Below are 72,089 nucleotides of genomic sequence, written 5' to 3'. Positions count from 1 at the left end.
GCAGGCATGTTCTTCAAAGTTCTGGAGCCAATAACGTATGAGGAATATCCTCTTTGCTATCTTCTCTTGTGCTTTCCTTCTCCACATTTTTCTTGGAAATTTTACCTCCGCTCCTCTCTTCTTGGTTCCAGATACCCTCAGTTTCCATCTTCCCTGAGCTGCCAGAGAAGTCCCAAAATCATTTTTTGGGTTTGTTTTCATTTTGCAGATACTTTTGCTTTCTCACTGTGCGCCTTCACCTAAATTTACCCTATAATTTCTAAAATAAAATACCTTTTTACCAGTATGAATTGCCACCAGCACCGCTTCTTTCAATTAAATTAAAATGCGAAAATGGTTATTTTTTTCTCTCCTCTAAAAATGGAATGGGCACAAAAACAACATCACCAGCTGATGGGAGAGAACATTGGCTTGCTTTACTGTTTATAATTTGTTCCACAGATATTGCAGTGGTCTGATAGTCTTGTTAAGTAGGCGGAAATGGAGGTTCAGGGACTTTAAGCGACATAATAAATTTGTATAAGTAATAAGTGTCACAAACAGAACCTGAGTTATAGGAATTAAAGTATAGAAATTAAGCATAGAATTTAGAAGTTGAAGTACAGAAATTATACTTAAATACTTAAATAAACACTTAAAATAAATATATATTAAATAAATTATAGATGTATAGTGAAATATTACTGAGCCACAAAAAAGAATAAAGTCTTGCCATTTGCAACAACCCAGACCTAGAAGGTATTATGCTGAGTAAAGAAGTCAGGCAGAGAAAGACAGATATCATATGATTTCACTCACGTGGAATCTAAACACCAAACCAAACCAAACAAATGAATAAATAAACAGAAATAGACTCAGAGATACAGACAACAAACTGGCGGTTGCCGGAGGGGAGGCGAGTGGGAAGGTGGATGAAATAGTTAAAGGGGATTAACAGGTACAAACTTCCAGTTATAAGGTAAGAGCACAGCCAAGGGAATATAGTCGATAATATTGTAATAGTGGTATCTGGGGCCAGGTGGTAACTACATTTATTGTGGTGAGAATTGTCCCACCCCTACCTTGTACACCTGAAGCTAACGTGACATTGTATGTCAACTGTACGTCACTAAAAAAAATAATAATAATAAACAAAGTAAAAGAAAATTTGTTCGAAAAAATTAAAGTCAGCAATTGTCAGCTGTAGTAGCCTTAAAAACTGAATGAAATTATGCCTCGGGAAACGGAAGGGTCTGTCATTGTCATCTTAAAACACTTACCTGGCAGACAAACTTGTACGTGGCTCTCAGGGTTAAGTGTAGGTGACATTACCATGATCTTTGTGACAGATCAGTATGTGCACAGGCTTGGTGTCGCTACTATTCTCCACACCTTGGCTAGCATCTGGCCTACTGGAAAAAAATGCATGTGTCTTGTGAGCCCTCGCCAGACTATGGGATGTTGGTGGAGCCACAGCGAATGAAATGTTTTGCTACCACCAAACCAAATGACTTCCTACGAATGAGAAACGTTGGTAATCTTGCGGGTGAGGATGATTACAGCAATTTCGCCATCCTGGTATATTTTCTATCAGTTCTTCAGGGGCTTACAAAGTTACCCCGCAAAGGTCCTATTTTGCTGAGTCCTGGGCACTCCGGCTATCTCTTTTGATGCTGTAAAAATATTAAAAATACATAATAAATAAAACTGTTACCTTTCCCATTGTACATGAGAGAAAACTGGGACACAGAGCGTTTAAGTGGCTGGCTTAGTATCACACGGCAATTGAGGCTCAGAGATGGGATTCAAGCGTGCCGTGGGCTTAGGCTGTACTTAGGCTGAGCCTGGGTGTCTCTGAGCTCTGCCACCAGTTTGCCACGTTGCTCCGACGTGTTAAGCAAAGGGCATGTTACGCATTTGAGACCCTGACAACTTAAACGATGCGCTCACTGCCTCAAATGAGGGTGATGTCTGTGCCTTTGTCCATACCAGATGCACCTTTTTTCTTTTCTTTTCTTTTTAAGTTTTAGTTAACATACAGTGCAATATTGGTCTCAGAAGTAGAATTCAGTGCCTCATCGCTTACTTACGACACCCGCTGCTCATCACAGGTGCCCCCCTTAATACATCACCCATCTAGCCCATCTCCCACCCACCTCCCTCCATCAACTCTCAATTTGTTCTCTATCATTAAGAGTCTCCTGCGGTTTGTTTCCTTCTCTTCTCTCCACCCGACTTCCCATATGCGCATCTGTTTTGTTTCTCAAATTCTACATATGAGTGAAATGAGATGCAGTTTTATTTTCCTTCCTCAAGCGAAGATAAATGTCACAATCTTTCATCTATTGTACATTCATTTATTCATCCACGCATTGATAAACATTCAAAGAACACGTATTTGGCTCCATCTGTGTGCCAAGCACACTTGTGTGTGATAAAGACCCAGACTTCCTGAGCAAAGTATTTTTGTTGCTGTTTTAAGACACTGATAACATTTTCATTAGATACATGATATTCATCTTCCTCATAAAAACCTGATTTTATAAATATAATAACTCAGTCTCAGGAAGGTCAAAAGACTTGCTTCAGCCTGCTGGTTAGGAAATAGCAGGGATTCGAGTTCAGAGCTTCTGATTGGCTTTCGTGGCTTTTGTCGCCACAGCGCTGAAAAGGAAAGCAGTTGCTGTCAAGCAAGTTCTGCCTAAAACAGTTATCTGGGAAGAGCCAATAATGGGTACATTACTTGTATTTCATGCTTTTATTTCCAGTTCTCACAGGTGAATTGAAAATTTTTATTTTATTACAGACTCTTAATGTCCACAAGTAAATGCAGGTATGTTTTGAATTTTGCAGATCTTGGGGCGCCTGGGTGGCTCAGTCAGTTAAGCGTCCAACTCCAGCTCAGGTCATGATCTTGCGATTCGTGAGTTCAAGCCCGTGTGGGGCTCTGTGCTGACAGCTTGGAGCCTGGAGCCTGCTTTGGACTCTGTGTCTCCCTCTCTCTGCCCTTCCCCCACTCGTACTCTGTCTTTCTCTCTCTCTCAAAAATAAATAAACCTTAAAAAAACTGAATTTTGCAGCTCCTACTCCTCCAGCTTGGAAAGGAGCTTAAGTCAATAGCTCTGAAACATACATGTGTTTCAGTGAAACACTTGGTGGTGGGGGCAGGGTGGGGGGGGGGAAGGATGGAAGGATTCATTCACTTTTAAAAAGCAGTTCATTTTCTCTTTTGCTCTATTTTATCGTTAGCCCAAGTATTTATAGATACATTAGTCTTTCTTGCTGGTAAGGAGGTTTCAGAATATTTTAGATGTATGAAAAGTTAATTGGCCTCATTGAAAATCGAGCACTGTAGGAGTGCTGGGCACATCACAGAGACCTGACCAAAACGGGCAGCAGAAACATGACTTTGGCCTCGTTGTTTCCATTCTGTAAACGAGTCAGTAAACCCAGGACAGAACTACTCAGATGTGGTTTCATAGGGGCAGAGAATTCCTTTGACAAGAATGTGGACTGATTCAATGGACTTTTTATGTCCAAAATATATATATATATATTTTTTCACACGGTTCTTAGAATCATGCAGTCATTTACTTAATTTTGTGTTGTCTTAAAAGATAATAGCTTTAATAAAGTAAAATAAATTACCAAGTCAAACAAGATGAGTTTTTTCCTAAAAAAATATATCCACTCAGACATTTACTCAGACTATGAATGTATATATACTGTTGCTTGCAGATTCTATCTAATTAATAATTGATAAGATTTTTCTGGATAGAAAATCTTTTTACTGGCCAATTTCTGAAAAATTGTACCACTTTAAAGCTGCCATAAGGTGATTTCCATAGATGGGGTACCTGGGTGGCTCAGTTGGTTGACTGTCTGACTCTTGATTTTGGCTCAGGTCATGATCCCAGGAGGTGAGATCAAGCTCCATGCTGGGCCCTGAGCTAAGCATGAAGCCTGCTTGGGATTCTCTCTCTCTCTCTCTCTCTCTCTCTCTCTCTCTCTCTTTCCCTCCCTCTGCCCTTATCCCCCACTTGTGCTCTCTCCCTCCCTCTCTCTCTCTTTCAAAAAAAAAAGGGTGATTTCCATAGGTAACTGTGGGTTTATCATTAAAATTTTAAAGGGAAAATGAACTTTATTATTTATTTGTTTTCCTTGACCTCCAGGAATATATTAAAAGGAAACTCAGTTATTCTCTGGTTACTGTGGAGATTCTTAGAAATTATAAATGACGAGAGCTTTGAAATCGAGTGTTGACTTTTAGTTATCTCGTCAAAAATAGTGTAGCTAAGACATGTGGAGTGCTATGGAGTGCTAGGGAACATCCCATTTTACAAGATCTTTAATATACGAACTAGATTCTCACAAAAAGCCAAGTCATCAACTTCAGACTAGTTCAACCACAAACTATTCAACCATGCCAATAGTGTGTTCTCTGGAAATTGGAGGGAATTTAATCTTTAAATAACTGAATTCTCAGATCCCTGATGAAGATAGCCGGGAGTGCTGTAGCATGGCTCTTTTCCAGGTTCAGTCAGTGCTGAGGTGACTTTTTGTTTCTTCTTCATAGCCAATTATACAACTTCTATGATTGATGTTAAAAGAAGATTCCTTTGATTCATCAGAAATTTATGAGTAACTACTCTTCCCTGTACTTACCTAGTCAGTGGAGATAGTACAATGAATGACTTAGTCTTTGAACTTGAGAATCCCTCTTTGTTAAAAAACCAATTAAAAAAAATAAACCAAACTTTAAAAATACCATTACGCCACTCTTGTGTCTTGGTAAATAAGTATGTTAAAAAAATACTTTCTCGTTTTAATGATGAGCTTTGAGGATTGGGGCTGTTATGTGGAATGATGGCCCTTTATCTAGAGTAGATGACTATATATATGGAGATAACACACAACTTGTTTGAACTCTAGAATTTACATTGAAAATCACCTTTTTCTAACATCTAGAAGATAAATATTTAGCCTGATATTTCCCTCTTTTTTTAAATAAAAGATGTTGGGCGCCTGGGTGGCTCAGCCAGTTAAGCATCAGACTTCAGTTCAGGTCATGACCTCATGGTTTGTGAGTTTGAGACCTGTGTCGGGCTCTGTGCTGACAACTCAGAGCCTGGAGACTGCTTCAGATTCTGTGTCTCCCTCTCTCTCTTTCTGCCATCCCTGGCTCTCACTCTGTCTCTCTCTGTCTGTCACTCTCTCAAAAATAAATAAACATTAAAAAAATAAAAAATAAAAAATAAAAGAAGGCAACTCAGACTTTCCATGTGTTTGCATCATTGCTGAGAACTGTGCTTTTATTAATTGTTTTCTTTTTAGTATAATTGGCATGATATCCTTGGCATTGGACATTCAAAGCCATTTGTTTTTTCTTTTTTTTTTTTAATGTTTATTTATTTTTGAGACAGAGAGAGACAGGGCATGAATGGGGGGAGGGTCAGAGAGAGAGGGAGACACAGAATCGGAAGCAGGCTCCAGGCTCCGAGCTGTCAGCACAGAGCCCGATGCGGGGCTCGAGCTCGTGAACCACGAGATCATGACCTGAGCCCAAGTTGGACACTTAACTGACTGAGCCACCCAGGCACCCCCATTTGTTTTTTCTTACATGTTTTTTAGATTTTCTTTATATTAGGCAATCATATTCCTACAGAAAAATGTAGCAAATTGGAGAGCTTTAGTTCAGATATTAACAAAAACCATAAGCTAGTGGGATTTATGCTTAATAGAGTAAATATATGCTTTTTGTGCACATTTTTCAGAGAGGAAACTCTTCACCATTCCAACTGATGGGGAAGGTTTTGGAAAACCTGCCTCTGCCTAGTCTATACAGGTTAGCTCTATAAGAAGACAAATATGGATAGACTTTTGTCTTTTTATAGAAAGTAAAAGTTCACATTGCATTTTGGTCATTAGTTTTGCCACCTTTCTCCATCCTGATCCTTATAATTCAACTGAAGCTTCCTTGCTGGTGTACCAAATGCAAGAAAGACTCTCCCAACTTGATCTGCAAGGCTAATGGCTGGATTTGACACAGCATATGCTGTAACATACTATTGGTTACTGAGTACACACAGAGGCTAGAGATGGCTGGCCATGGCCACGCTTTTGGCTTGGAGTTGCGCCCTGAACTTCCACATTTGAAACGAGTCCATGATTTTCTGGCAGCCTTATCCATTACCCATGTGACAAGAGAGCCAAAGTGGTAAACCAGTTTCCCCAAGGCTCAGATGTACCCAAAATGTTTACCTTGTACACTGATCTATATATGCTTTTATTGGAAGGTGGTTGCTACTTTGTGAAAGTGCTGTACTATCTCTTTTGAGATGGTACCCATTAACATCTGTTCTTTTTTGGAATACCATATATTTAAAAAAATACATTTTTGAATAAAGTCCAAGGTAGGAGTGCTTGATGACTTAGGAGAGCTAAATCATCATTTAGGGGTTTCCCAAAGGAATGTTGTTGTCAACATCTTGTCACATTCTTAGCTGAGTTCTTGACATGCAAGTTCATGCTGGTTACTTCATACCAAAAGCTAAAGGTGAAGTAGACAATTCTATGATTCCATGTGTTTTAGGGACCATGGACTACACATGAGGCCATAGGAAGATAGTGTATGGCTCAGGATCAGGATTAAATGAAGAGAAACTTGATTCCTAAATAAGCAGCAACATGCCAGAATCCATTTTTTATTTGTGTGTTTGGAAGCAGGTAGACAGAGAAGACATCTCATAAAAGTCATGAAGACCGAGATAAAAATTACAACTGTTTGAAAATCAAGTCTTTTTTTTTTTTTCATATTTGGAAGGAGTCTGACATCTCTAGCTTCGATTTAGAGATGGGATGTGTAGGGTGAAGCGTTTGAACTTTCTATTGTTTAAGAAGTGCCACTAAAGGGATGGGTTGGCCATTATAAAATATGAGCAAAGCAACCGCTAAAATAAGATGCAGCCAATATTTATCTAGATGATAAATTCATGTCAGGAATTCCAATTTACTGTACATCTATGGACTTATGATACCCACCATTAATCATACTTTTACCGAGAGAGCCCATTATCATCAGTACAGAGCCACCAATGAAGCAGAAGCAAGGATAAAATAAAAAGAGGTTGCTAGGATGAAGGTTGCAGATTCTAAACAAAGATGAGTGACACACGTTGGGTAGGATAAATCTACAAATAGCCTGGGGCCAGACATCAGACATTATTTGAAATGACAAACTTCACATTAACTAAAAGGGAGAGAAAAAGTTTATAGATGGAGACAGACGGTGGTGCTAAAAGTTATACAACTGCATGATTCATTTCCAGAAGAAATCAATGTTGAGGTGACTTTTTTCCTCCTTCAGAACCAATAATGAGCCTCCTATAATTAGGTAAACTTTCTCTGTCCTATCAAAACAAACTGTTAAGCCACAGCGAGGCCACTGACACATCTACCCCTCAACCAAAGCTATAGTATTTTAATCTAAGTACAATGCAAAGATGTATGAGTCAATCTACCGTAAATTTTCAGCAAGTAGTATGTGTCATTGGAAATAACTTCTGCTTTTCCGAAGACCGTAGATTTATTCTGTAGGAGTTTTAGAAACAAGCAACAATAATTTTAGCTAAAGCAATTCCCTGCGTTCACTAAACCATAACTGTCTGAAACTAGTTATTTCTAGAATTACACAGAACCAAAATAGCAAACATGTAAACAGAGAGCTATGGGTTAGATTCATCAAATGGGGGAAGAAAAAGTTTTGAATTTTAAGGTATAAAATATCACATCTGTGAACTATTTATAGGTGCCCAATTTTAATGCACAATTCAAGCACTAATTAAAAACATTCTCCATAAATAGAAAACCAATTTGCCCGTGTGTGCGCAGAGCGAGTAATACAATCAACTTTCTCCAGCTATCAGTTTTCTCTTCATACAGTCAGTCAAAAAGTAATTGACCTTTGGACTTCTCATTAAAACTCAGCAAGTGAGGCTGGAAAAATGAAGCTGGGTCTATTCATGCCATCAAATAGGGTTATAGCATATCTAATCCTGTCGTTTTCAGCTTTCTCTATTGTCAACACAAGTTGCTGGGCCGTGGTCTGAACCAACTAGGGGAAAGAGCAGAATTGAACCGATTGGCCATGCCACATTTTGCATCCACACCGACAGAGTCTTGGTTTGCCATAAAGCTAATAGACTAAAAATATAAGACAAGTGACATCTGAGCCAGCCTGGACACTGGGATGGAGAGACGGAGTCTCACTGTATCAACCCTATGTCTTTAGCTTGTGTGGATGCTTAAGGTAAATTCCAGGAGGAGAAATCCTCTTACCTTCTGAAAGTTCTGGGAAATACTTGTATTATAGACAACTTGGGGCAAATTGGTGGTGGGGGGAGAGATGGGTAATACGTTTTCCTGGGAAAGGATAAAATTATGGAAATTAATAAACAAGTCTATGGGAGTCTAAAATTGGAGCTGGGAATAACCAGAGATAGTGTCATTAATTCCCTTTATTTCACAGATCATGGAAAAATGATAAGACCCAGAGATATAGAGCAACTAGCCCCAAGGCACACTTTGCTAAAATGTGTATTTGGGTCTCAACTCCAAGCTGTATTTTTTTTCTCAGTCACAGCATGGTTTTACTACTCTTTCATGTACTTTCATTTTGTTTGTTAAAAATAAAGAAAAATTTAAAAAGAGAACCAAAATTCTCATTGAGGACATCTTGCAAAGCCACACATATGTGCTTCCTGGTGAGGGTTCCCTCTGCTATGGCCTTCTCATGTGATCTTGGTCATTTTCAAGTACATAGTATCCCCTGCCCCCCTTTTTTAGTCCCAAGCTCTTATGATGGTTTTTGTGCACTTCTTCATGGAAAGTCAAGATTTAGAATGTATCTTCAGATTTTTCGCAAATAAAGTGTGAATCTTTACATTCGACATGAAACTTGTGTTTAAATTAAGGTGATCATATGCATTATCTTTCAAAGCACACATTTGTGAGGGTGGATGAAGCACTTTTCATTATCACAAAAGGGCAAAGGTGCAAACTTGAACTGTTCTTTGCAAACTAGCATATGTGATATCCCTAACTTTAGTGTTTCCAACATCCATAATAGTGAAAAGCTCCCTGTACATTCAGGTATCCGTTTCATTTGTGGGTATTTGATGATTTTGCTTTGTTTTTTTTTTTTTTTTTATTTTGAAAGGCAGCATTATGTAGTGGAAAGATAAAAAGAAATAGAAAAAGATCTGGTGGCCCAAGACCTACTTCCAACTGTAAGACCTTATGCAAATGTTCTCTCTTGGATTCAGTATTTACCCAATTAAAACACAGGGATGGACTAAATCATCATTAAATTTTCTTCTAGCCCTTAATAGCCGAGAGTTTATATGCCCTCCAAATTTCCATTTAACATGTATGTATTTTTATGTGTGTACATATACATATGTGCATATATACATATATATATATATATATACACACACACATATGCCTGTATAAAAAATAGAGGTCAATTATGAAAAAATACATAAAGTTTCAAAAATATTAAATAAGAAAATAACCAGTCTTGTGTCTGGAATATGCTGTTGGTAATGTTATCTTTGAAAAGAAAGCGAAATAGTTTATCTATATTGCAAGTCACACCTAGAGACATGATGTTAGAGCAACTTGGTAGTTCAGTGACAGACAGGAAATGTTTTTTCATGTGTGTTTTTGGCAAAACCCTACAGTTTGGGATACTGGTGGTTTTTTTGTTATACAAAGTCTTTCATGTGGCAAAGTCACATTAGACGCTGTCTGGTTGCTCTTGGTTACCAAGGCTTTTCCTATTTGACTCACCTTCAATTTTTAGGCAAATTCTCCAGCTTCCTGCCATTGTTTCTGGATGTCTGCAAGTTCTGGCAATCTTTTATGTGTCTACTGAAAGGAAAGACTAGGTGGGTGATAAAAGACTGTTACATGGCCCATGTAACTTTAGAGGTGCGAATTATTAAAAACATAAAGGTAGTTGGATAAGAAATAGAATTTATCATAAAGTTTAGATCCTTATCTAGTTTAATAAATCCCCCCTTTTAAATTATAAGCGGTAAGCCTTATCTGCCTTCTGCATATGTCGCAGGCACAATCTACGGCAGTGTTTTGTCTTTCCCTATTGCTTGCCTGAACTCATTTTGCAACTTCTTTAAGTAATCTTGCTCAGCCAGGGAGACAAGCACAAGCATGGGTGATTTCTCCCTTCTGCTATGACTTTTTTTAAAGGTTTTATTTTATTTTAATTTTAATAGTCTCCACCCCCGACGTGAGGCTTGAACTCACAATGCCGAGAACAGAGATCGCGTGCTCTACCGACTGAGCCAGCCAGGTGTCCCTGCTATCACTCTTCGTTGTGAATTTTAGGCACAAGATTGTTTCTTCATACAATTACTATAATATATTTCTACTCAAGCTGCAGCAAAAGAATAGTTTTTTACAAAAGAACTTCTCAAGCTATGAGCTTGACAATGTGTTAAGCATTTTATACAAATAATCTCGGCCAATCCTCAATATGATCCATTACACAGATGAAACAAGGCTCAGAAGTGTCAATTACTCAACCAAGTCTGTACAGCTAGTTAGTGGCAAAACCAGACGCATATGAAATCCAAAACCTGTGTCCTGAACAACTGTAGTATGTTATCTCAGGGTATACTATGCGGTAACAACTCTGTTGGTTACTTTTTGAACAAAATCTTATACTTTAAAAACTCTTACTGGCACATCCATTTAGTATATTTGGTCCTCAAGATGCTCTATGAGGGCAGCATAAAGGGCGTGTGCTAAGGTTCGTTTCATAGATGAAGAATCAGTACTTGGAGAGGATGATCCAGTGTCCCCAAAATAGCAAGCCATAGTGCCATCAGCCATCCCTCTGTTTTTGGGCAGCTGCTCTAGTGCAGAAATCCCTAAAACCAGAGTTATTTTCCCAATAAACTAAAAAAAAAAAAAAAAAAAAAAAAAAAAGAGGTAAGTAATTAAAACCTTAAAGAGGCCAAAATCTGAAAGCTTAATTAATCAATCTTAAATAAGGAACAATTGCTATATTAATCACATGCTGGAGGAACCACTTAACACATCCTTCTCCCTCTCTCTTACCCATTTCACATCCCACACAATGACTGGCCAGTCTGAATTTGTGACAACCCCAGGAATGGTGGTTAATATAACCCAAATCTCTACAATTCCCTGTTTTATCATGCACCAGCTTATATGGAGTAGTCTGGTTTTCCTACTAAATGCTAGTGTTACATACAGAAACCATTCTTTATAGGTCTTTCCATCGAGTGGGTACTCACTAAAAGTGTGTTGACTAAAAGCAGAAGGTAGTTTTACTAAGACATGTAATAACAACATTTATTAATCCTTAATCTTTAATATATGCCGGGAGCTTTGTAAGTACTTTAAGTGTATTAAAATATTTCATCCTGACAGCTACCTTATTTTACCCCAGTCTCCCAGGTATGAAAAATGAAGCATAAAGAATTCAAGCAGTTTGCCAGAGTCATAACATACTAAGGGGCAAGGTGAGACTTTGAACACAGTTAGTGCAGTTTAGAAAAATTAAGATTTCTAACTCATTGGCACTTAGGGATTCTGTTAGGGAGTATTCTTTTTAGTCTCTGATTCATTTCATAAAAATAGAGAAAATGCATTCCAATAGTGTTTTGCTACTGAATTGATGTACTGGATGTAAAATCATTTTTAAAAAGAACTTCAAGTTTTTCTACCAGAATTAAATGGTACTCGATCGTTTGGGGATCAGACCAGGGGAAAAAAAAAATGCTGCTTGAACAGATTCTCAGCTGAGTATCTGACAAGAGCTGGCATCAGGCAGTAGACAACAACAGGGGCCTTAGAGCAGGCGAAGCGAGGACAGGGACGCAGCTCCATTCCTGTTTCTGGCCAAGTTTGCCAGAAGCAGAACCCTTCGGCAAGGATGTGTGCACCTCTTTGGCCTCGTGCCAAACTAAATGTGAAATTTTACTCCAGTTATGTCCGGGCACACAAACTATAATTTCCTGTTTGGGACTCATTCTATGTTACTGATTCTTGATTTGCCCCTGTTCTTTTATCCTGTCCTTTTTAGATGGTAGCACAGGCTCATTTGCCTTGTGGCTTCCAGGTTTGAATTTTCCCAGGAGGGAAGCAGCACTGGTTGGAGATCAGAAGGTGGGAAGAGAGAGAAGTGAGGTATTCCCTCCACACTCGCCCTGTGGGCCAGAAGGACATGTTCCTGCGAAGGACCTGACTAATATATCCCATATCTGAAAGGGTATCCTCATTGTGGATTTCAGCAGAGAGGAGAGCCACCACATGTCTATTTTTTTATATGCGTCTCTTACACCCCGCCCCCTCCCCCTGTGCCACTGGACCAGAAGGAATGGACTTTCCCCCTTTCTTTTGTGATAAATACATCTTTTACATCATATCCTTAATTTCACTTCCCATGGTTTGGAATAAAGCACAATTTGCAACCTCCCACTTGAATCTTCTGTAGAAACAGCTGTTTCAACTGCTGCAGGGTGAGCAGGAGTGAACTGACCTTGGGACCGTCAGTGAGATTGGGATTTGGGGTGAGAGAGATCCAAGCAGAAGGAAGAGCTTATTCCAGAATAGAAAAAGGGTCTTAGTGCATTCAAAAGGAGATTTTACATGGTTGGAGCAAAGGCTTAAGGGGGAGTGTGGTGAGAGATGTGGCTGTCAGGGTGAGTAGGGGCAAAGGGACCATGCTTTACATGCTGAGACTGTGACCTCTGAGCCTTTGGGAACAGAATTTTGGTGATACAATTTGACACTATTAGCATGATGGTTACTATTACATATATGTAATCATTTATATTGTAATTTTGTGTATAATACTAATTAGATGGTCATGCAACATTGCAAAGAACTTAAAGAAAACTAATGTGGCTGGAGTTGGCTGGTGTGGGGAGGCCTTGGAAGGGCTGGTGAGACAGCAGAGCCAAAGAAGGCAGTGTCTGATAAGGTTGGGAATCTGGTTCTGCAATCTGGTGATACCACCTCATACCTGTCAGAATGGCTAAAATTCACATCTCAGGAAACAACAGGTGCTGGCAATGATACAGAGAAAGGGGAACTTTTTTGCATTGTTGGTGGGAAGGCAAACTGGTGCAGCCACTCTGGAAAACAGTATGGAGGTTCCTCAGAATATTAAAAACAGAACTACCCTACGACCCAGCAATTGCACTATTGGGTATTTATCTAAAGCATACAAAAATGCTGACTCAAGGGGCACATGCACCCCAATGTTTATGGCAGTGCCATCAACAACAGCCAAACTATGGAATGAGCCCGAATGTCCATCGACTGATGAATGGATAAAGAAGATGTGGCATATTTATACAATGGGATATTACTCAGTGATCAAAAAGAATGAAATCTTTCCATTTGCAATAACGTGGGTAGAACTAGAGTGGAGTATGATACGTGAAATAAGTCAGTCAGAGAAAGACAAATATCATATAATTTCACTCATGTGGAATTTAAGAGACAAAATATATGAACATAGGAGAAGGGAAGGAAAAATAAGATAAAAACAGAGGGAGGCAAACCATAAGAGCCGCTTAAATACAAAGAGCAAACTGAGGGCTGCTGGCGGGGGGGTTGGATGGGGGCTGGGTTAAATGGGTAATGGGTATTAAGGAGGACACTTGTTGGCAAGAACACTGGGTGTTATATGTAAGTGATGAATCACTAAATTCTACTCCTGAAACCGTTATTACACTATATGTTAACTAACTTGGATTTAAATAATATTTTTTAAAAAGAAGAAAATACTGATCTAAAGCTTCACAAGGACTGGTCATAAGATTCACATATGGATGAGAGCAAGGGTGTTTCCTCCCCACTTAGGCTCCAACATCCATTGATCCAAATACAGTCCTAAAACAGTCTTAAGTAACAGCTTGTACAGAGAAAGGGGGAGTGAATGTACATTAAACTCCTATGGTAGTTTCCTTAGTTGTTTATTTAGTTAAAATATTACTAACGTGAAATTTCCACAGCCTTAACTGAAGGGCAAACTTAAAGGAAAAATGCTGATTCCCATTATGTCATGCCCTTTTTCTAAAATTACAAAGTTCTTAAATCCCCTATTCAAATCCACCGCCCCAGCCCTTGACTTTAACCAGAGCAGGTTTTGATATCCTTTAGGGAAAGGTGATAGAGGAAGGGAAGCTAATATTTCATCATGTCAGTGAATTTACTATTTGTGTAATCCTATTACATTCTCCTCGCAACCTCAGAGAAGTTGAATAATGCTCAAGGTTATCAAGCAAGGAATGGCAAAATTGTGTTGTGAGCTCAGGTATGCTTCCTATTAAAGCCCAAGTTTATTCTATCCTACCATGTTGATTTTCATGCTTTCTCTTCAGCAGCAGAAAAGAGGAGAATTAATTTTCTTGCTGCACATCTGAAGTCTAGGGATATATCAGGAAAAGGGAAGGAGAATGTTGGACTCTTGAATAAATTCTGTTCTATTTGATGAGCCTCTATTACGTGTTGAGTTCCATGAAAAAGATGGAGTCCAATCCCTCAGGTAGCTAGACAACAAAGTTCTGTATTTAATACAGTCGTTCAAGGAAAAAATGCAATTCAACATGATCAATGCTTTTATGGAATGAGCATTAACCAAGTCCAGAGAAAATTTCCAAGAATAATAATCTACATTTACATGGGCAAAAGAAGAAAAGTCTTCACCATGAAAATTGAAACTATGGGGGCGCCTGGGCGGCTCAGTCCGTTGAGTGTCTGACTTCGGCTCAGGTCATGGTCTTGCAGTTCGAGCCTCGCATCAGGCTCTTGCTGACGGCTCAGAGCCTGGAGCCTGCTTCGGATTTTGTGTCTCTCTCTCTCTCTCTGACCCTCCCCCGCTCATGCTCTGTCTCTCTCTCTCTCTCTCTCTCTCTCTCAAAAATACACATTAAAAAAAGGAAAAAAAATGATACTATGTATAGATGCTTGCGATGATCAATTCAGGGTTCAGAAAACTTTGGAGACCAAAGATCTAATGTACAGCATAGTGGCTCTAGTAACTATGGGAGGTGATGGATGTGTTAATTAACTTGATTGTAGTAATCATATAACATCATCACACTACACTTTAAATATATACAACCTTGTCAACTCTCAGGAAAGCTGGAGGAAAATAAAGCACTTTGGAGAGAGAAGGAATCCCTGCCATTACCTAGAATGCCATTTATACATCTGTAATTATTCCCATCAATTACACTCACTGTGTGGCTAAAATCCCATACACGCGGGCTGCACCACATAGGTGAACACATTGGAGGAACAGACTTAAGTATGATTTCAGGTTCTAGAAGTCCAGCCATTCTCTAGAAGGAGATTGTTCATCACCAACACTGAAAAGTTCATTAATAAGGAAGAGATTGGCTTACTTAACAATATAAATTGTCAAGTTCCAAAATAAGAAATACTTTTTTCTGGCATTTATTTATTCACCCATTTATTCAACAACTAGTTATTAAGTGCTTCATCTGTGTCAGGCACTGTTCTAGGTTCTCCCAAAAGTGTAATGAATAAGTCCCTCCCTTCATACAATTAGTAAAGTGAGATAAGTAGATAACAGACAGGATAATATTGTACCAAAAAAATTTTACAAACTTTGCTTCTCGATGTAGTCTTTATCTGGTTTGAGATGGTTCATTCTTTTTTATTATTATTATTTAAATCCAAATTAGTTAACATATAGTGTAATAATGATTTCAGGAATAGAATTTAGTGATTCATCACTTACGTATAATACCCAGTGCTCATGCCAACAAGTGCCCTCCTTAATGCCCATCACCCATTTAGCCCATTTCCCCCCAAAACCTGCCAGCAACCTTCAGTCTGTTCTCTGTATTCAAGAGTCTCTTATGGTTTGTCTCCCTTTATGTTTTTATTTTATTTTTCCTTCCCTTTCCCTATGTTCATCTGTTTGGTTTCTCAAAATCCACATGAGTGAAATTATATATTTGCCTTTCTCTGACTGACTTAATTCACATATCATAGTACACTTTATCCACGTTGTTGCAAATGGCAAGATGTAATTCTTTTTGATCACTGAGTAATTTTCCCTTGTATATATATATACCACGTCTTCTTTATGCATTCTTCAGTCGATGGACATTTGGGCTCCTTCCATATGTTGGCTATTGTCAATAGTGCTGCCATAAACGTTGGGGTGCACGTGCCCTCCCGAATCAGCATTTTTTATCCTTTAGATAAATACCTAGTAGTGCAATTGCTGGGTTGTAGGGTAGTTCTATTTTTAATTTTCTGAGGAAACTCCATACTGTTCTGGAGAGTGGCTGCACCATTTTGCACTCCCACCGGCAGTGCAAAAATATTTCTCTTTCCCCGCATCCTTGCCGACATCTGTTGTTTCTTGAGTTGTTAATTTTAGCCATTCTGACAGGTGTGATGTGATATCTCATTGTGGTTTTGATTTGTATTTCTTCAATGATGATTGATGTTGAGCATCTTTTCATGTGTCTGTTAACCATTTGGACATTTTCTTTGGAAAAGTGTCTATTTATATCATTGCCCATTTCTTCACTGGATTATTTGTCTTTTGGGTGTTGAGTTTGATACGTTCTTTATAGATTTTGGATACTAACCCTTTATCTGATATGTCATTTACAAATATCTTCTCCAATTCTGTTGATCACCTTTTAGTATTGCTGGTTGTTTTCTTCTTTGTGCAGATTTTATCTTGATGAGGTCCTAATAGTTTATTTTTGCTTTTGTTTTTCCTTGCCTCCAGAAACATGTCAAGTAAGAAGTTGCTGTGGCCAAGGTCAAAGAGTTGTTGCCTGTTTTCTCCTCTAGGATTTTGATGGTTTCCTGTCTTATGCTTAGATCTTTCATCCATTTTGAGGTTATTTTTGTGTATGGTGTAAGAAAATGGTCCAGGTTCATTCTTCTGCATGTTGCTGTCCAGTTTTCCCAACACCATTTGCTGAAAAGACTCTTGTTTCCATTGGATATTCTTTCTTGCTTTGTCAAAGATTAAACAAAACAAAACAGATGAACATATGGGGATGGGGAAGGAAAGAGGGAAACAACCATGAGAGTCTCTTAAAGATAGAGAACAAACTGCGGGTTGATGGAGGGAGGTGGGTGGTGGATGGGCTAGATGGGCGATGAGTATTAAAGAAGGCAGTTGTTCTGATGAGCACTGGGTGTTGAATGCAACTGATGAATCACTGAATTCTACTCCTGAAACCAATATTGCACCGTATGTTAACTACCTAGAATTTAAATGAAAATTTAGAGAAAAAAAATACCACCTTTGTTGTCTCTGAAGTTTCTATCCTTCTGTTTACTTATCTGCTAACATTGACTGATACCACACCCTCAACCAGGTGTAGAGGAGGACACATGGATAAAGACAAATAATGCCTGCCTAAAATAAGCACTCTCATATACTCTTAGTGGGAACTCAATTAATATATGTCAAAATTTAAAAATGCTTTACCCTTTGTCCCAGAAATACCATGCAAGAAAACTTACCCTTTTCATACAGCATTATTTGTAATAACAAAATACAGAAATCACTGGTTAGATACATTATGGTACATCCAAACAACAAATGATATGCATATGTTAAAAAGAATGTAATAAATCTGTATGTCTTAATATTGAAAACTGCCCAAGATACAATAAGTGAGAAATCAAAGTATTCGACAGTATGTTTATATACTGTTTGTGTAAAACAAACAAAATATATATGAGTAGGTTTACACATAAAATTTGCTTTGGTTTTGTTTTGAAGTTGGGTATTGGGATGGGTTTGTTTTCTTTTCTTATCTATTTATTTATTTATTTGACATATAGAGAGAGAATTTTTGAAAGGGATACTTTTGGGAAGCAAAGCTAGGGAAGGGAAATCACTACCTCATATTCTTTCCGCTTTCAGTATCTGTTTTATCTTTTAAAAACCATGAGCTTAAATTAATTTCATTAAACAACATAAAAATGGGACTAGAAATGAAATCTCAATCCTCTATTTTGTTTAGCTTAATAAAGTAGTTCTGCCTTCCAAAATAGTTGTAATTCAGAGGAAATAAAGAAAGTCCCTAAAACAAACTTACAAGAAACAACATCAGGATGTTAAACAATATCACTTGTAAAACCTAAAACAGGAGCATATTACTAAACTTACTTCTCATGAAAATCTATTGAAATTGACTTCAAAGGCTGAACCACATGTCCTTGACAGCCACCAGGGGCCTGTTAACATAACCTCTGCTTGTTTTCTCTCATATTATTCTTGCAGTACAATTATAACTGGAAGTCCTCAAACCTTGTAATTGTCAACTAACTTTTGCAAATGTGAACGGTTGACCAAGAATTTAAAGGGAAGGCCCCTCCTACCTTCTCTGAACTTTGTGGTGGTCTTTGGGTGCAAAATGATCTAACTCAAACAATCCTCAAATAGGAGCCAAAGAATAAAATAATTGTCTTTTCAGGAAAGGTTTCTCTGCGGACAGCAAAGTTCTCTGAGAAGGAATCTGTATAAGATGATATCCTTTTCCCAGAAGTTATTGGCATCCATCCAAGATTTTTCTTTGAAAATTAACATCCTCATATATACAGATAGGTTTGCTATCTGAGCTCAGCTGGATCAGCCCATTTTTTGCACAAAGTGTATCAATATTCTGTCTATGCCCCAGACACTCTTATTAATCCAGCACAATTTCTCTTCTTCCTGTGTCTGCTTTTTACAAACAATCATAACCAACCATAGATAGCAAATATTCCCAAAAGTGCACAAAATAATAGCTAATACATGTAGAAAGCTGTTTGGAGCTCAAATTGCCTTCAAGAAGAATTCAGATCCTAAGCACTGTAATTTCTGATAGAAAGTCCCATGCGTATTAGCATATTGTGTTAATTATTTTCTATTTTTTTAATATAAGAAATTTATTGTCAAATTGGTTTCCATACAACACCCAGTGCTCATCCCAAAAGATGCCCTCTTCAATGCCCATCACCTACCCTCCCTTCCCTCCCACCCCCCTCTATTTTTCTTTTTTATTGATAGAGCAGCATCTGTTGCTATTGTTACTCAGGTGTGCTGTATACAGACTAAATATGCAAGGTGGGAGAACGTCTTGTAGACGGTCATGCCCAATGGACAGAGCATACTATGCCATTAGTATTACTGCTGCCAGGCACTGGCCTAAGTGCTTGACATATACTATTGCATTTCAACTTCCTGACGATCTTCGAAATAAAGGTGTTGATTCAATTCTACAGATGAGACATGGAGGTTCAAGAATATTATCTGGAATCACACAACTAGTAAGTGTTGTGACTTGAGTGTCTATGTATTTTCTTCGAAACCCCAAGAGTAGGACTAACATCACAGAGCTTTAAATGTCCAAAGTGGCCATTTTTTTTTATCTCCTAAGAAGAGGAATGACCAAAAAGCCCCAATAACTTTCCTGTAGCCAAAATAAAACATCAGTTTAAAGTCCAATGTAAAAGACCAAAGTTAGAAACAGTTAATATCTTCCCCTCTTCCTTTGCTGCCCCCATCTGCAGCTTGAAAAGACCCTTTCTGTGGGTTTTCCGGGAAATATTTATACTCTCCAATTCTCTAGTCAGAAGGGATTTTATTCTACCATATTTGGGCAGCATAACTACAAGGTAAAAAAAAAAATAGATGACAAAATTCAAGAGAACACAAAAAGTCCCAAGATCTTTATTTAAAGGAGAACAAGATTTTCCTCCTCCAGAGAAACTGGTCTCACTCCTTTTCCTATAAAGGAAGTGGCAATAATCCAAATAGTTCCTAGCCAGGGGAAACATTGCAGGAACTTTAAAAAAATGTCCAAATTAAACCAATGATCACATTTATTGGGCAATGTTCTGCCTTCTTTTCAGAGACATGCCTGTCCCCTCAGCATATTGTGTGGACCAGTCACCATATCCCTTTGAGCTCAGAGTCACTACCAGAGTGAACACTCCACCGTGCACATCAAAACCATAGAATGCCATCACTTGAAGGGGCTACAGAGGTCTTTGATTTCAACTTTTCCAACGTCTTCCTGCCCTAGCAACTTGTTCCTTGACTTATATTTTTGCAGATGAAGAAGGATGACATGACTGTGTTCTTGCCAATAAATGGTGATATGAGGACTCTAAACCAAGTTTCTGAATTCCCGGTCCTCTGCTCATACCACAACATGGGAGGACTTCACTTTGACTCCTGGCTAACTTCTTAACAGTGGGTGATCAAACTCTCTAAGCCTCAGATTTCTCCGTCTGTCAATGGAGAGAATACTGGTACTTGCCTTGTAGGTTTGTTGTGAGGCTTAAATGAATTGATGTCTGTGAAGAGCTTAATGTTTGATACACAGTAAGTGCCAATTTAACATCAGTTTGTATTATTATTATTATTATTATTAATGCAATGCTTTCTAAATCAAGGTATTATTCCCTAAGATGTGACATATATGGGCTTTAAAAATTGCATTTACACTCTACAAATGCTCAATTTTCATGACAAGTGAATTAAGGTCAAGTATAACATAATAGAAATTTATATGTAATTCTTCCTCCTATTTACCCTTCCCATGAATTGATGTGAAACATGATCAGGAGAAAGAATTCTGGATAACCAGAAGAAGTATTTGCAGTAGGTCATAGGTGAGTGGGAAGGCAGTCTGGAAATGGTCTAGTCCATCCCCCAATTTGCCATCTTTTTCAATTGTGTGCCCCATGTCAATCATCAGCATCTCTATTTACTAATTTATTTACTGATGTTAGAAACATGGTGATCTTCTTTGACTCCTACTTTTTCTCTTTTCATCCAACACTTCTAGAGTTAATCAATGACTTAGTCCTATAAGTTTTATCACCGTACTCTGTGTCTAATCTATCCCTATCTCCATTCCCACCATGACATAAATGCTAACCTCATCACCTATCATTTTAATTATACAAGAATTGCCATAGCTCTCCCCACCCCCACTGCATTTTCTATACCACAACTAGAGGAATCTCTATAAAACAAAAAATAAGATTGTATTACTATCTTGTTGAAAATCAGTCAGGGGTCCCAACTGTCCACAGAATAAGGTCTCAACTGCTCAACAAGATATTCAAAACCAAAGCCTTCTCCAGCCTCAATTTCCACCAATATCCACTCCAGGTTATATGTCCTGGACATACTGAGACACTTGCAGTTTCCAAATATGGCATATTTCTGGCCTTTTTTCTTTCTAAAATGTTCCTCTCATGATAAGATCTTATTTAATGATTGACTCCTATTTGTCCTTCACAATTCAGCTCAGGTTCTGCCTCACCCTGTTCTCACTTCCCTTGTCTCCTTGTCTTAAATTTTACACACCTCCATTATCATACTGTATGGGAAATTTTTACTTGTCTCTTTCCTCTATTAATTGGAACTTTTCTGGCTAGAGGGTTTTCTCTTTATTGAAACCCTTATGTCGATCCAGATACCTGGCAGAGAGTAGGTTCTCAACAGATTTATTTTAATGAATAAGAACCTTCCACATTTTGGAGACTGATTATCATTTGTTGCCACATGATATTTCATTTGGTCTACAATTTTCAGAGATGGAACTTTGAAGGAAGGTCCATGGGTCCTTGGTTGTGGAGTGCATACAACCATAAAACAGGGTGTGCACAACCACAACTCCAGAAACCTTTAATCTGGTCTGGAATATGACACAACACTGGCACCACCCTACGTCTTTCTTTCCAAAGAATACATTGGACCTTTAGATATGGGTTCCATGTGAGACGATCAGAGCCTAATGTGATGGGCTTCTCTCACAACTTCCCTTTCTGCATCCCAGAGTCATCCGTGGAATTTTGAAATCTTCATGTAAAATACAGGATGAATAATTATAAATTCTTTTCCATATAATAAGTCAGAATTGTGGGTGAGGAGTAGGGTAATAATTATCTTTAATATGAAATATGGTTAGTTCCACAAGCATGCATTCACATGTTCATAGCTTTATGGAGATTTGTTAGCAGATAGGACCACATTTTCTCAAAATTTTCGAAACAATATAATAAATAAGTAATGTTTATGTGTCAAGTATTATTCTAAGCTCATGTATTGACCCATTTAATCTTCCCAACAGCTTAAGTGAGGTGACTACTCTCTTTACCTCTATCTTAGTGATGGGAATTGAGTCACAAAAGTGATAAGTAATCTATTTATGTTCATATGATGAGTCAAAGTAGAACCAGGATTCAAACTCCAGAGCAAACCACTGCAAAGTACTGACACATTTTTACATTTTGAACTGTATTTTCTTTTTAAGAAACATTTAAGTTGCCTTATAAAAATTAAATTATTACTGGTATCTTGAAAAGGAGAAACTGCCTGTGCTCTGAAAGTACATTTTTATTGCAGGAAAAATGTATGTCCAATGACTATATATCTGAGGTTCCTCAAAGTCTTGTTACAAATGACCACAATTAAGATATTTCCACAGTATCTGACCATGTGTCTTCACCCTTCTGCACTGTCATATCCATTGTCTGCACTGGGGACAAGGAGGTAGATAATGTGGCTCCAAGTCCCAGTCATCTGAATGAGGGCTGAGTCCCACACAGAGAGAGGCTAAAGGAGGATGAATGGGGATATATTCCTATTCTATCCCTGTGTCTGTGAAAGCCTCATATAGAGAAGTGGAAAATTAAGCATTTCTTCAGAGCAAGTAGTGGTAGGCCTCCTGGAGAAACTCTAATACTGGCTATGAACTTATATAGGTTTGTTTAGAGCTGAAGCAGCCATAAAGATTTCCCTTTCATCAGCAAGGGCATGGAAAATGCTTAGCTAGTGTAGTGGGAGCAAAATTAGCCTCGTATTCATTCTTTATCTTTGGCTTCAATTCACTTAAGTAGAGCTGTTTGTTTTCTTCAACCAGATTTAATCTTCCCTGGAATTAGGGAACATGCCTTCTATTTCTTTTCTCTTACTTTCAGGACATGGTACAATGTGAAGCACATGGGTTGTACCTAGGGAGTGGGACTCAGGTGAGATACTGGCCTTTGTGAGCCAAAATTTCTCCATCTGAAAGAGAGAGTCACAGAAAAGACGGTTTCAAAATGCTCCTTTACAGGGGAGCCTGCCTGGAGTCCAAGCTCTGCATAGGGTTCTCCTCTGTCAACACAGAGCCTGCTTTGGATCCTCTGTCCCCCTCTTTCTCTGCCCCTCCCCCACTTGCTTTCTCTCTCACTCTCTCTCTCTCAAAAATAAACAAATTTTTAAAAAGTATTTTTAAAAATGCTCCTTTACGTGTAAGTATTTTTTTCTCCAGTAATCGCAGAGTCACTAATTGTCATTACATCTATGGTACCTGCTCTTTATTATTCCAATACCGTAATACTCATTCCTTGGAAGACAGAAATAGTGAACGGCCATCAGATTCTGAGGCTGAAGACTTAATTGTCCAGATTGTTGGTGGCCTCCCAGATGATTTTTCTGGCTTCAGTTTTGGACTTTTTAATCCAATCTCCATACAGAAGCCAGAGTGGTCCTCACAAAAGAGAAATATGATTATTTTATTCTCTTGCGTAAAGTCTAAAGGCTGAAAATGGACGACAAAGCCCCTCCGGAATTTTGTGCTCTGAGCTACTATACTGTACTCTTCCCTCCCTTGACTACCTCCAGACTAGTTAGGCAGTCTGTTACATGGTAGTATAGCATCCTGAACAACCCTGTGAGAGAGGTCTCACACCTGACTATTGTTTTAACAGTCATCCCCCCAATTGCAGACTTCATGAGAGCAGGAACAGTGTTTGCCTCTGTTCAGCTTCTAATTGTTCGCACTTAGTATGGTTAACATTTAGCAGATGTTCAACAAATAACTGTTGAGTGAATGAATGAACAAATACCATGCTACCATTAATGAGCCAAAATGACTTCTACTCCTGTCAGCAGAGGAAAATAATGTTTATCTACCTGAGATGACACAACCATATATGAGTTAACCTTTGAAACAGCTTTTATTTTTTCAAAAGGATATTATGACTCATCCTCACTTTAAAATGGAGATAATAACTCCTTAAGTTTCTGTGCCATACATTTGACATTTCACTTTTTTTCCAAAAGTCTGTCCTTTACACTGCTGTGCAATTTCAATATGATATACGATATATATCAAACCTTTCTTTAGCCATGTATCCAGCAATTATTCGTTTAATATGCCAGACATTCTCCTAGATGTCAAAGCAATCAAGATGTATATGATAGGGCTTCTTCTGTCAAGGAGCTTGTACTAAATAAAGGAGACAAGTAGACGAACACAACAATACTCATATCTACTAAATACTGAGTACACACTTTGTGCATCTGGTATACATTTTCTCACCTAATCCTTACATGTACCTTCCGAAGTAAGTTGAGAAAATCAAGAGTGGAACTGGTCAAAGGCCACTCCACTAAGCGCTGAGTTAGGATTTAAATCTAGGACTGTCCCATTCCAGAGCTCACCATATCACATTATGATACAATATGTTAAGTGCTCTAAACCCAGACCTGAACAGAGGAGGCAGGGTAACAGAATCTGATAGGAATATTATTATAAATATTATTATTAAATATCTTTATTTAATAGGGTAATAGAAGTTTTCTTACAGGCAGAGAAAGGAAAGTCTGTGTGCATTTGTACACTCATATGTATGAGTTGGAGAAGGCTCCATAGAAGAAAAGATATTTTAGCTAATGGGAGAAGTTAAACTCACACACAAAAAAACTGGTTAAGGTCCCAGAGTAATAATGCCAGAGCCTCATAATGCGAGTTAAGAGTAATTAGCTGTTGCTGTAGAATTCGCTGCATACGAGGGAGTGGCAAGAAATGGAATGATTGTCTCTCTAAGAAACTTGTACTTTGTCTTATTGGCAATAGTATTTTAAGTAGGGAAACGATGGTTGGATTTGAATTTGTATAGAAAATCACTCGCTATTAACAAAGACTTATTTGGAAGACGGAAAGACTGGAAGCAAAGACATGGTCCAGACAACAGAAAATAAGGATTTGAACTAGGAAAGTACTGTTGGAACTGGAGAAGAGGTCACAAACAAGAAAAATATTTAAAAGAAAGAATCCATAGAATTTATGACTTGAACGTGAGCACGAGTCTAGGACGAGTCCCAGGGTATAGCCTGACGACGGTCTGCTGAATTCAGGGGGCTAACACACGCCGTCTTGAGTGGCTATGAAATAAAACAGTAATTTTACTGGGCATGTACTAAATGCCAGAAATAATTTTAAGCAATCACAACAAACCCATGTGTTACGTACTATCATTGTTCCTCTTTTGTAGCTGTGGAAGTGAGGCACAGAAAGATGATTTCCTAAAGGATACAGAGCTGTGGTAATGGAAACTGTGAGGCTCTGCCCAGGGCATATTCCCCTAATGGGAGGCAGTGCTGCTGACTGACAGCCCTCGGCACTCAGACCCATTGCCCAATGGAGACCCATTGCCCGGAGAGCCACATCGCCCAAAGTCCTAATGCCCCTTCCAGGGCTCAGCCTACAATCAGTGATCGACAAATACAGGGTTACAAAGGCAAGGCCTCTTCTCCACAGCTGCAGATGATAACTCCACAAGCTTATTCCAGTTTTAGATCCCCACGCGATTACCTTTGATGAGTGACTGCACACAGCTCAACTTCTCTTTTTGCCCAATCTTGCTTCTTTCCCATGGTCTTGGTCTCAAGAACACTCCTTAATGAATCTCCTACAAACGAATCATTTCAGAACCTGCTCTCTGAGGACTCCCTTCTGAATGGCCACCAAGTGGCAGAGCTAGCATTTGAACTCAGGTCGGTTATAATAGCCATGGTTTTAAACACTCTTCTATAAGCTTCGCAAATTCAAAGACCCTAGGGCGATGCCTGAGACTGCAAAAATGATTCATAAATGGCCAAATTATGACTTCTTCTTTTGTATTAGTTCGTGATGCAGAACGGTCATTCAATAAAAAATTTACTTGAAATGAAAACGAGAGAACAGAGATCAGATGTTGAACCAGGTACTGGTAAAATCAAATAAGGAAAACATTTAAAGAAGGAACTAGTCAAATACATCAAATACTGAAGGGAGATTAAATGAGATAAGGACTAAAAATTGCCAATGGTTTTGGCAATGGAAGTTTGAGCAATCTGAGTGAGTTCTGTTGACATGACATGATGTAAGCATCACCATGTTGCTGCGTGACAGACAGAATGGAGGCAAAATGTAAAGATGAGTGATTGTAAACTATGCTACCAAAGAGTGCGGGTTTCAAGGGAGCTACGATAGAGTCTTGATGGTTTCTAACGTTGCCACCTGTCCAGGTTGAGTGGGGTCCACATCTGCTGCACACACACAGGGAATCCAGAGTAAGTAATAAGGTTTGCAATAAATCTTGAGCAAACATCCAAGCCTCTGGGAACACTCATTCATCACATCTTCTCCTTTCTCAAGAACTGGAGGTTCCCAAAAGTGAATTCTCAAATCCCACACTGTGATGTGGTCAAGCCGCGTGCTTAGTCACTTCGTGCCCAGTGTCCACACTGTCGACTTTTTGGAAGCCAGAGCTTTCCTTAAAGTCTTGCCCTGCCATTACACGATGAAGAACACCAAGCTCTGTTTCAGGTAAGAAGTTCCTGACCTAAGGCCACAGGGGTGGGTGGCCCAGGGAAATTAACCACAGAAAGTGTTTCCCACGAACCCACAGAGCACAGAATCCATGTTCGAAATGCCCGTGTTCCTCTGTGCTTGTTTATTCTCAGCAGGGTGCAGTACCAGGCATTATGTAATAGAGGCAATGGCAGCTAAAACTTTAAAAAATAATCTCTGTGGTAAATTTGAAAGCAAATGTTGAAGACTGGAACATTTCAGATTTTCCACTCAGAGGATTGAATAGCCAGATACTTCAGTATCACTTTCTCTCCATTTAGCTTTGGAAAACAGAGATCAAATGCGTGACCTTGCAGTCAATTTCCACATTCTGGAAGGAATAGACACTGTAGATTTGAGCCGGAGACCCAAGCTCTGAAAACTGACACTACGTAGATGCCGTTATGTGTTATTACAATTACTATAAATATGATATAGAAAGTGAGATCTCTTTGTTAGTTATGACAATCCATGTACATTCCCAGCTTACTATAACCGGTCGAGAGATTGCATGTCAATGGTCTTGCCCAGATCTCTTGTGGTTTAAAAAAGAGTGGTGTGAGAACTCTTAATTCATACATTATAAATCCTCCTTCAGTCTCCCTTTTGAACTATTATAGCAGGTGTAACTTTTGTTCCACATAACTTGGCCAGTAAGGAACTTTATATTACTCACTTTTGGGAAATTGGGTGGTGTGTTCTGAGCCTCCATGTTTCTGGCAAAAGTGAGCAACGTATCCAGGCTTCACTATGCTCCCTTCTCCTCATTGTCATGCAAAAAGAGTTGAGGCCTCACACCATCTAGAAAATGCAGTGAAGGACCCTCTGCCCACTATTCTTAAGAGGTGGCCATACGTCATCACAGATGTGTGTGCATGCAATGTGTGTGCACATGCGTATGTTTGTGTGACTGTCTGTCTGTCTTTGTGTGTGTGTGTGTGTGGGGGGGGTTCTACCCTGGGAACTGGGCCTTGACAGTCAGTGTCCACCATCCCTAGATGCTCCATGCAGCCATTCCCGTTTGAGGCTGCACCCATAATCTAGGCACTACAAGGAGTCCCACTATGAGAAAACTAGTAAAATACAATCTGCCCCCATCTCTGGGGAAGCTCTAAAAATAATAAAAATATTTTTCCTAGTTTGTTCTACTTCCAACTTTCCCAATCCTTGAAGCTTTTCTTTATACAAGGAGAGACCAAAATGTCCCAAAGAATATCTTAGGAATGAATGAGAGATAACGTCTGGGTACCCACCAACTATGTCTTTTGTCAAAAACTAACATGGCCGCCCCCTTCCCAAGCAGAGGCATGGAAACACGAAGTTTAAAACACTTTCTTGGAATCGAGTGCAGAAAATCTGTGAGAACAAAGCAAATTTCCTGTCTAAACTGCACTGCGTTCTCTCCAGCCCTTATCATGTTAGCGTGTGAACATGTTTCTGACAAACGAGACTGTCCAGAAGGAAGAGGCTTCCGTGTCCATGTGAGGTTTTGACCTGCAGTGCCTCACTCTGGACAAAAGCAGCTGGGACGCAGGGCTGTCACACGGTCTTCTAAAACAAAAGCAATGACAAAATCCTGCTTCTGCCTGTTCAAAAGCTGTTCTTCTGATTTCAAATGATGGTACATAATTGCAGCTTTTGCCAAATGTATTGACATCGAGTAAGCTGACTGAAAGATCGATATGGAAAGGGCTGTGGCTTTGGCTGTAAGATATAGTAATTGAGGTATAGATTCTAACAGAAACATCATTGTTCTGTTTCACTAAATGTCACCCACTCTTCCAACATAACGAAAATTTAAAACCAGACTGTTTTCCAATTTTCATAGAAAGCACAAAGGGAGAACTAAGCTGAATAATTAATATGTTTAGAAACTGGAGGTTTAAAAGTTTCTGGAACATTTATCATCTCAGTTTTAGTCCTGTTCATTAAATCTGATGACACCATTTGTCTTTCTATAACTTGCCCTCTGTTTTTATTGGGTTTCCTCCCTTATTTACAAAGTACTCTCCTTCAGGCTCTGTGCTTCTCTCCGAAGTTACTCTTGAAAACACCTTCTTCAAAACTATGTGGTTAGGAATATCATCCAGTTATTCGTTCTATAAACTGCATACATACATGAAATGCATAGACATATATTCTTGCGTCCTTGGAATTTATATTAAAGGAAACAGATAGACGATAGGCAATCAATAATAAACATGATAAATAAGTAGATTATATGGTATATTACATGCTGACAAGGGCTACGAAAAAGTACAGAAGGGTCAGCAATATCGGGAAGCAGGGAGTGGGTGGGCAGGCTGTAGCTCAGGGTAGGCGTCGAGATGGTGCTATTTAGGCAAAGACTTGAAGCAGGTGAAAGTATGACCAGGTGGGTGTTGGGAAAAGAGCGTGGATGACTGCAGCTGCCTCCAGCAGAGCAAGTGGCCAGTGCAAAGGCCCTCAGGAGCCTTTGAGCTAATAAGGGATGATGCCAGAGAGTCAGAAGTGAGGTAAATACTGCCTTCTGGGCATTTTTTGGGATTTTGGCATTCACTCTGAGTGAGATGTAAGCTAATGAAGGGTTTTTAACAGAAGAATAATGATATGACTTTTTTTTTTTTTTAATCATTTTAAAAGGAGTACTCTGTTGCTGAATTGAGAAAAAACACAGTGGGGAAGACTAGTCCGGAGGCTACTGCACCGATCCAGGCAAGGCACTTTCTAATCTATTTTGAAGGAATAGCCAACAGGATTTCCTGAGAGACTGGATGTGGGTGTGAAAAACTGGCTGGCCTTCCTCCGGAGTTGTTACGCTACAAGAATGATGAGCATTTCTTTTATATTGTCCCCATTTTGAGCAGTTTCTTCTGCTTATTGTTGCAATCATTTTTATGAAATGCTAACACTCCACCCATATTTTCGTATCTTTGCTGTTTCATCCATCACAGACTTAGTAGGAAAAAAAAAGCTCGAGGAACATAACTGCTAGACAAAGGAGCAGCCTACCTCTCTAAAAGGGGGTGCTCATAGTCTGTTTCTCATCTGCTCCCCTTAAAAAAAACTGGCTATTTAAGCTCTCACAGAAAAAATAAAACCCATACGTGTTTCACAATTTATGTAGCTGATTTAATTTGCTTTCAACAATTCCATCAGAGTTCTGACAGTTACAGCTTTTATTTTTCCTCTGAAACGTCTGGACCTTGTATTTGGATGTTGCCAGGAGACAGGTATGCGGTATCTTGGCACTGAGCAAGATGACTGCCAGGGGCAGGGACACCAACCCTGAAATGGCCTCGCCAATTTCTGAGCCAGAGCCAGGTTTACGGGTAATGACGATACCACCTACCAAGTGTATACATTTCTCCTCAGTTGACTGAGCTGTTTTACGCACATTAACCTATGTAATCCTCAAAACCTCGGAGCTCTATGTCATTGGCTGCATCACGCAGAGAAGCGTATTGTCTGAAGCAGGTGAACTGATTTCCCCAGGTCGTATCACCCATAAATGGCTGATCCAGGCTCAAAACTGGGTTCAGAATTTGATTCTAGGCATATTCCTGCTATGGGGCCCGGGCATGTTCCTTCTTGTTGCAGTTGATGGTTCTGCAAAGACAAGGTGGACCGTAAACGAACACTATTCCATTCCATAATCTTGCTGCGGACTGGTCTTTCCAAGAACAAAAGGTGGTGGTGTTCAAGAAGTTTCCAGGGTGCCTCAGGCCTTGACCTGAGAGGCAGACTCTGTCAGGATGAAACGCTGACTATTCCATTCCCCTCCAGAGGAAAGCCTTCAGCCTGTACCAACTCCAGTGGGAATAATTGCTGCTAGCTCCTCTGCTTTGATTGTAGAAGACATTCATTCCTTGCCCCTAAACTGCACGAGAGAATCCCTGTCGTAGATATAATTGCAGCTGTAGTTCATCGGCAGGGAGTAAAGATCTGTGATGAATGAGAGGACCAGTTTATGAAGTCTGCAGTGCCACAAAGCCCTTTAAAAAATGTTAAGTCCTGTTAGTATAAATCTAGAAATAATTTGATACATGTCTCCATTACAGGCTAGAAGAATAAAGAGTCACCATCTGCCTTTCCACAAAATAATATTAATGGGGCTAACACCACGGATTTAAATGGAGGCAGCTCCTAAAATTAGGGAAATAGAAGGCACAAAACTCACTCCATCAGAAGTTTATTGATTTTTCAATTAACGTTGAAGGTTTGCTCCACCAAATTTTGCTTACTGGCTCAGAAATGAAGTGTGCCGGTAGATAATAATTGACATGAATTGCTATATTCCATGTATCGCCCTCAGTGTCAAAATGACTGATAATGAGCAACTCCTAGTTGTTTACACACTCTTCAACTAAAGTAGCATCATTAGAAGAGATAAAGATTGCACAGCATGAAATTCGTGTGCATTTTTAATGATTCCAGCTTAAAACAAACTACAAAAAATCTATTTCTAGGCGAATTTAATTTAAACATAATAAAGAGGATTATTTACTTAAGAAGGACCAGGCATTTTTTTCAAATGCAATTTAATTAAGTACAATTTTAAAAACTGGTTCAAGATTGCCAAGCTCTTAGCCTTCTGACATTTTAGGGTGCTTATAATGAAAAAGTGAAGAGCACCCTTACCGTTACACTGATATCTGTGCCCAGAAATTATTTGCTAACTTAGCTTCTTCTTGTATTTCCATCCATTATTGAATACACATCTTCAGGGTACTGAGTTCATCCATTAAGAATACCAGTAAGAAGAAATACCATTAAGCTTGACTTTTAATCACCACCTTAGAATTCAACACCTAGTATTTAGCAACTTGTACTAGCTGTCTATGTGCATGTCTTAGGTAAACAGCATTGCAAAACAAACCTGGAAACCATTTCTCTAGTTTTTGGAAAAGTTAATAACTTCCAAAATGCTTATTTGCATAGGGAATATTTTATTGATACATTCCAAGCACCTGAAACGTCACCTGGTAAATAGTGGGGCTCTCAATAAATATTTATTGAATGTTGGTTAAATGAGTAGACGTTCTATTTTTCTCACCAAGATTTCAATCATTTCAGCAAATGTGAGTGCTTACCCAGTGCTCAGTAATGTGCGAGGTCCTAGGAAAAGTAGACTGAAGCAGAAGAGCCAGAGACCCAGTTCACCACTTTAGCTTGTGACCCAGTAAGACAGGATGAAAAGAATTGAAAAGAAACCCAGGCTGTGAGTAAGCACTGTGTGGTCATAGAAGAGAAAGCTTACTGACTGCCTGGGGAGCCGGGACGGGATCTCCAAGAGGTTAGGATCTTGATCTGGACCTCTTGCAAGCCACATACTGAAGAATAAATGAAACCTCAAGAATCAATGATGACTCTGTTTACTTTTTGCTTCAATAGTCAATCCTCATCGTTCTTTAAGAAGCTAGATCACATCATATTGAAATTTCACCTGGGCTGTTTCACTCTATTCATCATTTATTGGGATAGACCTTCAAATGAACGAAGCGTATTAATTGTCCAGCACTGCCTGTGATCGATGTCAGGCCTCCATCCACATGGGAGATGCCACAACCCGTGTCCTAGAGGATTCCCACTCTAGTGTATCATTGGAGCCCTGAACAAGTGCACGCCCCTTCACCTGGGCTGGGGGCTGGAAGGCCTTCCCTCCCACAGGAAAGCACTTGGAAACTGAGATCTGATAAGTAGAGACAAACAGGGAAAACGGGAGGGGTAGAAAGGAGGGAAAGACATTCCAGGAAGAGGGAAGGGCATGTATGAAACCACCCACTCCCAATAGGATCCAAAGAGCAATTTCTTGGGAGCCTTTCAAATGAATGGCTTCAAGAATGAGTGGAAAACTGGTTTTCCTGTCACTCCTCCTCCACTCCGCCTTCTCCCCAGCCCCTTCCATGCAGCCTGCACTGACAGGCAGCCAGGGACACGGGCTGTCAGTTTTCCGGTATTCTCCTCCCACTGACCCTGAATCTGCAAGCCACAGGTTTCTTGGAACTGCAAATATTGTTTGAACTCCAGCTAAAACTGGCCATGTGTTTTGAGTCACATTATGCAAGCATATTTATACCATCTGTTTATGACACTTACAGGTGGACACTATGATTCATTACACATACAGCTCACTAAAGATAGAAGCTTGGAAAATCCTGGGCCCTGGGGAGTCGCTGGGTATGGGCCAGGATGCAGAAGGAGAAGGTAATAGGGACCTTTTCTTCAGTTTTATGGCTTTTCACATAAAATCCTTACCTTGGTGAAAATGGTTTTGAGGGCATTTCATGAAATGGATTTGGTAGATAAGGATGGAGAAAAGGAAGTGAAAAAATAGGTGCTACCATGACCAGTTGTGGAAGAGTTCCCTCTTCTGCAGGGTGTGTGCGTGTGTGTATACGTGTGCACAAGTGTTAAGGAATCGGAAAATATTTGCTAACTATGGAGTCAGAAAGAAGTCATCTGGTGTCAGCAGGAGGGATTCCATTCTAAAACAATTCCTTCTTTCTCCTAAGTAATGTTTCTATATGATTTGGACTTTTTAGGTTGTGTTCCTTATCTTCATATACAAGTCATTCCTTGCTTTTTTAGTTTTTGTTTTGTTTTGTTTTTTCAATCTTTCAGGATGCTTTGCGACAGTTTACATGGACCTAAGATCAAGCTACAAGATTTATCCATTCTTTTGCTTTCAGAAACCATTCCCCAATCCATAAATTAGGAATATTACCCCCACAAGCTAAGGCTGGTACCACTGCATTCTCTCTGTTTTAGTCAAATGTGCAAACTTTTAACAGCATCATAAATAATAATAGCTTTTAAAGTCATTTCAATAAGCAAGTATCTCAAAGTCAAGCTGTCCGATCGGGACCCTTCCCCTTGGGGTAGTAGAAACATCCAAAAGAGTCAAGGAAGAAGGAAGTCACTGCTGTATTCAATTAGTTGAGAAACCATCAAAGTAAATAAGGCAATACCTTTAAGAACATACAAAAAGGGAGGCAGTGAAGTAGAACAGATTAAAAGAAAAAGGAGAAGTCTGTTTTAGCTACCAAGTGACCCCAGGGGTGAAAAATAATTTCTTCTTCAGGACAATTTTAGTAAAGGTCTCCTAGCAAGATGGCTCAGTGGATACGATTCCTTTTCATGTCTGTGGGGAACTGATGAAGTTTTCAGGAAACACAGGCAGTGTAATTTCAAACAAAGTACAGTAGGTCAGTTAGAGAGAGCAAATTTAGAAGTCTTTTGTCGCCTCCTAGAATACTAATGGTTTTGAAAAGTCCCAGTGGTCATGAGGTAAGTAAGCCATTTGCATCTTAGGAATCAGATGCAGTGCAGAGAAAAATCTCATTAACTCTATGCCAACTCAAGATGGCTTTCACGGAATTCTCAACCTTCTTAAACTGACAGCTGATAATGCTCGTCTTACAAAATTATTTTTAGCTCTAACATGTTCAACAACTATTTATTGAATCCTGCTATGTGCCAGGATTCATGTCAGGCTGAAGAAATATCTGGATACATGAGATCTCTGACTTTAAGAGTCAGAGTAAGAAAAATGTCATTAGATATTTATATAGTTATTAATACAAAACCATAGAAGTATGAATGCAGTGATGTAGAATCTCTAAGGGGAATAACTCTACCTGGAAGAAGCAACATCTAAGACATCAACTGCTGGAACATAAATCTCAATGAGAGGTCCAGTGGATACGCTATGGGTGCTCCCTCAGTCAGGGCACACGTACCTGTGAAGTCGGTCATTGCACTCATTCCCGCAGAGCTGAGTGAGAGCCTCAGAATGCATCTTAACACAATTGACCACCGCTGACAGCTAAGAGCTGGTACAGAACCTACTTGCAAATCTGGCTCTTTACAAATGTAAGGCATTGTTACTAGATAGCTTCAAGAGCAAGTGCCCACCTACATTGCCCATTGCTAAAGGGTATAAGTTATCCAGATTATTTAAAGGGCACAGGACCAGGAATCAGATGATCCAAACGCTGGCTAGCTTTGTGATTGTGACTAAACCTTTTACATGAGAGCTTCTTTCCTCATCAGAAATGGCAGAAAATTCCCTCCCTGAGAAGTTTCTGGAAGTGTTAACTATAGAATTGTTACATATGTGGGTACTTTGAAAACTGAAGTGCTAAGCCAACACAAAATGTGAGCTTTTGTGACAATGTTTATTATATTCTTTATATTATGGTTTTAACTAATCTTTCCATAGTATTCTGGGATTTCTCCCCTGCATGCCTCCCAGCCCCCACCTTGCAAAATCCAAGATAAATACGTTCAGATGAAAATCAAAGTCATCCTTAAAAGGGAGAAGAAGTTTTAAAATGTGAAAGAAGGAAGAGATGGAGAGTTCCAGTGTAATAGTGTAGTGGTTGGGAGCAAAGGCTAGGGACCAGATTACGTGGGTTTAAATCTTGCATCTGCCACCAGCTGTGTGACCTTGGACAAATTGCTCAATCTCTCTGGCCTCAGCTTCCTCGTCTGTAAAATGAGGTTAACAGAAACTGTTTCACAATAATGTGAAACGTGAAGGAAATAATTCGTAAACTGTGTAAAGCTTACAGAACAGTGCCCATAGATAGCACATAATAAATATGAAATAGGTTTTTATTAATTAAATAGAAATTCACTGAGCAGAATGTGTTATATGCCAGATCCTTAGCAGCATGTAACGGCTTCCCCGACTCCCACCAAACCCCAGATTTGTTCAGTTTGGGATGAACATATTACTATGCTGAAGCCAATAATAGTCTGTGTTTCTCACCTAGAAAGTTTTCCAGCTATGGGGAAAAGATCAAGACTGTGTACAAAGTCTATGATCTTAAAGCTGCCTTAATGTTGTGTTAAAAAGATGTCAACTTTCCTTTCCTTCTTTACTTCTCTTCTTCTCCCCTTCCTTCCCTGATGCCTCCTTCCTGCCCTCCCTCCTTCCTTCCAACAATACTTTTTGAGAGTTCATTGTACATTAGATGCTATGCTAGAAATTTCAAAAGTTTGTGTTATGGTGGATCCGTCAGAAATATATGTAACTTTGATATAGCCCATAAATCCAGTGAGTCTTTAGAAGGCAGTTTAAATCATCCTGTAAAGGAGATGAAATTGATTCATTGAAATAAAACATTAAAGGTTAGTTTCCTAAATTCTAGGATTTTTAAAATAGGGATCTCCAAACTTGTTTGAATATTCACCTTTACAAAAAAAAATTTTGAGGGTTAATCTCCAATATAGGTTGAATATTAGTTTATAAATTACTCAGAAGGACTACTGTAACAATAAATATTATTTATTAAAAGACACTAACAATGGAACATTTAAACAAATGATAGAATAAATAGGTGCTCAGGTATTTTTTCTTATACCTTTGTGGATTGCCCTGTGCAGACTACTGTACTCACGCCTCACGTAGAGGACATCTTCTTTGGGTTTTATATAGGTTAAAAAAAAAAAACATGTAGAAGAAAATGTATCACTATAGAAGAGAAATGTTTTATTTGAATAAAGCCAGCATCTTGTGACATAACTGCCAACGTTTATTCTCTGTAAAGCCAAATAGGACTTTGCTGGAAGTAAAATATGCAACAAAAATTCCTCAAAAGAATGCAGCATATTTTGAGAGGCATTGCCTTTTAATTAAGAGCTGCTACATGAACTCAGCAGTAGGGCATAATGGTTAAACTCAAAGTCTCTGGAGCCACCTTTCTTGGATTCAGATTCTGTCCTCGACCACTCCCTAGTAATGTGTTCTCAGACAGGTCACTGAGGCTTTTGTGTGCCTCAGTTTCTTCATTTGTAACAGGTAGGATGATAGGATGCCTGTATGGTAAGTGGTTGTGAGGAGTAGATAACTCCCTGGCACATACTATGTGTCCCAGGATTAGTTATTATTATTAACTTTAATAAAGACAGCATTAAAAGCTAAGCTTTCTTGGCTTCATTTTTGAGTAAGTTGTTAAACTGCGTTACAACCATCAGAAGCCAAAGCAGTCTTCTTGAAGTGAGTTTAATCCTTAATCCGAGGATTAGCAGATCAAAGGTGATTTACCCAGCTTCCCAGAGAAACAGAAGAGGAAAGAAAAACCAGGCCCCCATTTGTACTGTGCCCCATGAATCTGTCACTTCTGTAGGATTTATTTTAACTTCGCACAGAATTCTTTCCCAACAGGAAGAGATTTGTACAGGGGATCTGAGTCAGTGGTCCTGTCCTCCCTCCCTCACCTGTCTGTATCTGTAGGGTTTTATCAGAAAGAATCTCAAAGGTGAATTTTATGGGTAAATGTTGGCAGAAACATGTATCAAGGTATGAAAGGCATGGCCCGCCTAAAGGAAGAAACTGAACAGTGTATGTTTGTGTTCAAGAATCCTAAGCTGGTACTCAATGAATTTTTTATTTTATTATTTTATTTTGTATTAGTTCATTTGTCTGTCTGCTTGTTTAACTAGGCTTCACACCCTAGTTAAACTGGGCCCACCACAGGGCTTGAACTCACGACCCTGAGATCAAGGGGTGAGCTGAGATCAAGAGTCAGATGCTCAACTGACTGAGTCACACAGGTGCCCCTTAATGATTTTTTAAATTGGACTTGCTCATTAAGGCCATCTCTTTTTACCCTTGCTGAATTTGCATGGAATGGAATGGGATGGAATGGAATGGGATGGAATGGAATGGAATGGCATGGCATGGGGGGGGGGAGAAATTGTTACTGAGTACCTATTAAGTGCCAGGTACTGTGCTAGATCCTATATGTATATTCATTCTCTTTCAATGATTACCACAATTTGGTGGTGGAAGGCATCATCATCCTTATATTGCACATGAGGAAACTGAAGCTCTGAAGATTTAAGTAAATTTCTCAAGTTTACAAAGATATTAGGAGGCACAGCCAGGATTCATTGTCTAGAATCCCAGATGTGCCAGAATGTAGGCCACCACACATACTTGTCTCAGTGCCTCCCATGGGAAACTCACCAGGATCCTGAACAGTTCTAGGAGGCCAGGTTCCTAGAGTGATCATCCCACTGACTATTCTCTAGAAGGATCTCTCTAAATAAATGCAAACCTTTGAGCTCTCAGGGACCCCAAATGTAAGCACAAACTGAATCCTAAAGGCAAAATATATATAATATACTCTTTGGATAATGGTTTTATCAAGTTAGTCCTTCCTCGGTCCTATAGTATTACACTTAATAAATTACTCATTTTCATGGGAATCATGACTGAAGAATATTACCTCAAAATATGGGATCTAAGAATGTAAGGAGGGGCATGGTATTCTGGGACTTTCCAGCCTTCACAGTTGTCTGAGTTCCCAGATTACTTTTTGCTATGCCTCTTCCACTCACTGCTTGCAATTAATTGAAGTCACACATGTTACAAAAATGTCTTTCCAGAGAGTCCCAGTTTGAGAAACTATCATTGTTGTCCACAACTCACTTCAAATTCAATTGTTTAAGTCTTAAACTGCAATTTTTCCAGAGGATTCATGTTCTCAATTTAGAGACCAAAAATTCTCTGATCTAGAATATAGCTGAAATTTATTCAGTATCATCCTGGTAAAATGTAAATAATAGATTTGAATAAGAAATGTTCATTTTTTTGTCATTAGTAAAATTATAATAAATATAATAATAATAATTGCAACCTTGTACCAGGCTCAGTATTTAACATAATCTCATAAAAATCTATCAAGGTATCATATCCCATTTTTATAAATGAGAAATCCTTCCTGAGCCAGATTAAGTAATTAACCTAAAGATACATAATTAGTAAATCATCCAGATTTGAGCTCAAATCTGGTATATATTTGGTATTGTGGTTACTCAGTCTCTCTGGATTTTGATTAATAAAATACAGGTGTCAGAAACAGGATACTCAATTTTGCTAATATGCTTTGGGCAAGTTCTTTGACTTCCCTAGACTTAATTACTTCACTAATAAGTTTAGCAGTTTGGACAATTGGTATTTATTTATTTATTTATTTATTTAAGTTTGTCCATTTATTTTGAGAGAGAGACAGCATGAGCCGGGGAGGGGCAGAGAGAGAGAAGGAGAGAGAGAAGCCCAAGCAAGCTCTGCACTGTCAGCGCAGAGTCTGATGCTGGGCTTGAACCCATGAAGCTGTGAGATCTTGACCTGAGCCCAAACAGAGTCAGATGCTTAACTGACTGAGCCACCCAGGTGCCCTGGTCTTTATTTCTTTAATATTTATTTATTTATTTTGAGAAAGAGAGAGAGGGAGAGAACATGAGTGAGGGAGGAGCAGTGAGAGAGGGAGAGAGAGAGAGAGAGAGAGAGAGAGAATGTGAGCGGGGGAGGGGCAGAGAGAGAGGGAGACACAGAATCCGAAGCAGGCTGCAGGCTCTCATGATCCCATGAACCAAACTGTGAGATCATAACCTGAACTGAAATCAAGAGCTGGATGCTTAACCAACTAAGCCGCTCAGGTGCCCCTGGACAATTGGTCTTTAAATTCTAGGCCAACTAAGCCCCCCTGGTGATAAATTTCTCATCATTTATACCAGCAGCCCTATACCATTGCTCCATGGCTACATTTTTTAGAAAGTTTCTTTTTCCTAGTCAATCAAAAGACATCTCTCAATGATTTCTAAACATTTTTATCCTAGAATCATACAGAATAAGTCTACATGCCCTTCTCCATCCATTCATCTAATCGGTAAGTATGTAGTATCATACCAGCATTAGAGAACCCAAAGATGTTGCATTAAATGGATGGAAATGAAATGAAACAATTAGAATTAAGTATTTATTTAATATAGTTACATTCTGATTGGAATGTATTAGTTATGATATGTTAGGCTATGCTGAAGTAGAAATAAAGGCTGACATGTCAGTGGCTTAATATGAAGAAAGTTTATTTTTCACCCAAAAGTAAAGTCTAATGAAGAGTGGGGATATTTCTAGGCAACTCTCCTCCAAGTGATGAACCAGGAACCAAGATGCTTCCAGCTTATAGTTTGGCCAAGTTCTATCCTTCATTTCCAACTGTATGGACAGAAATATATGGAGAATGGAAAATCATGCCAATTGTTTTATGGCTAGGGTTGTAAATCACTTATATCACCTCGGCCCACATTTCCCTGGCTAGAACTCAGTCACATTGTTCAACAGACATACAATGCTGACTGGGAAAGGTGTTCTTCCAGTATCTCCAGAAATCAAGCTGTTTGATGAACAAATTGCATTATGTTTCCTATAGGAACTGAAGGGAGTTTACATCGTAGACTTGCAAACAAATTAAGATTTGACAAATGGGTAGGAGTTTTATAGGTGATAAATCTGATGGAAGTGCGTAGGACAGAAAAGAAATTGCTGAGCAAAGAGCCAGACAGACCCAAAGATACAGAAAGAACATGGCATGTCCAGGAACCAGCATTTATCACATAAATACTTATTGGGTCCGTACCATGTGCCCATCGTTTCCCTAGGTGCTGTAATTATTTTGGTAGTGTTGTTTAAAGTAGATGCCTTAGTAAAAGTTTCCCCCCAAAAAACTTCCTGAGACAGATGTTTTAGTGAATATAGTTTATTTAGAAAGCAATGTCAAAAAGAAAATGTGATGGACACGGGAAAGCAACATAGAAAAAGAAAATAAACTGCCAGTTTGCATTGTCTAGTAGGCCCTGATACAGGCAGCTGTGGCTCGGGCCTGAGAGTCATTACTGGCAGCTTATGAAATGTGTCTCATAACTGCTCTAAGAGGATTTGAAGTGGTGCACAAGATATATCCAACACCATCCATCTCCAGTGCCATCCACCTCTTATACTTGGGTCTTCCATTAGTCAATCCATTGCAAAGCCCCCTCTAAAGTAGAAGCCAGTTATTAAAAGTGGATTAGTGGAACCAGCCTCCATCCCTGCTACTTTAACTCTCCTGAATCACATACTTCAAATGTATTCTCTTACTCTCACACTGTGCTGGGGACTGTATATTTGGGTCCCCCCCAAAATTCCTACATTGAAGCCTTAAGCCCCAACATGAGGTATTTGGAGATAGAGATTTTAGCAGGTAATTAAGGGCAAGACCACATGAACACACAGAAGGAAGGATGCCACCTGCAAGTCAGGAAGAGAGCTCTCACAAGGAACCAAGTGGGCTAACACCTTAATCTTGGACTTCCAGTTTCCAGAACTTTGAGAAGTAAATTTCTGCCATTTAAGCAACCAGTCTATGGTGTTTTGTCATGGGTACCTGAGAGGACTAATGCACTATTTAATATTGTTTCCATCCTTAGCCAGCACTTTGGCTGGTCTAGTAGTCTTTCCTGTGGTCTAGGCTGCTTACCTAGAAAGATGGCCTGCACCTTCAATCCTGAGGGTTTTGGACTCATTGTTGTTATACTTGCCCAGTCATCGCTTTCAGTGTGTAGAGAACAAGCAGGACATTTCCAAGTAATTCCCTGGCTATACTTCAACTTATAGCAGCAACCCTAGCTCCTCATGGCGATAATGATCAATTACCCACACTAGTACTGTAATCATTCCTTGTTTGCTGGCCCACTAATATTAAGAATCCGGAGTGACAAAGTGGTAGTCCTAGCTTCAAATAGAGTGGAACGCTTCCTGTGGAGGTAAACTCTTTAGGAAAATAGGGTCTTGGGTCCAGCAGAGCTTAAGAACAAATTTTGCAGGTTGGTAAACCTGTAAAACCACTCAGAGAGTGATGATCAGTGTGCGTAATTTTCTGTAAACCTCTTGCTTCCTGAATCCATGTATTCTATGCACTGGGGACCCAGCACCATCTTTTAACCATTGGCTCAGTACATTTAAAATCTTAGGGTCAATATTATTTATGTAACATATTACTTGAGTTTTTAATAGACCTTTCCACTATTAGGCCACTTACTTCCCGATGACTGGGTATATAATAATTCAAGTAGATCTCATGGTTATAATGATATTTCAGGCATTCTATAAGGCTCCAAATTGTGGGTGCTACTTACAGTATTGAAGAGATATAAGGCAACCCATATGCTTCCATTTAACAACTCCAGCAAAGAAGAATCATCAAAAGAGGTTTGATGTAATCAACCAATCAGCAAGACACTGGCTGGATTCATTGAGTTAAAGTACCATTAAAAAGGCTCAGCATTGGTCTATGACGCTTGCAGATACAGAGGTATCCAGATCAGCCTTTGGGAAAGGCATCTCATGTTATTGAGTCTGTGCATATAGACTTTATCTCTGCCACCACAGCCACTTAATTCATGAGCCCATTGTGTCATCCCCAAGCAGAAAATGGAGCTAGCTGTCATCTTCTCCAATTATTATTAGGTGTCTCCTCTTTGGTTTATGCTCTTCTCATAGTTTGAGTCTACTACCAAAGGTCTATTTGTATGAATCTATGAATCTTATGAAGACTTCCTTTTTGCCCATCTTCTTATCTTACTCATTCTATGTTGATGACCAATAGGCAAGCTATTTTCTAATAGCTATGAATTAATACATATCCATACTTCAAGCCATTTCTCCATCCATACAAAGTAAACAAACCAAGCATTTTACTCAATCTCATTTAGGAATACCCATGACTGGGTCTATGGTGTGGCAGCTGTCCTTTTAAAGTATTGTCCATATAACATACCAACACCAAAATATTCATTAATATGTCAGTACTCTGAATCATTGTGGAGTTTATTTCTCATCCGCTGGTTCTGGCTCACATGTCTCCTATGGGAGTATTTATATTTCTGGCTATTCATGATCTCAAGGTGCAACTACACAAAAGTATCCAATGCAGTGTAATACAAAGAGGAATCTTTATGATTTAGAAAGCTCTAGGCAATGCTTCAGCTACTCTATAGCCCAATGTTCCTTCTTCTTTTTTTTTTTAAATTTTTTTAACGTTTATTTATTTTTGAGACAGAGAGAGACAGAGCATGAACGGGGGAGGGGCAGAGAGAGAGGGAGACACAGAATCTGAAACAGGCTCCAGGCTCTGAGCGGTCAGCACAGAGCCCGACACGGGGCTCGAACTCATGGACCGCGAGATCATGACCTGAGCCCAAGTCAGATGCTCAACCAACTGAGCCACCCAGGCGCCCCTTTAGACCAATGTTCCTTCTACCCATACTTCATCACAATCTACCACATGTGATAATCTTAATAATTATGATGCTACTGCATGCCAAATATTATCACCACCCACTTCCCACAAGTAATTAGAGTTTTAATTCTTTCTTATCTATGAGTGATTCAACTTCAAAATCTCATCACAGGGGTTTGCTTTATAAGAACTTTCTTAGTAACTACTAAGTCTTTCATATTTCTTTGAAAATAAATCCTCATTCAAAGACTTACATAAAAATAATCTTTTTGGGAAGTAATCTCATGTATCAAGAATTATGGAAAGAAGGACCAAAAAAGGAAAAGAGAAAAATAAATTAACATGAATTGTTGCCTGGCCACTGGCACAGGTGGAACAATCTGAAACCTTCATGACCGGCAGTGGAAAGAGGCTTATAAAATATCTCTCTGAAATTTTGGCACAGGCTTCTATCCCCTGTACATCAAGGTAGTTCCATGTGTATGAATATCCCACACTTTGGGGCTACATGCCTGATAATGGGAGGCTTTCTCAGGGAGCCCCATGTTTTGATGACAGATATGCCCCAGGGAAGGAAGAGCTATGTGGCTTGAGCACAAGGTGAGGCACTTTCTGGATGCACCTGAGTGAAACTAGTCAAGTTCTATATAAAACTGGTCATGGTAACACCTCTGAAATAAGAGGTGAAGGTTGAGGAGATCTGACATAGTACACAAGTATCTGATGCATTGTAATGTGAAAACGATTGAGAAAAATTAGGATTGACACATAGAGAACTGATCCCAAGGATATTTCTATGAGATGAAAATTATTTCACCTTTTACCCTTTAGCAGGTGTCATTGAAGGATTTTGAGCATGGAAAAACTGTGCTCATATCTGAATGTTAAAACAATAAAGACAAGTTTGTAGGCAGTGTGAGCAGTGCTGGAACCAGAGGTATAAAGACAAACAAATAAGACTTCTCAGCAAAGAAGTGAGATTTGATGATAGTCAAAATCTGGACAGTAAGAATTCAGATGGAATACCCACTTAAAAGCTATTTTGGGGGAAGAGTCAGTGGACTGGGTTTGGGTTGACCAAGAAGAGTATAGGAGAGAGGAATCTAGGATTACTCTGAGGTGAGCTTCTGGGTGATTTAATTGTGTCATACACAAGTTAGAAACATATGCTAGGAAAAGTTGGATGGTATAGGTGAAACTGGAAATATGGGGTTCACTTTGGGTACATAGAGATTAAAGAATGGGTTGGAAATTTGGATGTGTATATTCAAGGTAACTGGGAATATTAGTGTGGAATTCAAGAGAGAGACTTGGGCTAGAGTGGGATTCACAGCTTACAGGTGGAATTCTGAGGAAACTAAAAACAACAGCTTCGGAAAGATTATGACTCATCATGGGGTTCCCTCAAGGGTAGTTCTCGGCAGCTGTAAGGGAAAAGGGAAAAGATTGAAATTGAAGCAACAAGTCCATGACACTAGAAAAAAATGGCCTAGGATTCTTGGGATCATAGTTGTTGGTTTCCCCCCTTGATTCTATAGTTGGAGTTGCTAGAATCGATGGTAGGCATCATGGCTGAACGAGTACCTCATTTGGAGGAAATTGTTTTCCCAGGGGTCAAAACAGTTCTTCCCACTTAGACTGTCCATAAATAACAGCAGCTAACCACTTTTTAAAAACTGAAGTGTAGTTGACATACAATATTACGTTAGTTTCAGGTAAACAACATAGTGATTCTGTAAGTCTATAGGTTATGCTATGCTCACCACAAACATAGCTACCATCTGTCAGCACACAACACTATTGTAATACCATTGAGTATATTCCCTATGCTGCACCTTTTATCCTTGTGAGAATATATCAGGTATTGCTTGAGTCTAGAGCTCCCCCAAAATGATACGGCTTGCTATGGATGGGTTATAGTTAGATTAAACATATGTCCTGGCTTGCCCAGTAGAATCTCAGTTTCTGCCTAATGTACTAATCCTAGTGTTATTATTAATATGCCCAATTCAACTCTCAGAAGCATCCATATCTGCATGATAAATTATACGATCCTCCTAATTATCAATGTGATGGAATATTGATCTCCTTAAGAATGCTAACCAGCTTAGCATAGTTGAAAACCTCGAACAAGTTTCCTCTGGCCTTAACCATTTGCTTCACTGTGCCCGGTGAATATCACAATTCTGTATCTGTGTTAAGATGTGGAAAAGGCGGAGAATCTGGACGACTTGCGTGGTGTTATTATCTCAACTCTAGAGGTAAGGATATACGGTAAGTGGCACAACCATGATCAAACAAGAGGAGAGAAGATAACAATGCCAGATCTCTCTAAAGTGTCCACACTGACTTCCAAGCATCTTCTATAAAAAGGACATTCTGTTAATTCAGGCTATGCTCAATGATGCCAATCACAGACTCATTCTGTTTGTGGTAAACTTATTTTGTGATGGCGACGTCACAAGGTCACCTTTTAAGAGGATATCAAAAAGAGAAATTGTTTTTGGAAGCCATTTTGCCATTTGAGGCCCAACCAAATATTTCAGGGAGTCTTAAAACCAGTGAACTAGAACCTGATACAGGGTATAATTTATTCTGTATACCATTTTCGTTTATGTGGTTCAAGATTTTGAATCTTCAAATAACATTGAAATATAGCCTTCTTGTCAAGCATAGTCTTAAAGTCATCTGACTTAGGAGGTTTATAAAAAGTAGCTGAAAAATATAATTTGGTAAGAACTTAGACTTCTCTCTGTTGTACCTGGTCACACATGAGTTTTTCCTAAGCATTTACCTATACATTTCAGTTCCTAAAACTAGTTATGACATTCAGCCAGAATATTTCCCTTTGCAAAGTACAAATTCAACTGGAACTAAGTCTATGAAGAGACAGTTAAATAAATATGTTTATGTAAAGAACTTTTCTACCCTAACTTATTCAAGGTCACTCAGTTATTAAATGGCAGATCAGGGAATCGAAGCCAGGTTTAGATGATTTCAAAAGATCAGGGTTTTGAAATGGTGTTCTTAGCTGTCTCCAATGATTTAGTCACTCACCCTTATGACAGTTCTCTTCATATTTCTTTCCGTTAGTGAAAACAGGTACATACTAATGTAGGTCTTTTGCAAAAACAAAGTGGTGTAACTCAAACTTTCAAGAGCAATCTGTAATCTGTCTAGGATACACTTCAAATAAATGGAATGGATAGCTAGAATTCGAGCCTGGCTCTCTTGACCCACATACCAAGTGCTTTTCACTCTCTACCTTATTTTAACTGTATAAAACCTCGATTTGAGTCCCACATCAATTACTCCCTGGGCAGGCAACTTTGGGTACGTCAACTCACTTCTCTGATGCTCAGATATCTTTTCTTAAAATAGGGACATCTAATTTCCTCCTAAGGCTTTAGAAAGACCAAAGGGTAGAAGGAACATGTGGATACCAGAGTTTTATTTTCCTGTTCCTGACGTGAAACATTTGAAAGTCAAGTAAGTAGAGGCTGATTGTCTAGCAAAATGGAAAGAGCGTGACCCCTGGGGATTTTCAGATCCAGGTCCAAGTTCTTGTTTTTGCCTTCCTAGCTTCACAACCTTACCCAAGTCCCTTATTTTCTGAGTCTCGGTTTCTTCGCCTGCAAAACTGGCGCACACAATAAATGCTGCTCCAGGATCTACCCGTTATTACTTTTAGAAAAATGAAATGGCTATACACAGGTTTTAATTACATTCAGGATATTTGTTTCAAGAGACATTTAGTATATACTCAGTACAGGCATATTTGCTTTCTTGAGAGTGACTAAATTTCATTTAAAAAAAATTTTTAATGTTTATTTTTGAAGGACAGAGGGACAGAGCATGAGTGGGGGAGGGGCAGAGAGAGAGGGAGACACAGATTCCAAAATGAGCTCCAGGCTCTGAGCTGTCAGCACAGAGCCCGACATGGGGCTTGAACTCACAAACTGCGAGATCATGACCTGAGCTGAAGTCGGATGCTTAACGGACTGAGCCACCCAGGTGCCCCTAAATTTCAGTTTTTAACTGCAAATCCCACTTTATGTTACAGACAGCCATATCAAATTGAGTTTAAAAAGAGGTCATTTATGTCCTTCTCAGTTAAAAACAAAACACGCCAAAACCTGAAATCCAAGCAGATGATAGACCTAAGAGAGAAAAGATCTGTATGAAAATGAAAGCTTTGCGCGGCTGTAAAAGTATGGGGAGAAACACAGAGGCTTTGATTGCTATGTGAAGGACAGGCTGCTGGTATTGTTTCCTTGTTCAAAGCAGTCCATTCGGGCCACCTGGGGAGGCATGAGGCCTTGGAGGAGCCCAGCAAGCCGCAGAAATGACTCAGGTGCTGTGAAAGATCGCAGAGTAACGTGCTGATGTGAATTAGCTTCTTCCCCAGGCCCCATTAAGAAGGCCACCCACGGCCAAGTTCAAGCATTAAAATATATATTTGCCTTCCCGGTTTTGTGTTATTTGATTCTCAAACATTCCTTCTTGAAAATTCTGTAAATACAGCAGCAGCCAGGATTCATACCTTGCGATCACTTTCCCAAACTACTTTGGAGGGGGACCTGTCATATCCCACCCATGAGACCTCCTGCTGAGACGCTGACCAAAAAACAGATTGCTTCACACATCAGCAGCCCAGAGTTATTTTGGGTCTGCTACTTACCAGCAATGTGGCCTTGTATGGGTCACTTAAACTTTCTGGGTTTCTGTTTTCTTATCTATAAATCTATGAGGCTAGGCTGAATGTCAAATATCTGCCAGACCCCTCCTGTCCCCATTTTCTCTGATACAACATATGAACTGATAACAAGGATTCCCAAACGAAAACAAATTCAATGTTGCATCCAATTTGGAATGCACTGACGTGATGTGACTAGATTTAGCCTATCTGTGGAGAAGGGGAAAAAAAAAAAAAACACACCAGAGTTTACTGGCAGCCTGGGTGAGTCAAAAGGCCAAGCTATTTTTGGTAAAGACCACTAAACTGGTTCGGGCATTTATATGCATTTTCTCAGCAAAAGGACACAAGCATCCTGCTCAAATTCCAGGGAAAGACCTACCTACACTTTGGTGCAATTCAGTAGTAAAATAAATGTACTTAGCTGAATAAGGACAACACACACTGAATGCTGGCTTTGTAGCATTATTTGTTAGGCTTCTCAGTCTGCTGGTTGGTAAGGTCATCAAGTGACCTAGTTATATGGTAGGATGCATAGCTTCAGTAGGGAATAAATAAGCATTTTTAGACTCTTTTAATTTTTTTCTTTTTGCCCACATTGAATTAATAACTTGTTGCCTTGCAAAGACATCTGTGGCCAGTGCTAGGAGATATAATGACCATTATTTGAATTTGGAAGGCAACTTTGCAAACTAAAGTCTTTCTAGTGCATGTTGATAATGCTAATAAATAATAGTACTTCCTATTCATCCTCGACATGGCTGTCATAATAAAACCAATGAAATAAAACCAATGAAACCTAATTCCATAATAAAACCAATGAAAATGATTTCACATGTGAAGCAATCAGCATAGAGGCTAACACATATACATATGCATATACGTATACACATATATGCACTAAATCAACAGTAGTATTATTAGTCAATTGCTAAAGTAGACTTACAATTATACCAAGTATACTTTGTATCTTTTGTATTAGATCACGTGACAACTTACCCTTCAAAGCCTGGAAATTCACGTATTCTTATCCCTTCTCTATTTTGCTACTTAGGGTCTGTTTTTGCCACTTGACACTCATTTTGCCACTTTTCAGGTAAAAAAGTTAATCCGATTTACCCTTAACCCCGCTAAATATGAACCTCTGAAGATGTAGGGCCTGGGTGAAGCCATCTTCCAAACACACGGGGACTGAGAAGTGGAGACAACATCGAGAAAGCAGATGGAAGAAATGTAAAAGGAGAAGCCAGGCTATTATGGCATCATTTACACTATAGAATGAGGTTATGGTACCCTTTAGGCTCTTGATCCAACCTAAAACCTTACTCTCCAAATGCTCAGTTATTCGTTTTGGTCGATCCAGCTTGAAATAGGTCTTATGCCATCTGCAAAAGAACAACTCCTATCAGACACTTGTTAAAAATGCAGTTCCCTTGACTTAATGAGTCATTCTTCAGTAGAGGAGCTGAGGGATTCTGAATCTCTAACCAGGACCCCAAGTGCTTCTCCTATAAAACCGGTGTTATGGACTGAATTGTGCCCCATCCTCCCCAGGACCTGTGCTGAAGTCCTAACCCCACTACCTCAGAAGGTGACTGTATTTGGAGATAGAGTATTTAAAGAAGCTATTTTAGGTGCAAATTAGATATTAGGGTGGGTCCTAGTCCATTGTGACTGGTGTCTTTATGACAAGGGGAGATTGGACACAGACATGCATGGAGGGAAGACTGGGTAATGGATGACACAGGGAGAAGATGGCCGTCTACAAGCCCATGAGGGGCGTCAGGAGAAGTTGACCCTAACCTTGACCTGGGACTGGAGGAAATAAATTTCTGTTGTCTTAAGCCACCCAGTATGTGGTCTATGACATGGCAGCCCTAGGAAACACGTATAATCACTTGGGGAAACATCAGTTCTGGGACAACTCATCCTATGCTAACATCTGTTTTGCAACCTTCCAGGCAAGCAATCCTGCAGCCTTTCTTTTCCCTGCAGAGGGAATCCATAAAGTTCCAGCATGGCCCGGTCCAAATTGGAACTACTCTCTCTGTGCAAAAGTCATCTTTACTTTATGCTGAAATTTATGTCATGATAATTAAGGTTCATAATGATGAATCTAAAGTGGTTTCAGAACAGTCAAAGACAACAGTTTACTCACTGAAATCCTAACATTATGTATTCTCTTTACAGTATAATATTTGATATGTATATTCTAGAATTTAATTTAGGACATTTGACAAATATTATTTGGTTATAACTAGCACTTTCAATGCACTGATCATTCTGGATAAAAGGTAGTTGATCATAGTTTCTAAAGCAGAATGAGATTAAAATGTTATATGTGAAGTTTTCCTCCCCTAGGGATTTTGAACTTCTGAAGTGTAATCACCAAATGATGATAAAATCTCAATAGGTTTAGCTTCCCAGTCCCTTTTGAGGACAGATCTTTTAGTCTGAGAAGAAACATTCCTTGCATACAGATTTCTATCTGCACATCACATGCAGATAAACTTAGAGGCAACACTCCCGTTAGGAATTAATATTTTTACTGTTTTATTTAAAACAGTTCTACCAACTCTTTTACTGAAATAATGAGTATTTTGGACAGGTGCTATCCAATGGAGTTGTAGAAACTGATTACCTGTATAAGTGACCCCCCAAAACCTTTCCATTTTAGAGACGATATTTCTCACATTAAAGCAGACCCTGACAGGCTTAAGTTTAACAAAGGTCCTTTCACTTCCGCTGACTGTATTGAAACTCATGTTAATAGTGATAATAAAGTAACAACAATAATAATAACTAACATTTACTGACTGCTTACTGTGATTCTAGTAGAATGCTTTAAATACATTGCCTCATTTAACATAATTGTCAACCGACAGAGGCTGTATTTACTATTTGCACTTTACAGATGAAATTCAAAGAAGTTTAATGACTCAAAATCATGCACGTCAGTAAGTAGCAGAACCAAGTTTGAGCCCAGCTGACACACAATGTTACATTAGTTTCAGGGGTACAACTTAGTGATCCCACAAGTCTATAGGCTCTGCTGTGATCACCACAAGCGTAGCTATCACCTGTCACCATACAACGCTATCATCATATTATTGACTGTATTTCCTGTGCTGTGCCTTTTATTCCCGTGACTTATTAGCAAACTTTTTTTTTAATGTTTATTTATTTTTGAGAGAGACAGAGACAGAGTGTGAGGGGGGCAGGGGCAGAGAGAGAGGGAGACACAGAATCCAAAGCAGCCCCCGGCCTCTGAGCGGTCGCTCAACACAGGGCTCAGACTCATGAACCGTGAGATCATGACCTGAACCGACATCAGACGCCTAATGGACTGAGCCACCTAGGCGCCCCTCCCATGACTTATTTATTCCACAGTTGGAAGCCTGTATCTCTCAGTCTCTTTCACCCATTTTGCCCATCCCTCTCCCCTCCCCTTTCCAAACTCTGGCAACCCTCACTTTGCAGATCCACGTTTCTTACCAAGTTTGATTTGTCTTTAAAATCCTGCTCTCAATTACTGTGTTCGTTCCATAAGGAGAAAACATAGTCTGAGGAAAGAAAAAAGTCATCCTCTAGGCAACATCTGTAAAACATCTGTAAAACAGGGATATTAACACCTGCCCCTTGAGAGTATGGTAAAGATTAAGTATAAATGTAATTTACCTCAGTAGCCGGCCATAGTTCTTGGCAGATATTTCGTAAGTGCTTTATAAATGTCGATTTCCTCTCTTTCAGCAATTGTTGCCATGTATTTCCAGGACACTAAACTGGGTCACACCAAAAAACCTGTACCAAGTGGAAGGCATAGTTGCTCCTGCCTTTCTAGAGTTTATATCCAAATGTAAATTCAAAAGACTGTGAAAGGAACAGGTTACAAAATACTCTATTTCAATGAGTGCTTCGTGTGGGCATTTTGTAGCCAGACTCCGCTGGACTGGCATCCTGTCTCCACAATTGTCTATCCATCATCTGTAAACTCGTGGGCCAGTTACTTTCCCTCTCAAGATCCTTATCCATAGAATGAGGATCTACTTCATGGGGTTGACATGAGGCTTTTAAAGGTTATTCCTTATTGGTGTTCATTTGGACTAAGGAGGGTTGTGAGAAATTTGATTACTCATTGATGAGGTCATTCCGTCCTCACAATGACTTGGTGAGATGTGTACTAGTTAACTATTCTCAGGTTGAGGTAACCAAGGCACGGGAGAGTAAATAGGTGACAAATGGCACCCGGCCAATTCACTGTTGTAGCCAGGATACCATTCCAGGCAGTGTGGCTGCACAGCCCAGTCACTCCTCAAACCACACAACACTGACTTACAGATCATAAACGAGGTATGTGAAGTTCCGGAAATATTCAAATGCCAAAAAGGGAATATTTATTATGTTATCAATGTGTACAAAATAAAAACATACTGATTAAAAAGTTTTCTTTCCCTTGGGCTGAAAGGAGAAAATAAAAGGTTGTCCAATTTGAGAGAATAATAATGCCCTTAAGGTACACTAAACAACATTATGCTTTTTTTTTCATTCCCTAAAAGAAAGGCCCAAGTACATGAAATTGATGACATTTCCAGACTCTTTACATTTTTGCTTCCTCATGTCATTTCAAAGGATGACTTCTAACTTGATGACTTTTCCCATTAGCTCTGGGCCACTCAGCTGGCTTTTTCTGACAAAGGTCCACAGATAAATCATGTGTGGCTGACATGATTTCCTTGAAGTTCTCAGTGGTCTAATCTGCCTTGATGTGGCTCCTTTCATGGTTTCATGTGGCATTTGTGGTACATGAGTGGGCATAAGGCCAGCACGGTCATATTGCAGCCACTTGTTGTCTCTTCAAAATGAAGATTGTGTTTAAATGAAAAATTGCGTTCCAGGCACAAATTATTTCTCTTTGAAGCTCTATCTCCTAACATGACATTTAAAAGTTTTGTGGAGAGGGGTGCCTGGGTGGCTCAGTTGGTTAAGCCTCTGACTTTGGCTCAGGTCATGATCTTGTGGTTCATGAGTTCGAGCCCTGTGTTGAGCTCTGTGCTGACAGCTCAGAGCCTGGAGCCTGCCTTGGATTTTATGTCTCCCTCTCCTTCTGCCCCTCCCCTTCTCACGCTCTCTCTCTCAAAAATAAATAAACATTAAAAATAAAGGTTTTGCGGAGAGAAATAATTTGTACTTTTACATATTCATCAATGTTAATTTTGCACTTCAATTTACTGTGAGGAAGGAGAAATTCAGACCATCCTCCTTTCTTCAATACAATCCTTATTAAAATTCCAATGACATTTTTCACAGAAATAAAACAAACAGTCCTAAAATTTGCATGGAGCTATAAAAGACCCCAAATAGCTAAAACAATTTTTTAAATATTTATTTATTTTTGAGAATGAGAGAGAGAGCATGAGCAGGGGAGGGTCAGAAAGAGTGGGAGACAGAGGATTCGAAGGAGGCTCAAACTCACCAACCGTGAGATCATGACCTGATCATGATCTGAGCTGAAGTTTGACATTTAACCGACTGAGCCACCCAGGCACCCATCTCAAGCAGTCTTAAAAAGAACAAAGTGGGAGATCTCACATTCTCTGACTCCAAGTTCTATCACGAAGCTATAGTAACTAAAGCAGTGTCACACTGGCATAAAAATAGACACATAGATCAGTGGAATACAATCAAAAGCCCAGAAATAAATCCATGCATTTATGGTCAACTAATTTTTTTTTCTAATTTTTTGAAATGTTTATTTATTTTTGAAGGAGAGAGAGAGAGAGACAGAGCATGAGTGGGGGAGGGGCAGAGAAAGAGAGAGGGAGACACAGAATCAGAAGCAGGCTCCAGGCTCTGAGCCAGTAGCACACAGCCTGACGTGGGGCTCGAACTCATGAGCTATGAGATCATGACCTGAGCAGTCAGTGCCGATTCTTGAGTTTTATGTACATATTTCTGTAATGAAGTAATATATTTATGACACTTAAAAAGAAAAGAAATAACTACTAGGATTGTGGTCATTTATGAGAGCCATATTTTGAAAGGTTCAATAACCACATGATATATTTTTTTAAGTTTATTTATTGATTTTGAGGGATGCAGACAGAGGGGGAGGGCAGAGAGAGAGAAAGAGAATCCCAAGCTGGCTGTCAGTGCGGAGCCCAACGTGCAGCTCAATCTCACAAACCGTGAGATCATGACCAGAGAGGAGATTTAGATTTGGATGCTTAACCAACTGAACCACCCAGGCACCCCACCAAGGGTATCTTTAAATAGGATAATGATCTGTGAGAGGAGGGCACAGTTCTTAAAACAATAGCATGGTGTCTTACTACATTCTGGCTACTGTAACAGAAATACCACGAATTGGGTGATTTATAAACAGCAAACATTTATTTTTCACAGTCCTGGAGGTTGGGGGTTCAATATGATGGCACTGGCAGATAAGGTGTCAATTGGGGACCCTCTTTCTCATAGGCGGCATCTTTTGACTGTGTCTTTACGTGGTGGAAGGAGGAAGAGAGCTTTCTTAGGCCTCTTTTTTAAGAGACTAATTTCTTATAAAAAGCTCTGCTCTCTTGACCTAACCTACTCCCAAAGGTACAACCGCATAACCTCTTGGGCATTATGATTTCAACGTATGAATTTGAGAAGAGACATAAAGATTCCATTCAACATTCTACAAAACCATCATTGAAGTCAAAAGACAAGCCAAAAGCTGACAAAGGATTATCATCTAGAAGACATAAAGAACACTTCTAAGTCAATTGTGAGTTCCAAATCCAAATTTTTTTAAATGAGCAGAAGATTTGGGCAGATACATCATAAAAATAAAAAAGATATTTGAAAGGTTAGAAGGCTCGTGGAAAGAGGCTCAACATCATTAGTCAGCAGATAAATGCAAATAAAAACACCGCTTAAATAAAATGTCGCTACCAACCATTAGAATAGCTAAAATAAAAAATACTGATGACACCAAGTGGTGCCAAGAATTTGAAGCAATAGAATTCTCTACATTTTGGGGAAAATGTAAAATCATACAGCTGCTTTGGAAGACAGTCTAGCTGTGTCTTATAAAGTTAAATAGACGCTTATTATATGTCTCAGCAATTGCATTTCTAGGTGTTTACCAAAGAGAGTTGAAAACATATGATCACACAATGACTTCTAGGTAAATTTCCACAGGAATGTTTTTCATAATAATAAAAAAACTAGAAACAACCCACATGTCTAACAGCTAGTGGGAAGATAAATATTGTGGTACATCCATACTATGGAATACTACATAGAAATAAACAGGAGCAAGCTACTGATACATATACAGAATAACATTGATGAATCTCAAAATAATTATGCTGAATGAAAAAAGCCAGGCATGAAAGAGTACTTACTTTGTAATTTCTTATATTGAAGCAAAATGAATCCCCAGTTACAGAAAACAGATAAATGGCTGCCTGGGCCAGGGTGGAGAGATTGACTGAGATCAGGCACCAGGAAACTTCCTTGGGTAATGTATTTATTCTACATCTTGATCTTGATGGTGATTACGTAAGTGTAGATATTTATCAAAATTTATTCAACTGTACACTAAAGAGTATGCATCTTGTGTGTAAATCATACTTCAATAGAGCTGATTCAAATAAAAACAATAGCCTGGGAACAAATAAAAATGCAAATGGTTATCTTGGAAGAGATAGAAGGTTTCAGGCAAAAGAATCCTTTTTATGTAATGTTTGATTGACTACCATGTGTTGGATAAGTATTCAACTCGTTCTGTGGCTCCTCAGGTGATAAATAAGAAGAAGAACTGTCTTAGGAGAACATAAGTAAAATATTCTGAAAACTGGAAACTTTTGAGTTGGATATTTGAGAACTTTTCAAATTTTCTGAGTTGATAAAATGCAAAAGTCCTCTAACGTGAAAAGTTTTGACATCGTATTGACTTAATATAATTAATCGCATTACAACTTCCTTTGACAACATTGATATTTTGTGATTTCCCTTGAAATACCTGAATTATGAAGCCAGAAATTAAAATTGCATTAAAATATGCATTAGAATGAGAAAATAATGGACCATATTCCATCCTTGGCTCTGTGCTGGACTAGATATGTGAACTTGAAATGAGTGGCCTTCATGCAACTTCTTTTGTAAGTTGTAAAATCAAAGTACATGTTAAACTTCTAGGTCCCTCCAGCTCTTAAATCCCTCTACTAATTGCCCTAGTTAAAGATTGGGATTTTATATTTGACCCTAAAATGATTTGTGGAACCATAAGAAGGCAACATTCCATTTACACAATTTCTTACACAATTTTCTATAAATGCTCAGTACACTAAAATTACAGGACTTTGACAACAAAAGACAACTGATAAAAAGATTCTGTCACAATGAGAGGGATTCCTATGTTTTGAATCAGTGCTCCAATTGTTAGCTATGTTATCTGCCTTACAAGTTCATCATCTGACAAGGACAGAAGGCCATGGAAGCTTGCTCAGTTCAAGGTTACAATAATAAATTCCAGATTTACAGACTGAACACTGTCTTCTCTTTGTTCTGTCCTGGATCATCATCTCCTGGTCACTCATCTTAACCCGGGGATTGGAAGGTCCTTTTTTCTCTCACATTGGCATTCAGTTCATCCTTCTATACAACGTTGAAGTACCTTCTCATTCTCTTAGGAAATCGCCTCCATCTTCCATAGTTAGAGGAAAAGAATGTTTAATCATTGGGAAAGAAAGATCCAAGCACTGGGAAATTGGGGAAACTACCAGTTACCAGCTATGTCCGTGCCCAAAGGACAATCTGTCATCCTGTTGGCTTCCATGTGTATCTGAAAGAATGCATTTGATTTGCTTCAAGTCACTACCTTCATTATACTAATTTGAGTATATAGTGTCTCATGGTAATGGACTAAATACAAACAAACAAACAACACAACGAATCATAAAGCTTTTATTTGACATAGAGAAACTTGCTTGGGCAGGCAAAATAATCCATGAGATAACACAGCAGAATTTACAAGTTGGGGGAATCTAGAAATGCTATATAAATCTGCACCTTGAAATGCTATATAAATCTGCACCTTGCTACAGGACCAGAGCAGTCATGCCTACAAATGAAAAAAATGTCATTTGATTACAAATGCTTTTCTAATTATACTCTGACTCCATTTTAATATGTAAAATCTATTTTGATGTAGTGTTAGGATGTTAATAAATGTAAATTGCTTTTATCCTGACCTTCTGTTTTATTGTTTCTCCTCAGCTTTTATTACAGAATTGTTATTGCTATGGAAATGTTAACTTCCTGTTTGTATTTCTGGAACCCTGAAGGGCATGGAAGTTGGCCAGTTTAGGCTTTATTAGGTAGCTACTGAGAGAAAAATGTCTGCAGCACTTTTGTTCTGTTTTGCTGCAGTTCACTAAATGAAAATCTGCCCATTAAAAGTAAACTTTGTGGTCAGTGCCTCAGAAATGTCTCCCTTTTCTCCCAGTAACAAACCATAAACCTTCAGCTCCTTTAGGTTAATTCTGAAGATCTGCAATTGCTGCTTCTAAACAAATATGAACTGAAATCTAACCGTTCCCAAAATGTCCATGTCTCCCTGGAATACTGGATGATAGCAGTAGTTAAAATTGGATGACTTTTCCGGATGTGTTTGATCACGTCCGCCTCCCACTGGAGGAAGATTACAGTGAAGAGTTGAGTCCTTGGCTTTTGAGTTCATAAACTCGATTCTGTGAGTTTACTTAAATTTTAGCTCTGATACTACCTCATAAACAGGAATGTCGCTTTACTAATTACTAAGGGAGATACTGAGAACAGTAAGAATGAACAACTAGCTCTCTATTCACAGTCTTTCCTCAGAACAAGGCAATTACAAAACTGAATTAGTGATAGAAAGCTGTTTGATGAGATAGCAGTAAAGGGAACTGAATGCCCTTGAAGGAATTCGCATCTTAATTAAAGGAAGATACACCTCTCTCTAGTGATTGGAACATAGTATGTCGGTCTCCTCTTTTGGATGATTACAGGATAATTATTAGAAGAAATTTGTGCTTTCTTTTTTCTCCTTCTGTAGTGCTCGCATTTGTTCTAACTAACATCCCCTTTATTTCACCAAATAGGTCATTTTATGTATATTGCATGGACAAAATAGACAATCTTTGCTCCATGGAGCTTTAATTTAAATGATGAAAACAGACAATTAAATGTGGTATGTAATATTTTATGTGGTTAAAAAACAACATTGGGAATAAAAATAAAGAAGGGTAAGGAGGGAGACAGCAATGAAGGAATTATTGTTTTATTTTATTTTATTTTTTTTATTTATTTTATTTTTTTTAATTTTTTTTAACGTTTATTTATTTTTGAGACAGAGAGATACAGAGCATGAACAGCGGAGGGTCAGAGAGAGGGAGACACAGAATCCGAAACAGGCTCCAGGCTCTGAGCTGTCAGCACAGAGCCCGACGCGGGGCTCGAACTCACGGACTGCGAGATCGTGACCTGAGCCGAAGTCGGCCGCTCAACTGACTGAGCCACCCAGGCGCCCCAGGAATTATTGTTTTAAATAGCATGGTCTAGAAAGGCCTCTCTAAAAACATGACATTGAAGGAAAAGACTGATTTAAGTGAAGGGCAGGCCATATGTGTATGTGGGCAGGAGGGCTCCAGGCAGAATAATTTACAGTGCAAAGTCCCCCCAAATGGGACAGTGTTGTGTGGATTTGAGAAACCAGAAGGAAGTCAGTACATCTGGACAAGAGAATACAGGGGGAGTGGTTTAAGATGAGATATGGATGGAACAAGGTCATGATGAAGAATTTGGAGTGTATTATGAGTTAAATAGGAAATACCTGGAAGGTTCGGAAGAGAGATATGACACAACCTGATTTGTGCTTTAAAGGGTCTCTCTGACCATTGCATGAAAAATAAACTAAAAATATGTGGTAGGCAATTTCTCAGATGCACCCAATGATTCTTGCCTCCTTCATGCTCTTATATAATCTCTTCCCCTTGAGTGTGGGCAGGATCTGTGACTTGAATTAACCAACAGAATATGATAAATATGATGGGAAAATTGCTTCCATGATTAGATTATATGAAATTGTAACTTCCATCTGGCTAGCAGACTATCTAGTGGCTTCTTGACTTACACACTTTGATGAAGAAAGAAACCATGTTGGAGAAGTCCATGTGGCAAAGGAGGGTGGATGAGGGTGGCCTCTGACTAGCAACCACATAAGAATTGAGGCCCTCTGTCCAACATCCCCTGAGGAACTGAACCTTGTCTATAGTCACGTGAGCTTGAAAGTGAATCTTTTCCCAGTCGTATCTTCAGATGAGACCTTTGCCCTGGATCACCTTGACTGCAGTTTTATTGGATTCCCTGAAGCAGAGGACCTGATGAGCTCTGTCCAGACTCCTGACCCACGGAAACTATTAAATAATAAATGTAGGTTGTTTTAAGTCAGTACAGACTGTGGTGATTTGTTATCCATCAACAGATAACTAATAAAGGAGATAAAGATAAAAGCTGGGAGAACATTTAGGTGAGAGGCACCAGTAACCTGGAATAGGGCTAGTGTAGTAGGGAAGAAGATCGATTCAGAATGCAGAGCTCATAGTTTTGCTGATGTTTCAAACGTGAACTATAAGAGAAAAAGAGGAGTCCAGGCTAATGCCAAGCTTTTTAGCCAGAGCAATTCAAGTTCCTGTTCACTGACCTAAGGAAAACTAGAAGAAAAGTTTTTTGTTTTTGTTTTGTTTTGTTTCGTTTTTGTTAAGTTTATCTTATATTTGACCTTTGGGGGGGGGGTGGCGGTGAAGAGGGTACATGTTGGAAATAAAAGTTTTAGCTTAAATGTGCCAAGTTTGAGATGTTTGTTAGACATTTCCAAGTAGATGTTAAATCTAGAGTCAAAGGGAAGGCCCAGGGGCGCCTGGGTGGCGCAGTCGGTTAAGCGTCCGACTTCAGCCAGGTCACGATCTCGCGGTCCGTGGGTTCGAGCCCCGCGTCGGGCTCTGGGCTGATGGCTCGGAGCCTGGAGCCTGTTTCCGATTCTGTGTCTCCCTCTCTCTCTGCCCCTCCCCCGTTCATGCTCTGTCTCTCTCTGTCCCAAAAATAAATTAAAAAAAAAAAATTGTTTAAAAAAAAAAAAGGGAAGGCCCAGGTTGGGTACACAAATTCAGAAGTTATGCAACTCATTCTCACATTCTCCTTGGGAAATAGTAAAGAAGGAAAACCCTGGAAAGTAAAGAAGAAAGTAAAGCATGAAAATAGCTTTTTACTTAATTCCCTGAGGGTCATGGATTGAGTAAAACCAGGAGAAGCTACAGAGAAGGGCTCAGAATCCATTACTGAGAGTCTCTGGTTTCTTCCAGTTCATGAGTGGGCTGGGTGGGAAATGAAGATAAACAAATAAATGAAAGGTAAAGTCAAAAATTTAGTTATAAGCCCAACATAATTCTTTCCATTCAAGAAAATATGGCCACAAAGTAATAAATTAAAAGTTTCAAGTCTCCAATCAGGTGCCATTTTGTGAGGAGGGGTTAGGAAACAGACACACAAATAGTATTAACAAAAGAAGTGTGGGGTGCCTGGGTGGCTCTGTCAGTTAAGCCTCCAACTCTTGGTTTCGTCCCAGGTGATGATTTCACAGTTGGAGTGTGAGCCTCGTGTGGGGTTCTGCACTGACAGCATGTAGCCTGCTCGGGATTTTCTTTCTGCCCCCTATCCCCATCTCTCTATCTCTATCTCAAAACAAATAAATGAACTTAACAAAACAAAACAAAACAAAAACAGGTGGTATCTGAGTTGCTAAGTTTCAGTAGAAACTGTACTTTAAATTTTGAATTGGGATCATTGCCCAGTCCCCGGAGGGTACGAGCCTCTCTTGTGATACTGGGCAGGGACAGCAGGGTGCAGCCCCCAGTCAGCCACCTCATCATGAGGGTAAATAACCCCTCCACTGACAACCTATCTGTACGCATAACGACCATTCTGCTTTTCACCTTCAGTACAGTATTTAATCAATGACATAAGATATTCGACACTGTATTATAAAATAGGCTTTGTGTTAGATGATTTTGCCCAACTGTAAGCATTGTAATGTAATGTAAGTAGTAGGAGCACATTTAAGGTTGGCCAGGCTAAGCAAGCCATGGCGTTCAGCAGGTTGGGTGTATCAAGCGCGTTTTCAAGGGGTGCCTGACCGGCTGAGTCGTTAGGGCATGTGCCTCTTGATTTCAGGCTTGTGAGTTCAAGCCCCATGTTGCGCACAGAGCTTACTTTAAAAAATAAAAAGAAAGAAAAAGCATTTTCGACTTAACAGTACGTTCAACTTACTATGGCCTTTTGGGCATGTAACCCCATCCTAAGTCAAGGAAGATTCATTCATTTAATTTGACCAGTTCTTGAGCTAATAAGGGGATGAGCTGGGAGTGGGGGTGGGAGGCAGTAAAGTAGGAACTCATCCTAAGATAAGAGAGGCTGGAAGTCTGGTTTCAGACGGCAGTGTGAGACAGAAGTATCTGAAAGCTGGTGACCGTCCCCTCTAGGAGTTTTTATCCTAACATGTGGGTGATACTCTGACATTACTGAATAAGGCACCAACAGCTTCCCTGGAACGTGTTATATTTCTCTGGCAGAAGTCGCTAGGAGGTGGGGCGCCTGTGTGGCTCAGTCAGTTAAGCATCTGACTTCAGCTCAGGTCACGATCTCATGGTTCGTGGGTTCGAGCCCCGCATTGGGCTCTGTGCTGACAGCTCGGAGCCTGGGGCCTGCTTCGGATTCCGTGTCTCCCTCCCTCTCTGCCCCTCCCCTGCTCACGCTCTCTTTCTGTCTCTCAAAAAATGAGTAAACATTAAAAAAAAAAAGAAAGAAGTCACTAGGAGGTGAGGCAAGGACACATACATATGAAATCATTCCAGGACAATTTGTGAAATGTGCTTTCTGTTTTGCGAAGCAATATTGCACAATAATTAGCATATTAACAAGGTGTCTACAGTTTCCATGTCACTTTAAAGGAATGCTGCCTGGTCCTCTATCACTCAGAGCATTTCAATGTTTTTGTTTACTTTCACCCGTATTCCTGAGGCACCTCACATACAAACAACTTCAGGAATATCTAATGGGCATATATTAGTTCATTTAATTCTTATAATAACTCCACTAAGCAAGATCTATTTTTTAATAGATGAAATTGAGGTACAAAGAGGTTAAGTAAACTGGGATTAAACAATTAGCAAGTGCTACTACTGAAACGTTCAACCGAGGAGATCTGACTCCATTGTTCTCACTACAATATTGCAATGGACTGAATGTTTGGGTCCTCCCAAATCCCCATGTTGAAGCCTTCACCCCAAATGTCACGGTATTAGGAGATAAAGCCTTTGGGAGCTAACTGGTCTTTGATGAGATCATGGAGGTGGAGCTTCTAGGATTAGTGTCCCTTATAAGAAGGGGAAGAGACCCCAGAGCTTGCTGTCTCTGCCATGAGAGGACACAGCAAGAAAGTGACATCTGCAAGCCAGGAAGGGAGCCCTTAGCAGAACTCAACCCTGATGGCACCAGCTTGGACTCCCAGTTTCCAGAACTGGGAGAAATAAATTCTTGTTAAGCCACCCAGTCTATGGCATTTTGTTACAGCACCCAAGCAGATGAAACCAATTATATTCTACTACTTCTGAAGGTCAGCTGGGCAGTTGTTTGAAATTAAGTTCTATCAAAAATTATTGTGTCCACAGCACCAGCTCCCAACACTTTTTTGTATATAGGAAAAGCCAAATGAAAATTACTACTTAGGATAGTCTTAAAAGAGAAAAACCATCCTAAATGGATACAGTGCAATTGAGGACTTTGGTTTGGTAATGGGCAAAGAAACTGATATTGACGGTCCTTATCTACAAGAAGGTATATTTTTCTTATACTATTTGGAACTATCTATTGTGTCACTCAAGGTCCTATCAAGAAATTAGGCTAAATTGAGGGAGGTATAGTAAAGCATCATTTACCCTAATGTGCAGCACCCTGATATTTTTACCAGTCCTAGACCTCCTAAAATGAGGAGATGGCATGACTAATGGAACTCAGAAGAGAGTTAGACCTTGTGAGAAGCTGTGACTTTCAGTAGAGAAACCCAACCATCCAGAGGGGAACCTGCAAGGAGGGGTGTACTCCATGCCGATCAGCATCCCCAGGATGGGGTTGGGGTTTGCAGGTGAGGGATGGGTAGATAGCAGACACATCTTTTTTTCCCCTTTAGTTTGCCTGTCAGAGGCCCTACCAAGTTTAAAATGTGTGTCCCAGTCCCACAGAATAAAGGGGCTACACTCAACCTAATACGTACACAACTCCCCCTTTCCCAGTGAAGGTTCAACATGTCTAGAGTTGACTTTAGGTCAAGATATTTCTAATGGCAGTGGAAGTAGGAAAAGTAGCAGACAGAGACAGTGCTAACCTGGCTTGATCTTTGGCCACTACAGATTTCAGGCTCCATGCAAACCATGCAAATGTCAAAGAAGTAGTAAGGACTATGAAGAGAGGGGGTTCTAGGTCCAATGACTTGAGTGCAAGCCATCCCTGTGACAAGTATTATCTTTGTGATCACTGGTCAAGTTGCTTAATCTCTTTGTCAGTTTCTTTACCTATAAAATGAGCATAATTTTAGTACTTACTTATAAAATTATTGGGAGAATGAAAAAATATGTATGTGAAACAACATATGCAGAGAGCCACAGTGCTTTCTGATAAGCTCCCAGAGACATAAGAACAAAAGAACTTAGTTAAACCTGAATTAGAATTCCAGAAAAAGGAGGGGCACCTGCGTGGCCCAATGGGTTAAGCACCTGGCTCTCAGTTTCAGCTCAGGTCATGATCTCATGGTTTAGAGATGATCTCGCAGTTTTGTGAGTTCGAGCTCTGCATTGAGCTCTGTGCTAACAGTGCAGTGTCTGCTTGGGATTCTCTCCCCCCCCCCCCCTTTCCCTTTCTCTCTGCCCTCCTTTGCTCATTTTGTCTTTGTCTCTCTCACTTGATCTTAGCCAAAAGGCCAAGAAGTAATGTCTTTTTCTGTCCCAAAATAAATAAATAAATTTAAAAGAAAGAAGGAAAGAGAAAAAGGCACAAACATATATTGAGAGTCCGCTATGCTTCAAACATTACTAAATGTTTAACATATACTATCTCACTCAATTCTTTGAACACCAGCTATCAAATAGGTGTTGATATTACTATTTTACAGTAAGAAAACTGAGGCTCAGAGACATCAAACAATTTGCTCTAGATCACACATCATATAAGTAGGAAGGTCAGGATTTATACTAAAGCAATATGAATCTCAATCCAATGTATTTTGTTTGTCTCCCCCCACCCCCACCACGTCACCAATCCTGCCTAGTGCTGCATCAGGAGTACAGAAAAATCGCGTCTCTCATTTCAGAGTTCTCCTGGGCATGAAGAAGACGGCCACCACCTGCCTCTGTGTCTCTGTGTGGTACCAAGAAAAAACCCTGGAAGCCCCAGAGCCCTCTGCTAGGTAGCAGCCAGGGCTGTGGCATCTCTGCCCAAGCTTCTCCCTGCTGGATTCAATATGAAAGGGTGTTCTGTCTTGAGTTTCAAAGTCCAACACCACCAATACTCCTTCTCATGTGGCAGCAAAAGTACAACAGGGATCTCTGCCTTCCCACCTCAGTGCAATGAAGCCCCACACCGCAAAGCTTAGGAACCCATGGGAAACCCATCATCACCATGCTTCACCAAATGCCGTTTGTTTCCAGAAAGGAAACGAAGTAAACACCCCTTTGATTTGTTGCTTCTCAACTTCTAAAGAAATCTAGCCTGAGAATCTAGTTCAGCTGGGTCTAACACACCCAGAGTGGATGGGTGGTAGATCAGGAGGGTAAACATTTGGTTTTATTTTGGTTTGGTGAATGTGAGTTCCTCCAGATGAATGAGGCATGAGTTCTATAAAGGAGGGCCATTTTGCTAAGTGCAATAGTGACATGTTGTGTTAGGGAACTCAGAGCAGAAGCATCAGTCAATAATGGTGCTATTGGCTAGGCAGGATGGCACCTTTAGGCATGCCCAGAACCAATATCGACCAGGTTACATCCTTATACGCGTCAGATCTTAGTCAGGCATAACTATTATTTGCCCTTACGTCCATGTATGAAGAGTTTTGGCCAGCCCATTTTCATAGCTTTTCCTCTCCCACAGGGATGTGAAATTTTCTGATTGCTTTCCTCAGTTTTCGAATGGTAGTGAGTGGGCTCAGCAAAATCGAGAAGCTCATGGATATAAGGACTCTATCTGGCCCTCACCATGGAATTCATCACGTGTGGCATAAAGGATATAATCAGTAAACTTTTGTTAAATGAGTAAGCTAATCACCCCTGTGACCTCGCTTCTCATCCAAACTGACAGGTTACTAAGGGCTTTACATTTGGTTCCAGACTAGCTTATGTGGTAGATATAAATAGTCCCCAAACATATCAATGATTTAAAACAACAAAGGCTTATTTCAGATGAGCTGGGGGCTCAGCACCATACTACCCTCACTTAAGGACCCCAGTGAATGGGGAGGCTACCATCTGGAATGCTGATGTTACTTGGAAGCAGACAATGAGACTCGCAATGGCTCTTTTTTTAATAGATTTTTATTTTTTTAATGTTTACTTATTTTTGAGAGACAGAGACAGAGCATGAGCAGGGGAGGGGCAGAGAGAGAGAAAGAGAGAGACAGAATCTGAAGCAGGCTCCAGGTTCTGAGCTGTCAGCCCAGAGCCCAATGCAGGGCTTGAACTCACCAGCCACGAGATCATGACCTGAGCCGAAGTCGGACGCTTAACTGACTGAGCCACCCAGGTGCCCCAACAATGGCTCTTAAAGACTTCTCCCAGAAGCAACAAATGCCAGTTATGCTCATATTTCATTGGCTAAAGTCAGTCACTTGCACTCTAAAAGAGATGAGAAAGTTCAGTCTTACCTACAAGGAGAAGAGAATGACAATATTTATAATGTCTCTATGACTGTCATCTGAGTGTTAGTTCACTTAAACCTTTTCAGCCAGAATGCAGACACTATTTTTGTCCCACTCTAAGGATCCCACTGAGGATCTTGAGGCTTAGCATGATCAACTGAGCTGATCAAGGAAATCAGACAGTGGAGCCTGAACTCAACTTCAATCATTTAACCAACCTGTTGAATGTTACTATTATCTGGCAAGTTCTATATGGAATGACAGTGAAGTCACAAGGGTGTGAGTCTAGGACAGAGTCTGTGCTTGAAATCACTATGCAAGCCTCATAGATCTGTGCCCATGCAGGCGGTGCCTCTGCTCTCTGATTTATCCTCTCTCTTTACTGGAAGAACTTACTATTCCTTGAGCAGGGTGATAGCTGCTTATTTAAGGCGTCACATGCCGGCCATCATCTCGTCCATGGCTATTTTTAAAAGCTAACCAACAACAGCAAATTTCCTTATTTGCCGATGGTAGATAATACTCATGGAAATTATTATGAAATTCATATTTACAACAAAACTATTATTTCCATAACAAATTCTAGTAGCTCAGACATCAGAAGATTGCAAATTCAATCTGTGGCTCACATTTTTCTTTCCACATAGACAAAGAAAAATATTTCCCAAATGCTGAGATTAGGATGTGGACTTAGCTTGTTGAGGATAAAACGTCAGTTGGCTAGTGACCTACAGACAGTTTCTGTGAAATAAAATGAGCTCACTAAAAATAAATCATTGGTCTAAAGCACCATCACAAAACTTGGACATGATCAGACGACACTATCAAGTGACTCTTTAGGTAATTTAGCAGAGTGGGCATAATGGCCATAAAAACACTCTTGCCAGCTTGCGTAAATAAAGGAATTTATCATAAGGACCTGAGTGGCTCAAAAAATCAAAAGAAAAGCAAATTACCATACCTCTGGAAGGAATGGAAACAGCACAGCTCTGGGGATCGGGTGAACCACCATCAGAATTCATCAGTTCAGGGGTGCCTGGGTGGCTCAGTTAGTTAAGGGTCTGACTCTTGGTTTCGGCCTGAACTCATGGTTCGTGGGTTCGAGCCCCACATTGGGCTCTGGGCTGGCAGTGCGGAGCCTACTTAGGATTCTCTCTCTCTCCCTCTCTCTCTGCTCCTACCCCACTTGCACTGTCTCTGTCCCTCTCAAAATAAATAAACAAACTTAAAAATTAAAAAAAAAAAAAAAGAGTTCATCAGTTCAAACATCCTTCTCCTGAAGGGTAGTCTCTGTCCTGCACATTCTGATTCCCAGGGTCCCGAAGAAAGCTTCAGAAAGGCATAGCACGGGTTATATGCTTACTGTTAACAGTGTCTGGCAGATGTTAGCAGCTCAATAAATTGTTGTTGAGTGAGTGAATAAATGAATGACCAAGTTCTCTGGGCCTGCAAGAAATAACACCATCCTTAATTATCCAACCCAGTAATTTCTAGATGTCATTTTATGGTAGCTTAGGGTTTTATTAGTGCCATTAAAAGGGACTCTGGCATTCTCAATGCTAAGATAATTACTTAATTAAAATATGGCCCCAACATTTGTAATACCATGGTTCCCAAACAAAATCCCGCTTTGTATCTCAGGTTCTTAATGTTCTATCTATCAAACAAAACACCTTTACTTACAATCACTCATGTTTTTTCATTTTTTAAAATCAGACATACTATTTAACTTCAAGTCTGAGCCTCTGAGCAGCCTGAAATAATAGCTGGCACTGTTTGAACAAATACTTTATGCTAGTCTATCAGCAAATACTTTTTTTTTTTAATTTTTTTTTCAACGTTTTTTATTTATTGTTGGGACAGAGAGAGACAGAGCATGAACGGGGGAGGGGCAGAGAGAGAGGGAGACACAGAATCGGAAACAGGCTCCAGGCTCCGAGCCATCAGCCCAGAGCCTGACGCGGGGCTCGAACTCACGGACCGCGAGATCGTGACCTGGCTAAAGTCGCACGCTTAACCGACTGCGCCACCCAGGCGCCCCTATCAGCAAATACTTTATCAGTTTTAGTCTTATATGTAATATATGATTTAACCCCCAAATGACTGCAAGTATTATTGTTATATTCATTGTAAAATGAGTCAACTAAGGCATAGAGTGGCTACTTAATTTGATGCAGGTCACACAGCAGAGCAGAAATTTGAATCCAGGGAGTTGATCTCTTAGCCCTTATCCCATGCCAATTCCCAGGACTGCCACTCCGGTTAGGTGTCATGGGAGTCAGATGCAAGAAAGTGGCTATGCAAGTTTCGCTTTCCTTTCTATTTCTTTTCGTTTTTTTTTTTTCTTTTGGTTTCTTTTGCTTTTTTTTTTTTTTCTTTGAGGATAAATTCGATTTGAAGAGACTAATAATTCAAACCAGACCTGTACATCAGAATAATTCAAAGATGTATTTCCAGGTATGTTCGCCAAGTCTAGCCCTAGAGATTCTGATTTGCTGTGCCAGGGCAAGTAGACACCTGTGTGTACGTAAAAGCTGCTTATGTAACTCGACACAGACTCCTGAGGAACAGCCACTGCACCAGGGTTCGTTAGATGCCCAAAGAAGTGCAGAAATGACATCGTTACCTCCAACGACCTGGAGGAATCTAGGAAATCTAAGTGATGTGAGAAAGTTGATAAACAGAGGCACCTGGGTGGCTTAGTCGGTTAAGTGTCTCTTGATTTCGGCTCAGCATGATCTCATGGTTCCTGGGATCGAGCCCCTCGGTGCTGTTGGGATTCTCTCTCTCCCTCTCTCTCTGCCCCTCCTCTCTCTCTCTCTCTCTCTCTCTCTCTCAAAGTAAATAAACTTAAAAAAAAAGTTGACTAACAAAAAGCATACCACAACTCCAAAACGATTGTGAATCCAGTCTAGGTGGGAAGAAAACTTTACAGCAGAAATGTGGTACAGCACACTATGGTATACAGCATACCGCTATGAAATTAGAAGCGTTTATAGAGGAGGCAACTGCCAATGGTCCTGTGTGGCCCCTTTTCCCGTGTTAGGGCATGCCTTTGTATTCATGAGAGGATAGGGTGGAGTGGAGCAAAATAATAAAACTCCAGATGAAAAAAACACTGAAAGTATATTGTGGTTAGAGTCAAATAGCCTCAGTCATTTAAAAATGGAGCCATCTCCTCCAAGAAAGAGCAGTGGGAAATAACTCCATACCTTTTATTTCATTTCTAATGCTTTGCAGTCTCCAGGCAAGCTCTCGCTCTTCTGCAGAAGGGTTTAACGGACTTAAAAAGAAATGCGAGGAGTCATTTCAAAGGATCAGTGTGCTACAACGTGCTCATACTAATTTTGAAGTCTCTCTGCATTACTTCATATGAATTATTTAAAATAATCCACCCCCCTTTAACACGATGACTCATGTCTCTGTCAGTCTCTATGTGGTATTCTTTTTTGTTGTTGCTATAGTCAGAAGACAACTTTTTGGCTTTCTGCTTTGTTTGTACTTGTGAGAAAGGCAAAGGAAGTTTTTCAAACATGTTAATGGCTGCTTGTTTACATAGTCAATTTTTTCAAATAGACTAATTTCATGCCCTCTTCCTTGTTGTGAGTTTCCATGTGTAATCAACAGACACTAAGTACTTTATTAGGATGTACCGAATTTTTTCCATAGCCCTGGGGCCATCTTACACTCTGTTTTTTTCATTAGAACTTCACACATGGTGTTTTCCATAAACTCTTACTTCCTAGGATCTGGTCTTTTTCCATTTAACTCAGGTTTGTCCCTGATTTGCTTTTAGATTATATAACTGTTGCCAAATAAGACATGGTTTTGTAAAACCATCACCACCTCTCCTGATGTTGAATTAATATTTTAGTTTACCCACCCAGGAGAAATATCAACAGTTACCCATTTGAGTGACAAAATTAAAAATTTTTTCATCCAGTCTTGGACTGGAAAGAATAACCTATTTTACTATTCACTTGCCTGACCTGACATTGATTTTCCATTCCCATGACAATGATCCTACAATCAACAAATATCAGTTGAATGCCTATAATTCAGAAAGCAAAGGATTGTGCCAGAGCCTGACTATGAGATCCATTAATAACTCCCCACACCTTCTTTTCCTGTTTTGAAGATGATGTTGAAGGCTGACCCAGCAACCACACCCTTTATCACCTCCCTGCTTCACACATACACCTCCTCCTAGCGGACAGAATCTGCCATGTCATATGGAGACTGCAAATGACAGGTATATATATTATATATATATATGTATATAGGTATATATATTATATATATATGTATATAGGTATATATATTATATATGTATGTATATATAATATATGTAATATATTTAAATTATACAAATATATACTTATATTTATATACAGATAGATATAGATATAGATATAGATATAGATATAGATATAGATATTTTTTTTTTACCCCCAGCTTTCCTTGCATTTGGAGCACGAACATGCAGCCTGCCATGACCACTGGGATCCGAAGGGAACTCTACTGAGACAGGGGTGAGAAATGGAGGAAGCAAGGCAAGAAGAGCATAGTTCTTCTCTTTAATAAAAAGGATTTGGAGAACAGTTGTCCCTTTCAGCCTTTTTATGTACAATTGCTTAAAATACTATGCCAAATGACTTGGCTGCCATCTTGCAATCACGAGGGCAAAAAGCTTAAGAACAAAACCCAATATTCTGAAGAAGATGGAACAGAAGGTAGAAGATCTTGAGACTTCAATGATTTTTTTTTTTAAATATGGAAGGCTTCATGAATTTGTGTGTCATCCTTGTACAGGGGCCATGCTAATCTTCTCTGTATCATTCCAATTTTGATATCTGTGCTGCTGAAGCAAGCACTTCAATGACATTTTAAGCCATTGAACTAAACCCTTGCCTCTGTATTTTATATTATGTGGAACAACTATTGTACTTCTTATCAAATCCATCTTTAATTGGGTAGTCTATTTTGCAACTGAAGGCTAATATGTAAGGTAATTAGCCAACTAATAGACCTCCTTATTATTCTTCCTTCAAAACTCAACTGAGACATTAATGCCCTCCAAAACTTCCCTCAAAAGCATCTTTGACAACCGCCCCCCCCCCGGCACTCCCCCCCCATCCTCTTCCAAGTGGAACAAAGCAAATTTTAGCTTCGATTCCCGTTACCCTGGCATACAGACACTTATTTTCCTACAAACAACTTAGGTTCTCAAAGCCACCTCTCATCTAATAGCCCTCAAATCCAATGCAATAGTGTCTAGTTGATATGACCACTTGCCCCAACTGTGGGTGGCAGGCGAGTTAAGTTCCTTTACTAAGAGGGGGACTTTGCTCACACCTGGAGGGACAATAATAGTAGTTTAAAGTTCAGAAACAGAGGAAATTCTATGCTGCATTATATTTAAGTCATCAGTGTCCCAGTCTCTTCCTCAAGGTCCTAAATATCTTAAATGAACGTATTGTGCCTTTTTTCTTTCTTTCATCTCAATTCCTCCAGTGCCCTGCAGATAGGTTAGGAGCCTAGCACAATAGCTCCTCAATAACTCTGTTAAAACGGACCAATAATTAAAGAACTTAAATGTTAAAGCTCAGTAACACTTTAGATATCCTCTAATGTAAACTCTTAATTTTACAGGTACTGAGATCTGGAGAGTTTACACAACTTCTCCAGTATGTAAAGTAAGAGCAAAGCCAGAACTACCACCTAGGCCTACAGTCTCTTAATCCAGCGCTTTCTATTCTACCAGAAGCTGGATACATTTGTAATCTAAATGAACAGAAAGGATACCTGCGAAAATGTAACTACAAGTGCGTACAGAGACAGTAAGTGCCATCCATTGTTTCAAGAGGGGAAAAAATATTTTGGACTCTGATGGTCAAGATTGGCTATTATATATGTCAGGTAGCACAGTAGTCTGGATTCTTGAATTTATTGCCTTCACTCTTCTGACATCAGCTCGGAGAGGGCCTCTCTGGCTTCCCAGTCTAAATTTGGAAAGCACCCCATATTTTCTCTCCAAGCACCTTTAACATTTTCACTTCTCTCAACTCCCCACTTCCCATTTATTTATGTCTTTGTTTGTTTCTTTCACTTGAATCTCCTCCAGAAGGGTAAAGGCCATGTCTACTTTATTCCCCACTGTATATTCAGTGCCTCACACGGCTACTGATACATAAAGACACTCGCTATCTAATTGGTCATTAATTTATTCAACAACATTCCATGAGATGGGAGTACAAAGATGAACAAGGCAGACAAAAGTCCTGCCCTCTTAGAGCTTATATTCTGCTGGAGGAAGATAGAAAATAAGCAATATAACACAAGCACAATACTGCATATGACATCAACTTGATGCACTGTCATTTTTATGTCTAAACAAAGGAAAAGACATTACAAACTTTGCCATGCTATTGGCGTTTCAATGAATAACTTTAAAGATACAAAAACACGAATAAAGGGGAATCTTAGAAATGATGAATATAGTATATTATATATTATATGAAGACAAATGTGACAGTGAAAATTAAAAGCAGGCATGGTGTGTCGAGAGAGTTCCCTGAAGCGATGAGTGAATTAGATGGGAATGAGATAGAGAGATAGTGGGATATCAAAGGAGCAGGTAGTCG

At 39.5% G+C, this 72,089-nt stretch overlaps 2 long non-coding RNA genes and 1 other non-coding gene across 7 annotated transcripts; 1 reads left to right on the top strand and 2 right to left on the bottom strand.

Annotated features, from left to right (window-relative positions):
• Nucleotides 1–48,617: 48,617 nt before the first annotated feature.
• LOC122234958 lies at nt 48,618–51,553 on the bottom strand. 2 transcript variants are annotated; one of them, XR_006212968.1, is made up of 3 exons: nt 51,141–51,553; nt 50,958–51,071; nt 48,618–48,847 (listed from the first exon to the last, which is right to left on the bottom strand). It is a non-coding gene; the product is annotated as an uncharacterized LOC122234958 (long non-coding RNA). The 2 variants fall into 2 exon arrangements; XR_006212967.1 differs by having other exon boundaries at nt 50,958–51,025.
• Nucleotides 51,554–51,684: 131 nt separating this feature from the next.
• On the top strand, nt 51,685–71,268 carry LOC122234995. 4 transcript variants are annotated; one of them, XR_006213029.1, is made up of 5 exons: nt 51,685–51,812; nt 63,865–64,255; nt 69,584–69,697; nt 69,901–69,977; nt 71,098–71,268. It is a non-coding gene; the product is annotated as an uncharacterized LOC122234995 (long non-coding RNA). The 4 variants fall into 4 exon arrangements; XR_006213030.1 differs by lacking the exon at nt 71,098–71,268 and having other exon boundaries at nt 63,907–64,255; nt 69,901–70,004; XR_006213031.1 differs by lacking the exon at nt 71,098–71,268 and having other exon boundaries at nt 63,865–64,002; nt 69,901–70,004.
• Nucleotides 70,213–70,319, bottom strand: LOC122235192. The gene has a single exon (XR_006213318.1). It is a non-coding gene; the product is annotated as a U6 spliceosomal RNA (small nuclear RNA).
• Nucleotides 71,269–72,089: the final 821 nt, after the last annotated feature.

This window comes from Panthera tigris, chromosome F2 (genome assembly GCF_018350195.1).
Source record: "Panthera tigris isolate Pti1 chromosome F2, P.tigris_Pti1_mat1.1, whole genome shotgun sequence".
Classification (NCBI taxonomy): domain Eukaryota; kingdom Metazoa; phylum Chordata; class Mammalia; order Carnivora; family Felidae; genus Panthera; species Panthera tigris.
This window is presented reverse-complemented; position numbering and strand designations above follow the sequence as displayed.